At 38.7% G+C, this 72,089-nt stretch overlaps 2 protein-coding genes and 1 non-coding gene across 8 annotated transcripts in view; all 3 read right to left on the bottom strand.

Annotated features, from left to right (window-relative positions):
• Nucleotides 1-8,098, bottom strand: part of PDCL (phosducin like) — a 9,620-nt gene extending 1,522 nt beyond the window's left edge. The window contains exons 1-4 of one of the 2 annotated variants that reach the window (XM_058694232.1): nt 7,857-8,098; nt 6,274-6,450; nt 3,163-3,344; nt 1-776 (exon numbers count right to left, since the gene is read on the bottom strand). The exon at nt 1-776 is cut by the window's left edge and continues 1,522 nt beyond it. In XM_058694232.1, coding sequence (XP_058550215.1) covers nt 225-776; nt 3,163-3,344; nt 6,274-6,445 — 906 coding nt within the window. In that variant the 5' untranslated portion in view covers nt 6,446-6,450; nt 7,857-8,098 and the 3' untranslated portion in view covers nt 1-224. The remainder of the gene's footprint in view (nt 777-3,162; nt 3,345-6,273; nt 6,451-7,856) is intronic. The other variant, XM_058694231.1, reaches the window with a different exon arrangement.
• A 9,666-nt stretch (nt 8,099-17,764) lies between these two features.
• Nucleotides 17,765-70,406, bottom strand: RC3H2 (ring finger and CCCH-type domains 2). 5 transcript variants are annotated; one of them, XM_058694227.1, is made up of 21 exons: nt 70,058-70,406; nt 63,379-63,676; nt 59,445-59,562; nt 56,416-56,649; nt 51,214-51,389; nt 47,832-48,032; nt 47,003-47,135; nt 46,774-46,892; nt 44,837-44,949; nt 35,079-35,387; nt 30,365-30,579; nt 29,290-29,723; nt 28,541-28,711; nt 26,355-26,471; nt 25,777-25,990; nt 25,451-25,535; nt 25,108-25,189; nt 24,886-25,020; nt 24,528-24,635; nt 24,284-24,432; nt 17,765-23,076 (listed from the first exon to the last, which is right to left on the bottom strand). In XM_058694227.1, the coding sequence occupies exons 2-21, from the start codon at nt 63,607-63,609 to the stop codon at nt 22,881-22,883; spliced, it is 3,540 nt and encodes a 1,179-aa protein (XP_058550210.1). In that variant the 5' UTR covers nt 63,610-63,676; nt 70,058-70,406; the 3' UTR covers nt 17,765-22,880. The 5 variants fall into 5 exon arrangements, with proteins under 5 accessions (XP_058550210.1, XP_058550209.1, XP_058550211.1 ...); XM_058694226.1 differs by having other exon boundaries at nt 26,325-26,471; nt 70,058-70,405; XM_058694229.1 differs by having other exon boundaries at nt 22,904-23,076; nt 24,303-24,432; nt 26,325-26,471; nt 70,058-70,405.
• On the bottom strand, nt 47,222-47,332 carry LOC131492282 (small nucleolar RNA SNORD90). The gene has a single exon (XR_009251987.1). It is a non-coding gene; the product is annotated as a small nucleolar RNA SNORD90 (small nucleolar RNA).
• Nucleotides 70,407-72,089: the final 1,683 nt, after the last annotated feature.

Genomic DNA, 72,089 nt, shown 5'->3' with positions numbered 1-72,089 from the left:
AGCCTGGTTTCCTGTTTATACAGTTTGAAGTCACTTTGTACTGCTAGCCACAAGGTGATTTAGCATTCCAGTTTAATCTAAGAATTTCTTGACTTTACATATAATAAAAGGGACTACAAAGAACAGCTGGAAAGCCACACAACACAGGAAGGAACAAAAACAAATCCACAGACATGTGTCTTCCAGCCCAAACAAGGAGAAATCTATGCAGCTAGACTATCAGTTCAATCTATTTCCAAATCACTGTCCTCGCTGTGACAGGTGGCAGAGTTACACACAGACGTGAGCACCAAGACTTCTTTTTCTGGGAGCAATCCAAATTCCTGTAGAAAAGCCTCGAGGTCCACAGCAAAGAAATCTTCCCCCAGCTGGTCAGTGACACGAACAAAATTGCCAATCAACTCACCCCCCTTGTAGATCAGCAGGGCCGGAAGGGCATTCCTGGTGAAGCGACTGCTGGCCCCAATAACTGAGCTCTTCACCCGGCAGAATTTGACAGCTGGGTACTCGGCAGCAAGGCAAATCATGCAGCCGTTCATGGCTTCGGTCCCCGGAATGCCGTCCTCATAAATATGGACCATGATGAGGGTGCTTTTCTGTTCTTTATCGATCATCTCTAAAAACCCTTCTCCACTGGGGATCTCAAACACCTGCTTGAACTGGGGCCCCTTGTGAAGCTGCTGCCGCATCTCTTCCATCCTCTGCTTCCGGTACTGCTGTAGAAACTCCTCGTCATCCCGGTCCTCATTCATCATGGCAAACTCCTTCAGAGTCATCTGCAGGACGACCAGCAGGTGAGCAGAACAAACACAAACTGAACTCTGTGACAATAGTTAACATGTACCGGGACACGTGGGTGGTTCAGGTGGTCGAGCAACTGACCTCGACTCAGGTCGCGGTCTCATGGTTTGTGAGTTCGAGCCCCCCATCGGCCTCTGTGGGGACAGTGCGGAGCCTGCTTGGGATTCTCTCTCCCTCCCTCTCTCTCCCTCCTTGACTTGCACACGTGCTCTCTTTCTCCCTCTCAAAATAAATAAATAAACTTCAAAAAAAAAAATAGTTAACATGTACCACATGCTTATGTTATGTGAGCTCAGTACCATGCCAAGTGCTCTGTATGCATTAAAGCTCACGCAATTCTTACGATAACCCCACTGGGAGGGGATTTCAATTGCCCCCATCTTACAATTGAGGTTCAAAGACTTGAGATTATCTGTACCAGTTCACGTAGGTACAAGCCCAGAATTCAAACTGGATTTTTAAAAAATCTAGTCTTTTGGGGCTCCTGGGTGGCTCAGCTGGTTAAGTGTCTGACTTTTGGTTTTGGCTCAGGTCACGATCTCACAGTTCATGCGTTGGAGCTCCACATGGGGCTCTGTGCTGACAGCATGGAGCCTGCTTAGGATTGATTCTCTCTCTCTCTCTCTCTCTCTCTCTCTCCCTCTCTCTCTCAAAAACAAATAAATAAATTAATACACACACACACACACACACACATATATATATAGTCTTTCAGCTACTGTATTATAATGTCTCTCCCTCCAAACAGACATCAATTAATATCACTTCATGAACTTGTTTCTTTTGGTCAGTCTCGACAATAGATTATTTTATCTACTGTTTCATTTTCGTTGAAAAGACAACAGGATACTAAGGAATTTTAAAAATTTAAGAACACTCGTAATTCTTGCTCTGCACCCTCCCCACACACACATATACATACAAAAAACACACAGTCACACTCTCTAATACCGTATTTTGCTTTTTATTACCAGGCACATGCTGACATCATTTTTGCTTTTTTAACAGCAGTTGTGGATGTACCAATTAAGCTATAACCTGCTCTTGCCACTTGGCATTATTACATCACAAATATTTCCCCCTGCTTCTCAATTATTTTTTATAGAATGACACGTACTGTGCCATATTTTGCTTGACTTCCCCTTTTCTGGCACTGAGCTGGTTTCCAGCTCTGCTCTGCGGTACACAACCCAGGAGGACAGGGACAGAGCTGCTCTCAACCACCCCATGCGGTCATGTGTTGCTTTATCTGCTCTAATCTCAGCATAAGGAAGCACTGTGAGCTGCGGGCACACAGCCCTGCCGCCAGCTCGAGACACAAAAGTTGTCTTCCTTCTCTGGGCCTGGTGCGGCAAGACATCCCCACACCCAGAACAAAGCCTACCTCTGCCCAGTCCGGCACCAATCAGATGGTGGAGGCCGGGGACCACAGTAGAGCAGGATGGACATTTCTGCGTCACGGCCAGCACAGCACCGTCCTTCTTCCCAGCCCCCTGCTCCCAGCTTTCCCATCTACCTCGGCCCACCAGAGTGCCTCTGAGCCATTATGGTCAGAAAGTCTAATGCCCTGAAATCCTCCTCCTGCTCCAGGCAAATGACTCCTCATTTAATCCTCTTATCTGCTCCCTGATCCTGGCTGGCATTCCCAGCCAAGAACTGCTTTGGGCTACAGCCAAATGATCTCAGGCACTCCTTGACATTCACCCACGTTCAGAGGCCAGGTGGAAGGGGAAATAAAAGGTCCTTTTGATACAGGGCAAGTAACAGAGGGTCAGGGGCCTATTTCCCAGTATCTTCCAGAGTGTCCATTTGCTTCTACTGTGTTGCCTTGTTAAGAGTAAATTCTCATGAATAGGCTTCAGGTGAAACAGAGCAGCACCATGGAAAGAGCAAAAAAAAACCTGGATGAGAATCCCAGTGCTTATGAGCATTTACTAGTTAGATGCCCTGAGCCAAGTCCCCTCTCCTCTCAAAGCATCGGTTTCATCATCTGTAAAACAGGGATAAAACCACCAACTTCAGAGGGTTATTTCTGGCCCAAGGTAAGATTTCCATAAAGCACTCTGAATGGGCCAGGCACTGCGGGGGCCTTTGTACCCAGAGAGCACTGTGAGGTAGAGGGACTGACCTCACCGGACCCCTGACAAACCAGATTCAGAACAGAAGACACACCCCACCGTCTCCAGTAGCAGAGCTGAGGTTCAAACCCCAGTGTGTCCGACTTAGGACGTGACTCTACTTCCCCTGACACTACACAGCTCTGTGGAGGCCAAATCAAACACCTGCACCTCTTGGATCACTGACCCCAGTTGCAACAGCCAGGAGCGTTTCTCAGAGAGGCCCGGGGGGGCTGCTAATTACCTTCCCACTGATCTTCTCCTGGAGCTCCTTCTGTTGGCGTTGCTCCTCCTCTTCATCCAGATGGGACCTGCAGGTCATTGACAGCTTCTTGATCAGCCGTTCCATTTCCCGGCACTGCTCCTCCCTTTGCTCAGTCTCCAACTGTTTGAAGCGGCGCCAGTCATTTATCACCCCTTTTGGACCTGGGTCGATGGTGAACATGGAGGTGACCAAGAAGAGCAGGCAGAGAATTACGGACCAGCTCACATCTGTCTAACGCTTGCTCCGCCGACTGCACGGTAACGCTCACGCGGGGCAGCAGGGTCCACGTAGTGACGTCCACTGCAGCGTGGCTTGCGATAATTAAGGGGCCGAGCTAAAGGCCCGACATTAGGGGGGCGCCTGGGTGGCGCAGTCGGTTAAGTGTCCGACTTCAGCCAGGTCACGATCTCGCGGTCCGTGAGTTCGAGCCCCGCGTCAGGCTCTGGGCTGATGGCTCGGAGCCTGGAGCCTGTTTCCGATTCTGTGTCTCCCTCTCTCTCTGCCCCTCCCCCGTTCATGCTCTGTCTCTCTCTGTCCCAAAAATAAATAAAAAACGTTGAAAAAAAAAAAATTAAAAAAAAAAAAAAAAAAGGCCTGACATTAGGAGGTGCACTAAATAAGTTATGACTTATCTACTCAAAGGAAAATGAGGCAACTCGTAGAAAGAATGAGGTAGCTATAGGTTTTCTTGCCATAAAAGATGTTCAAATACATTAGGTCAAAAAAATAAAAAATAAAGAGCAAAATGCAGAACAATATCATGGTATGATCATCCAATTTTTAGAAAAGGAATTGCCTGTGTATGTACAAATATTTACAGGTATTCGTATATGTGCACGTACATTTGTATGTTCATAGAAAAAGGACTAAAGAATAAGTCAACCGTTAACAGAAGCTGTCTCTAGCTAGTAAGCTCCAAGAGGACTTGTGAGACAGAACTTCTATTTTTTTCTTTCTACCTTAATATATTCTGTATTACCTGGATTTTTATAACAAGATGGTGGCAGGTTGTTCTGTTATTCAAGTTACCCCCAAGCCTCCCTGCCCCTTGCCATGTAACTTGTAGGACCTCTTATGGGATGAGTACACGCATCCCCAGCCCACTGATGTTGGGTTTGGCCACGTGATGTGCTTTGGCCAATGGATTCTGAGCAAAAGATTTATGAGCCATTACGTTTCCAACAGCCCTCTCTTGCTCGCTATACCTGGTCATGAAAAGGCATGTCCCGGTCAGGGGCTGCTCTTTCAACCCTTCCCTAGAATGACAGGACATATGAAGCAAAAGCAGGGCTGCTGACCCACACGAGCAGCAAGTAACACATTTGAGAAATACACCTTCACTCTCACGAGCCACTGAGATTTGGAGGCTATTTGTTACTGCAGAAAAAAATATAAAAATCTATGTGAGAAAAACTTTAAAATGCTACCAAGAAACACTAAGAAAGACCTGGTTAAATGGAAAAGCAATACCATATTCCTGACTAGGAAGACCCAACATCACAAGGGTGCCAACAACCCCTAAATTAATTTATATATTCAATGTATTCCCATGTGTGCACGTTCCTAAATTTGCTTTGGAAAAATAAGAAAGCAAAAGTTGAGGGGTGCCTGGCTGGTTCAGTCAGTACAGCACGCAGTACCCAGTCTTAGGAACTCTATCGCATGTTGAGGGTAGAGCTACTTAAAAAAAAATTGGGGGAAAATGATGGCACAGAAGAGTACTGAAGGTCAACCGGCCCCACCATGTACTAAACATGTAACACAGTAATTAAAAACAGTGTGATGTAGCATAGTAAAAAACAAATCAATGAAAGAAACTACAAAGTATAGCTAAAGATAAAAATATAAACAGAAATTCAATACATGATAAGACTGACATTTCAAAGCAATGGAGAAAAGACAGCTAATTCAATAAATGGTGTTGAAATAGTGGGTAAAATATGAAAAATACTAACATGAAGCCCTGCCACATACCTTGCACCAAAATGAATTCCAGATTAATCAATATTTAAGTGTAAAAAAAATCATAAAAGTATTTTAAAAAGGCATGGGAGAACTTTTTATAATCCTGGAGAGAAAAAAGACCTTTTCGGTAAGAAACTAAATTAAGAAACTATAAAATAATGCCTTCAGGTACATAAAAATAAAAATTTGCTGCCCAGAAAAGAACACAAAGTCAAAAGACAAACCACAAATTGGTAGAAATATTTACAGCTCATACCACAGATTAGTTTCCTTAAAACAAAGCTCCCTAAAAAGAAAAAGATAAACCACCAAATTTTAAGAATGAGCAAAGGACAGGAAACTCGCTCTTAAAGTTATAAAAGATGGGGCGCCTGGGTGGCTCAGTAGGTTAAGCCTCCGACTTCAGCTCAGGTCATGATCTCACAGTTCGTAAGTTCAAGCCCTGCGTCAGGCTCTGTGCTGACAGCTCAGAGTCTGGAGCCTGCTTTGGATTCTCTGTGTGTGTGTCTCTCTCTGCCCCGCCCTCTCTCATAAATGAATTAACATTTAAAAAAAATTGTTTTAAGTTATAAAAGAGGTTCAGTGTCCCTCTTGAAAAGGTAGGAAATAAAACTACAGTGAGTTACCATTTGTCATCCATTGAGGATGGCGAAGATCACAAATTCTGGTAACACAGTAGGAGGGCAAGTGTCTGGGGAAAAAACACATTGCTGGTTATAGATAAACCAGTGCCACTTCCACTGACAGCAAATTGGAAATATTACAATGTAAAAGTATAAATATGCCATTTCTAGGAATTTATACTAGAATTGGTATATATTGGTATACATTTATACCAATATATGCATACCTATGACTTAAGTGACATCAAACAACTATTAATTTGAGAAGCCGGATTCAAAAGCAGGTCTGTGTTTACTGTGTGTGATCGGTCTGTGCATGCTGTGCACACAAGTCCGCACTGTGCACTGAGATGGCCAGAGCACACACAGGGAAATGCCGACAAAAGGTTATCTCTGGAAGTGGGACTGGAATTAGAGAGCAATGATCAGGAGACTTCTGACTGATACATATTTAATGGACATTTTTTTAAACCTGTTCCCTGGGCTCAGGGATTTCCAGTACCTGTGTTGACTGAGATGCCTTCCCCTGCCAACTCTGCATCTGCAGGCATCGAACTGCCGGCCAGGGCGCCACTGCCTCTGTCCTTGTCCTCGTGGTCGCTGTCCTCATCCTCACTGCTGCTGTAATAGTACTGAAGCTTCTCCCCCAGCAGCTTATCATCCAGGGTTGTCATGGCTCCTGAGAGAGGCAATGTATCAGGCTCTTTGCTGACGTGACCCAGACAGACATGAATCGGATGACTAGGGGCTCACTTATGCTGAGATCCTGCTATTTACAGGACCCTAACATTGACTTTTTTCATAAGCAGGACCTCAACAAATCCATACCATAATTGTGCTCTTTTTGTAGAAGGTAAAACTAAAGCCCAGATAAGGGAAGCTTCTTTGCCAAACTTCACAGCAAACGGTGGAGCTGGGATCAAACCCTAGGATGCTTGACTCCAAGAGACTGAAGGTGTGAGTCACTGTCTTCTGTAAACCACATCCTGTACTAATGTGTTAGCTAGGAGAAATCTGCTTACTGATCGGAGGTTTTATCTACACATACTTTTAGGGTTTTCTACCAACTAAGACTGCTGGGTCATTGAAAGTTGGGTAAGAATCCTCAGGAAAAACTCGAAACAGCAGCATCAAGAGCATGATGCTGAGTCACTGTCTAAGCCAATCACTGATCTGTCTCTTGCCCTCAACATCCCCAGTGGATGGATGGGCTCTGAAAGCCCTACCAACTCTGGTTAAAAGAAGAGCCCGTGATAAGATTTTACTAATTCCCAAGAGTTTAAAGGACAATGGTTAGAACCAAGAGCCTGCATCAGAAGAAGCCAGGGGCATTTGGAGAGAGAGGTGCAGCTTAGCCCCTCACAGGCCAGCTTGCCTTTCCAGCAGGGAGGGTGACAACTCTAGTCCTCTAAGTATCGAAATTCTAGGATTCCTTCATTAAAGACTTCTCACCCGGACTGTTAAACTCCGTTACAAAGTGGCTCTCCCACCCGGCAGGGGGCCTTGAAAGCAGGGACCTCCAAGGCCTAGCACAAGGCCTCCGCACAATTCACTAAGCACTTAAGGACACAGCTTGGATCGGACGGGAATGAGAGACCGCAGTAGAAGACAGAGAAGGTGCACAGGAGGCAGGGTTTACTGAGAGAAACGTGCAGGTACGGGGAGGGGTGGGGGTTTCGGGGAAACAGAACCAAACTTAAAGAGGCATGGCGACTCAGGCGGTGCAAGACCAGCAGACAGACCAGGTAGCGGTGTGCTAGGTGAGGGCGGGGCCTCTGAGGAGGATGGGGCCAGGGCGGGCCAGTGGAGAGGTTCCCGGAGGAGGCGGGGCCAGAGAAGGGCGCGAGGAAGGCGGGGCCTGGGCGGAGTGGGGCTGGGCTGGAAAAAGCGGAAGGGCTCTCGGAGGAGGCGGGCTCGTGGAGGGGCGGGGGGGGCGGGGCCAGCGGAGGGGCGGTGGAGGGGCGCGCGGAACCTTTGGGGGAGCCTGGTGGAGGTGGGGCCAGAGGAGGAGGCAGGCAGAGAAGTTGCAGAGGCCTGGGGGTCGAGGGGGATCACAGACATCACCGAGCACCGGCATTCCATCACCTCCCACACGTATTCCATGCCCGCCGCTTCTTCCCGACTGACCTCAGTGCAGTTACCCGGCCTAGGTCAGTCTGGACGCCTTCGGGCTGGCAGCTTCAGGGACTTCGAAGGAAGGGAGCGCTCGGGTGAACGAAGAGAAGTGGGTCGGCGCCTTGAGCACTAAGAGAAAAGCCGCCGGAGTCCCGACTGCGCGGACCAATGAGGCGGCCTTCCTGCGGTCGGGCAGACACGCTGCCCAATTAGGAAGAGCCTCCTCTGGTGGTTGAAGGAAAGGCTAAGGGTCCTCCTTTGGGACAAAACACCTCGACGACAATAATACATTTCAATTTGCTTTGTTTTACTTTAAATGAAAAGCTACACTGCATATACCCAATTCTGAGTAGTAAGAAAAGTTTGTTTAGTTATCTTTGAAGTTTCTGAAATCATTTCACATGTGTTTTTCATTGGTTCTTAATAACATCGCGACTCTTATGACAGACTCAGACGTTAATTTGCCCCAAAATAAAAAAAAGCCCGGTCCTTGACAAAGCTATGTGAATTCCTGAACTGGATTCTAGAACAGAAAAAAGGACACGAACGGGACAACTAACGGAATAAGGTCTATTAACGATAGTAGTGTATCAACAGTTTTAATAATTGTACTATGGTTAAGATGTTAATCTTTGAGGATTCTTGGTGAAGAATATAGGAGTTACTTTTGCAACTTTTTTTAAAACCTAAAATGATTTCAATTTCTGAGTCCTTATTAAGGTGTCCAGTACACAACCATAAAGTAGAAAGCTTTGTGCAAATTGAATCCTTCAAAACATCCTAAAACAGTACACTCTAAAATAGGGCTCTTAATTTGACAGAGAGATTCTCAACTTGCGGTTCTACAACCACCTGAAATTGTCTGCAAATTTATTATACGGGCCCATTTTTCCGAGAAGCTGTTTGTTTAGACTATCAAGACTGATAACTCCCCTCCCCAAATTTAGGAAAAATCATCCCATGGACATCCTATGGTATTTTTTTTTTTTTTTTTGTATTTTTGTTTGCAGAGTGAATAATCTTACCTTAATCAGATCGGTGTGAACAATTAACCAACTGGAGGATGCTTGTGATTTGCTTTAAGTGACAAGCCAGCAGCTAGCAACAGAGCCTCTGCATGGCCCATTCCCTGTAAATATCTGTTAAATGAATGCTAGATGGATGCTTTGCTTTTAATTTTCTTGACATCTCCCTGAAGCAGGGATCTTCTTTATCCATGGACTGTCCTTTGTCCTTCAAAATTCACTTTAAATTGAAGGCTGTAATCCTCAGTGCTTCAAAGATCCTTGTTTCCCTGGGCAGGTTACCCTCCCACTCATTAAGAGAAGAAATTCACATCTCTTTCCCAAAATATGCAACACTCTCTCCTCTCTCCTGGCTCAGTTTACGACCTTGATTCTTATTTCGCCTGAAAAACAGAAGCAATCAAAAGGGACTTGCACTTGAGGCCACCGTGAAAATATACCCACAACCCTTGCATCCCATCCCATGGACATCCATTCATGACAGAGCACCCATTCCATGAATCACTCCTGCAGTGAATCCTGCTCCTCCAGCCTAGTAAAGGACTCTGTTCCTGCAATTACCTCCTCTCTGACTCCCTGCATATTCAAACTTCCTTTCTACAGTGTGCTAATATGCTTTCCTGGTTCTCTTCCAAAAATAATCCTCTCAGATACCATTTTCCACCGTTCAGATAGTTAAATATCGGAAACTTTGACAACAGCATGACTGTGGGGAATGCATCGCTGGTTAGGTGTAAATTGATACAACTCTTATAGATGAGAAAGATCTGTCAATATTAAAAAATATATACCTTTAGTCCAGTGACTCCCCTCCTGGAAGTTCTTCCTATAGATATACTTGCATGAACATAGTATTTCATTGAAAAAAAAAAAAAAAAGGAAGGTGGAGAACATTATGTATTAGTTTCTTGTCTTTTGCATAAAAAAATATGGACAAATAGGGGCACCTGGACAAATAGGGTGGCTCAGTCAGTTGAGTGTCCAACATCAGCTCAGGTCATGATCTCACAGTTTAGGGGTTCAGGCCCTGCGTTGGGCTCTGTGCCTACAGCTTGGAGCCTGGAGCCTGCTTTGGGTTCTGTGTCTCCCTCTCTCTGCCTCTCCCCTGATCATGCTCTGTCTCTCTCTCAAAAATAAATAAACATTAAAAAAATATGGACAAATAATGTTATTTGCTTATATATGCATAAAGAAAAGCACTGAAGAATACATAAGAAAATAAAATAGTTATCTTTGAGAGACAGAGGCAAGTCAGGAGTGGAAGACTTTTTAGATGTGTTTATATGTGTATGTTCTAGAGTTTAAGAATAATTTTTTTGTAGTTAATACTCCCTGAAATTGTCCCTTCTGGTGCATTTTTTTCTCTTAAATTTTTTCTTAACATTTTACTTTTTTGAGAGACAGAGTGAGCAGCGGAGGGGCAGAGGAGAGGGAGACACAGCATCCAAAGCAGGTTCCAGGTTCTGAGCTGTCAGCACAGAGCCTGATGCGGGGCTTGAACCCATGAACTCGAGATCATGACCTGAGCTGAAGTCAGACGCTCAATCAACTGAGCCACCCAGGAACCCCCTTTCTGGTAGAGTTTTAAGACTGATTTTCATTGATGTCTCTTTTAATATATTCACTCTCCTGGTTGTATACGATGGAGGGATATATCTAGTGGTGTCCTCACTGGGAATATTGTTTGCATCTGTCAGGAATATGATTGTATATATTAGTTAGTTGCCTGACAATACTCAACAGGACTGATGAACTTAGCAGAATTTTGGGGTGGTGTGTATTATGACGTTTCTGTTTAATGGGAGTACCATGTGTAATTTATAGTTCTTAAAGGATTTTACTTGTAAGATTTTATTTATCAGTAGATCATACTGAAAGTATTTTAGTAGGAAAACCTAAATCCATAGCTGTTTTGTGACTGTTAAAGCACTTGCATTTTTTTTTTAGAAAGAGAGAGAGCGTGCAAGCCGGGGAGGAGGGTAGAGGGAGAGAGAGAGAATCTTAAGCAGGCTCCACACTCAGCCCAGAGCCCCTGCCAAGGGCGTGATCCCATGACCCTGAGATCGTGACCTGAGCAGAAATCAAGAGTCAGATGCTCAACCTACTGAGCCACCCAGGTGCATTTGCCTTTTTTCAAGGGAAAATCTTGATCTAACCAAAAGATTTATAAACCTTTGTGAAACATATTTGAAAATTTAAAGTAACTGAATAAAATTCATATAAAAGTGTTTAAATGCCTTGAGGCATGGGCTTCAAGGCTTGCTCTACCCTTACAGTTTTTCCAGATTACGATGGAGGTAAAACAGGATTTGGTCTTCCACTGAGTTTCCCACCAATATTTTTGTAAATTTAGAACAAAATTGTCCTTGTCACTGGATTTTTTCTTATAGAAGTATTAAAAGTCTAGAGATGGTTCGGGGTGACATTAAACAGTATAAGGATTATTTGCAATAACGAGTCTTTTCCTTTCTTTCATTTCCTCTTTTTTTCCTCTCCCCCATCCCCCACCTTTTCTCTCCCTCCCTCCCTCTTTTCCTTCCTTCCTTCTTTTTTGGGGTGTGTGTGGCCAATTTGTGGCAATTGAGCGTCTTTCTTATTTCGAAATTAAATTTGGGTATTAATAAATATACAATCAATAATAATTATTTATATAATATTTATTTTTATTTATTTTTAATTTTTTACATTTATTTATTTTTGAGAGACAGAGGGAGACAGAGCACGTGCGGGGAGAGCAGAGCAGAGCGAGCAGAGAGAGAAGGAGACACAGAATCTGAAAGCGGGCTCCAGGCTCTGAGCTGACAGCACAGAGCCTGACGCGGGGCTCAAACCCACAAACCGTGAGATCATGACCTGAGCTGAAGTCAGATGCCCAACCGACTGAGCCACCCAGGCGCCTCGATATAATATTTAGATACATGTCTCTACAGTTTTAAAAGTGTTATCTTTAATGCAGGCTTTAATTTTGTTAACTGAAATTTTCTTTAGATGTTGGGTTGACTTTAAGGAGCAAATTTCTTTCTTTTTTAAAATATTTATTTATTTTGAGAGAAAGTGAACAGGAAAGGAGCAGAGAAAGAGGGAGAGATAATCCCAAGCAGGCCCATGATGACAGCACAGAGCCCATTGTGGCGCTCAAACTCACGAACCCGTGAGATCATGAACCTGAGCCGAAACCAAGAGTCAGACACTTAACCGACTGAGCCACTCAGGCACACCTAAATTTCTTTTTAAAGTTTTGATTAAGGCATCTGAGAAAAATCAGAAAAACTCTTTGCTTTCATAGCTTTAGTAACTATTTTTTTTTAAATAGCTCACACACTTAAAATGTAAGGAGCACAAGTTTTTGGTTTTTTTTTTTTTAGAAATATTTGAGTTTCTCTTATTTCATATACTTTTAAATCTCTATAAGCCAATCAAAATGGAGCTTCATTAAATTTTGAGATCTTATAATAACAGATATAACCTTTATTCTGTTAATATGGTAGATTACACAAGTTGATTTTCATATACTAAACAAACTTTATGTTCCTGACATAAACCCAATTGGATATGGTGTGTGTGTGTGTGTGTGTGTGTGTGTGTATACACACACACATATATATATACACACCTACCTCAGTGGGTCTAGCAATAGTCTTCCCATGGCCTTGTCAACATGAAAATTGGTGCCCTGAAGACCTGCCTGCATGGTCACTCAAAGGCTTCCTGTCTGCGGTGATGCCAACGACCTCCACAGATTCCTGTGTAGCTCACTTGCAGTCCGGAGACTTGCTGTCTGCTGGCTAGCAACCAGTTCCAGCCTGGGCAGACCAGCGAACATCCCTGCTGTCCAGCGGGCTGAACTTCAACTTCTGCACCGAAGTCTGAACTACAGTCTTGGTAAGGGGGGGCTCTTTCCAAGTAGGGAAGGGAGCCATATGGAATTTCTCTAAGCCACAGGGTACCATATGGCATTTCCTTTTATCTTATGGTCATTTATTAGATCTTAATAATTCTTTGTGTGAAACTTCCCCTGTATGGTTTGTGTCTCCCGACTGGAGATAAAGAGGTCACTAGGTCTAGTCCACACTCCGGGAAAGGGGATTACTCAGAGCATGAATAACAGGGGTGGGCGGGGAGGTGTATCAGTCCCTGACAGTGGTCTGGACCAGGTGACTTGCTTCTAAGTAATAATGACAAAAGAGATGGGATCTTGCTTGCTTTCAAGATCAGGTTACAAAAGACTGTGACTTTTTTTTGTTTTTTAATTTTTCTTTTCAACGTTTTTTATTTATTTTTGGGACAGAGAGAGACAGAGCATGAACGGAGGAGGGGCAGAGAGAGAGGGAGACACAGAATCTGAAACAGGCTCCAGGCTCTGAGCTGTCAGCACTGAGCCCGACGCGGGGCTCGAACTCACGGACCGCGAGATCGTGACCTGGCTGAAGTCGGACGCTTAACCGACTGCGCCACCCAGGCGCCCCAAGACTGTGACTTCTTTATAGCCACCCCTCCACTCCTCCTTCTACCCATCCCCCCCACCCCGCCACCCAACACCTGACTTACAGCCTCCTCCCACCCCCTGCCCCCAGTCTCCAGCTCCTCTTGGTTGCTGCTTAGATGAGCCTAACCACCATACTGATTGTGAGAGTTTCACATGGCAAGGAACTGAGGGCAGCCTTCAACAAATAAAAAAACCGAGGCCCTCATTCCAACAGTTCGGGAGGAACTGAATCCTGCAAACAATCCAGGGAGTGGGCTTGGAATCAGACGCTTCCCCAGGTGAGCAGGGAGATGACTAAGGCACCAGCCACCACCTGTGAGACCTGAAGCACAGGACCCATTGAAGGTTACATGCAGATTCCTGACCCACAGAAACTATGAAATTATTGATGTTGTTATACTAAGCCACTAGGTTTTTGGGTAATTTGTTATGTGACAATAGGTAAGTAATACAAGAGTTATGCCAATTTTTCTTTTGATCTTGTATCTGTTTTGGTAAATTGTACGTTGAAGGGAATTTGTCCATTTTTAAGTTAAGACTGTATAAGTCCAGTTTATCCATTTCTTTCAGAGGTAGGCCAGGCATACGAATTTATTTACTCATAAAATACTTGAGAAACAAAAATCTTATGTGCACACAAAAATATGTATACAAATGTTCATAGCAGCTTTATTTGTAATAGTAAAAAATTTGAAACAACCCAACTGCTCTTCAGTGGGTGAATGTTTAAACAAACCGTGGTACATTTACTACTCGGCAATTAGAAGGAACAAATTACTAATGCATGTGACAATTTGGATGGATCTCAAGGGAATTAGGCTGAGTGAAAACAAGCCAATCTCAAAAGGTTACATCCTATATAATTTCATTTATATAACATGCTCAAAATGACAAAATTATAGAGATAGAGAACAGATCAGTGGTTGCCAGGGGTTAGGAATGAATGAGGATAAGGGAAGGGAATGGATGTGGATGTAAAGGGGTAGCAGGAGGGATCAATGAGGTGACGGAACACTGTTACCTTTTTCTTTTTTTTCCAGTTGTTATCTTGGGAGTAGTGGTGATTCCACAAATCTACATGTGATAAAACTGAATACAGCTACACACACACACACACACACACACGTGCACGCACATGTGCAAATGAGTGCATGTGAAGCTGCTGATATCTGAATAAGGTATGTAGATTGTTACAAATGTCAACTTCCTGGTTTTGATATTATACTATAGTTATGAAAGATGCCAGCATTTAGGAAACGGTGTGAAGGGTACACGGGTCCTCTATTATTTTTCCAACTTCCTGTGACTCTGTTAACTATTTCAGAATACAAAGTTTAAAAAAAAGAAAAACAGTTGAGCTCGTCCAGTCTCTTGGGTTACAATATCTATTTTAGATAGGCACCCCACTCCCACCCCAACTCTCCATCCAGTTTTCATGAAGGTTCACTTTTTAGTAAAGACCTTAAGAAAGGGAGTATCTAGTCATGAAGACATCTGGTGAGGGTGGGGGCAGAAGACTTAATCCTTAGAGATTAGCAAGCATAAAGGCCCTATGATGGAAGCATGCCTGGTTTGGTGGGCAGTGAGGTTGGAGCATAGTAAGCATAGGAGCAAAGAACCAGAGAAAAGGCTTGGGCTTTCAATCTGATGATGATGCATTTGAAGGGTTTTGAGCACAAGAGTGAAATAATCAGACTTAACAGTTTAAAGGGATCGTTCTAGCTGCTGAAGGAAGGTGAGGGCAGAAGCAGGGAGAACAGGAAGCCATTCAGGCTAATTCAGGTGAAAGATAGTAGTGGCTCAGACCTGGGTGGTGAGAAGTGGTCAAATTCTGAATACATTTTGAAGGTAGAGCAGACAGGATTTGCTACTGGACTAAGAGGGACGGATAGTGATTGAGGGGGAAGTATCTGAAATGGGGAAGACTGGAGGTGTAGTTTGGGGAGTGGGGGGAATACCAGAAACTCAGTCTGTGACATGTTAAGTCTGAGAAGTTTCTTAGGGATCCAGACAGGGATGTCTGGCAGACTGACCTATCTAAAACTGCCCACAGTGCTGAGAATTACCACTCCTCCCACCTTACAAAATCTCATCAGTGGGTTACATTATATTCATTCTGGTTGTACTCCTCATTATCTAAATTCACCTTTTACTTCTTGTCTATCTCTCCAACTATAAGTTTCACGAAGTTAGGGACTAGTTCACTCCTGTATCCTTAATGCCTGGTACATAGTAGATTCTCATAAAAAAATATTTGTTGAATGTTTCCGAGAACCATATGGGCCTGAACATTTGACAATGGATGTTATTTAATACCTTGGCTAAGACAAGTCCCAAATCTATTTTCATTCATTATAGCAGTGGTGCCCAAACTTCTCTGCACATTGGAAGCATTCGGGGAGCTTTAAAAGTACTAATGCCTTGGTCCAACCCCAGAGATTGTGATTTAATCGGTCTTATGTGTGTTCTGGGCTTTGGGATTTTTAAAAGATCCCTAGGTGATTGCAATGTGTAGGTAAGTTTGGAACCACTGCACTGTGGAATTTTCAATTGTATCTTAAAGGAAATAAAATCTTCCTGGAATTTCATTTCCTTAAGTTTCCTCTCTTTTGCTTGGATCAACTATCCATGTTTCTTCCTCTTCTTCCTGATCTAAACTGTCACTCCAGGGCTTATACAAGATTACATGTCTCACAAATAAGGGTCTGTTCTCAGCAACAAGATCTGGGACTCTAAGCCAAATCTAATCCACTATAGTGTGTAGATGTCTAATATCTTCTCTCTACAACAAATCGTCAATGGCTGTCTCCTGCTTTCCAGATTCACCCCTCTCTCCCTCCATCCCTGCTTGGCCACCTCTAAACACTTCTTACCTAGATTGCTGAGCTGGCTTCTCTGCTGGTCTTTCTCCAGCATCACCTCACACTGCTACCAAAGTGATCTTTCTAAAACCCCAAATTGTTCAGATCATCTAACTTCCAAGACTCCCTAACAGTCTTTTTATTGTGGTATTCAGTGTCCTTCATAGAGATCCCTGCCTACCTCATCTAGTCATGTGAATTCAGGCAAATTCTCTCCCTTAGTCTTCTCACCCGTAAAATGGTGACAATGATGGTCCTCGATTTTAATATACCTGTAGCACTTAGAACTGTGTCTGGAACATATTAAGTGCTCTAAGAGTTACGTAAACTATTCGTTAAAAACTCCTTGCATTGTAACACTTATAGCTAAAACAGGTTCCAATCGTCACCCTCACTCACTGCCTTTGGGAGGTAGAACAGACTTGAGTCTGACTCCACTACTTTCTAGCTGTGAGTCTTGGGCAAGTTACTTAACATCTCAGATAGAAAATAGGGATAATATCTATAGAGAAGAACTGTTCAGGTACAGAGTGGGTTGTCGTGAAGGTAGGGTAGGTGCTTGGGTGTTTATTCCCGTCTCTGCCTGGTGACCTGTTATTCAGCCTACAAAATCTAGCCTGGGATCATTTCTCAAAGAACCATCTCCTCTGGCTTCCCACCACTACCATCTGCCCCATAATTTACCTTTTGGAGTTTCCATACACCCTACATTAGAACATAGCTCACTGAGCTGGTTATTCAGATCTGTCTTCCCCATTTTCTACACTGTGAGCTTCCAGAGGAAGGGTTCGTGTTTTATTGAACTTAATGACCAGCACGGATTAGGGCTTATTATATTTATGTATTTGTCCTATTTCCTTCCTCACCTAGACTGTGAACTGCTAGTATTATCTATGCCCTCATTTCCCATACAGAAAGTACTTTATCTATATTTTAATGACTGAAGTGACTGGATTACAAAATATTTCAACCTTCCTGGTCTATTCATTCTTCAGATCCTTCCCAGGAACGTATGCGTGAGGCAGGCAATTATTTATTTATTTTTAAAAGATTTTTAGGAGTGCACCTGGGTGGCTCAGTCAGTTAAGCATCCAACTTCGGCTCAGGTCATGATCTCGTGGTTTGTGGTTTCGAGGCCTGTGTCAGGCTCTGAGCTGTCAGCACAGGAGCCTGCTTTGGATTCTGTGTCTTCCTCTCTCCCTGCCCCTCCCCTACTCACGCCACTCTCTCTCAAAACAAACAAACAAACAAACAAACAAACAAACAAAAAAAAACATTAAAAAAAAATATTTTTAAGTACAATCTACCCCTCAACGTGGGGCTCAAACTCACAACCCCAAAATCAAGAGTCGCATACTCTACCAACTAAGCCAGCCAGGCTCTCTGAGGCAGGTGATTATTTAAATCTCAAGGAGTATCCTGGTAGCTTAATTAAGCCAAAATGTATACCAAGGATATCAATATAACTAAAATGCACCATGAACTTAATATTGACACTAAAACAACTTTTAAGGTGGACAAATAATTTTATTTTGTGCATGCAAATACATGTCAAGTACTGCAAACTTTTTCCATCAATTTTCTCTCAAACACTGAAAATCATGATGCTCTATTCTGTGAACAGCCAAAGCTAATATCTCTTTACTTCAGTGCTACAGCAAAAACACACAGAATTCACTCTTTGCTATTCACTATCATCACAACCCTCATTGTTCCATCTCTGCCCTCCCCCCATATACAGGCCTTTAGAAATCCTAGCCTTCCCCCATTTAATCCTATTCCTATAGCACAAACAAAGGGAAACATTACAATTTGGAAATTCAAATTGAAATAAATGGAATAGAATTTATTCCCATATATATTCCCCATTTCATTGTACAGAATTATTTTAAATTATAGTTTTAAATAGAAGCTGAGTATATGCCTTAAAAATGAGCATTAAATCCATCTTAGAGATGGTGCCTGCTTTTTACATGATGGGTGTACACCATCTTTAATTTCATTTACATTTCAATCGAACAATAGATTTGCAAAGAAAATGTCTAATACAGACGTAAAAATATTCACACTAGAGCTTCACAATCGGTTGTACAATTGACAAACAGGCCTCTTTTCCCAAACTTTCCAGCTAAGCAAATTTATAAAATGTAATCAATGCAACAAGAAAAACATTTCTCTTTCACTTCCAGGGAAAAGAATATGCAATAAACAGTATAAATGCAGACAGCAGTTGCTGCAAGCTAACCACGATACTCCCAAGTGGCTGTACAGTGGATATGTGCAGTACAAATAAAAGCCACATGTGTTGTATCACAACTACAGTATAATTGTTTGCCCAGCTAAGAGAATGCATGCACTTCCATGCCTTGGGTTATAAAGTGAGGCCTAATTCTCGACAGATTGATGGAATATATGCAAATGACCTTGGCTGTTGGCAGTACTAAGTGCAGCCAGTGTCCATGTTCCACTGGTTTGAGGATATTTTTTAAATTTTATTTAAAAAAAGAAAAACTGCCAATTTTGGATTTGGGGGAATAACTGCTCTTGGAGTAGAAATAAGACTCCACTCAAATGTGGGGTGTTCTGATCAGTGGCCTTGACTCCTTGTATTCCCTTGCCAGCAAAGGGATACAAAGAAACTGCTAGTAAAAAGGAACAACTAGCAAATGTATTCAATTTATCCAGAAAATGGGATACTCCTTGAGCACGTTCATTTGTGTTCTGCTTCTGCTTGCAGAAGGGGTTCTCATGAAGGAGTTACAGTAAGTGATCCCATCAACACTCTTCACTCACTAAAACACAAGAAAAGTTCTTCCAGGAAACTAACACATAGTTGCAATGCAACTTTTCCCTTTAAGCCTAGTTACCAACACTGGTGACAGTCTGCTCAGGAAATGACACAAAGAAGCTAGGGAAGAAACATTCAGATTCAAAGTTGAAATCACATGCTGAATCTGAATCTAATCATTACAATTGCACCCCTGCTAACAAGACAACACAGGCTTTAACATCTAAAATGCAAGAGCAAGCTAGATGGTTTTTAAAACAACGTTTTCAAATATTTAAATGATCCCATTTTAAATTCCTAGAAATAGCTGTGCATCTTCTTATTTTCTCAAGGCAGCATATAAAATTGGGATGTGCTTTATATACTTGGAATCAACTTGAAATTTGAGTGAACGGGACTAGATCCATACAAATGGAAAATTTCAGTTCTCATACAGGAGGCAAGGTTTCTTTTATAATTCTCTTGTGAGAGTAAGTAACTACTAGGAAAAAATCAGTGCCATCGACCCAACGAAGTACTACCTTCTCTTGAAAATTATATGCACGACCTTCATGCATGACACTTGCTTATCAGATGGTACTGAAAGGAAGTCATGGCAGGACAGGCAAGGGAATCTGCTCTGGTCAGGCACCAACTAGACGAAATACATACATAATCTCAGAATTTATAAAATGAAACGATACTACAAAAGAGAACTACTGAATTTAGATTCACAGAATCTGAATGAGGCACATGGACTTCAGAATGGGACTCAGAAATGGAAAAACAAAAATGTAAGAAGTAAACCAAACACACAACCCACCATTTTCCCACTTTCCAGACCTCAGACTATTTTTTCCTAATTGAACCATAGGCACCACACGTAGTTAAATTACCAACATCACACATTTCCTCTCCTATTGCCTTATATACTGATTTCAAACGCATGTACATCACATGTTGGTAAAAGGGTCAAATGACAGGGAATGCACCCAATTTTAAAAAGTCACATCCTAGGTCTGATTTATAATTTTTTTCCTCTTGACATCAGGGAGTAACTTTTTGAAGAAGGATCAGAAAGACTGCTCTTTCTTCTAAAGTGGCAGAGAACCAACATCTTTCCCTCACATTAAACCCACCATGAGAAACAGAAGATGGCCACTATATAAAGGATGCAATACAGAATAATCCCAACAAAGAAAGAATTCCTATGTTGTTAGTGAGAACGAGAGTAAGTTTTTAGGAACAGGGAGTTATTGTTTTATGGGATCACCTGCTGCAAGACAAGCATTATTTTAATATAAATGTTCTGAGACATACCAATAAGGTTGGCAGGTATATACATACACTGATGCAAATGTAATTTCACTGGACAAGTAGGCAAACACCTAAGCAGTTTATCCCAAACCCCTCCAGCAGAGCACAACCAAGTTTCAAAATTTCAATTTTAAAATTAAAAAGATAAGGTTAAATACACAAGATCAATTTATGTAGTATATATTCACCCTCAGAACGTGCTGAAGATGTTTTGCGTAGTTCTGTTGCACAGAGGGTTCTTTCCCTGAGGGCACATAAGGAGCTCTCAAACTGTTAATAGGTCTCTATTTTGTAACAAAATAGCAATTTTAAAATCTTAAAAAAAAATACATTACCTTCAACATGGAAGATCTCACTATTTAAATATCCATGAAATAGACATACTGGTTTGCATATCCTTTTTGGAAATACAAACAGCAAATAAAGTACATTGGAAGCATTTTAAATGTAATAAGCGCATATTTATAGAAGGGTTCTGATATAAATTATATAACAATCATGTTCCTGTAATATCCTAGGCTAATTTATAATGTCAGAAATAAGTTAATGTAACATGGTTTAAAACTCTTGTTCCTATTCATTTCAGGTTACAGAGTGAAATAAATAAAATGTCTTTGTAGGGATAGGGAGCACTGGCCATGGCAAAAGGGTACAGTACTAACCAAAGGAAACGAAGTCAAGGCTACTGTGCTGTTATGCTACAAACAAACATCCTCATACATTTGAATATTAAATAAATGTGTAAGATCTTCCATACTGACACCAGAATATCAAAACTACCCCTTTGTTTCTCAGGTATATTTACAACTTATCAGTCACCTTATGAGCATGTTCATTAAGACAGGTATCAAACACCAGTATTTACTCATTCTGATCAAGAAATTTCAGGGAAATGTCAACCCTCCCGCCCCTGGAAATGTGCACAAAACTTTTTATCAAAATCTTATCTGATACAATGCTGTGGTTTTGTAAAACAACTAAATAGCTCAGACGACCAATAACATGATCCTGTTTAAGCATCTTGCTAGCAGGAAAAGCCCTTACATACAGTACACCTGGTGAAAGATCAGCTTGGCTTAAAATATTCCAGTACAATTTTCAGAGTAAACAACTTCACAGAAGTTAATTAAAAAAAATAATAAAAGTCAAACTAATCTTAAAGAAACTGGGGAAAAACGAAGACAAACTATAGGTGAGATCACCAGGAAGGAATGCCCAGTTTTTGTTTCCAAATGTCGACTGAAGTTTAGGTTTCAAAAATACCTCCCCCAAATCTGGGGCATGGCTGGTTGAACATATTGCATGCTTCCAGATGCCAGGTCCAAACACTTTTCAGTCACATTTAGCAGGGCAGAAATTACTCATGTTTTTAAGTACGAATAAAGGTTAGCCAATGTTCTATTATTACATGGTTCATAGTCTTATCAACCTAACGGTCAGAGAACAGGGAAAATTAAACGCAACGTGAAGTAACAATGAACAATACTTAACCAAGATATTGCAATGAACATCCAAATTAATCAGTTTAAATAAAAAAAACCCAGCAATACCATCTTGTTAGTCAGTGCAAACGCTACATACAGGGTTTTCTCAAGAAAGCTGAAAGCACCTGATTCTTTTGCCAAGTCATCAGATTCAATAATGTACAGGCTTAAATCTGCGTTTTAAAAAACTGCCATTACATTAGTGCATAATTTATCAAAATTGTAAAAACGATTCTGCATAACTTAGGAGAATTTAATATCTAGTACATCAGCTGAAAGACTTAGGCACTTGGTTATATATTTAATTACTTACTTCAACAAGTAGCCTGTGTATAAATATTAACAAAGCAGAAACTAGGCTTGAAAAATGGAAAATTAAAAAAAATTTCAATGCTACAGATAAAAGCACTGCACCACACTCCTACATATAATGCAGTAAAGAAAGCTAGTATATAACCCTGTAAAATTCTATGGTAAGAACATCTAACTCCACTCTTCAAAGTAAAAAAAGAAAAAAAAAAGAAAAAAAAAGAAGGAAAGAAAGAAAGAAAAAGAAAAAAAATCCATGCAAAGTCCCATGAAAAAGATAAATAAAGCAGCTGGAATGAGATGGAAATTTCTCTCAGCAAAACATAAAATAGAAATAAATAAGTTAATTAAGTCTACTTTCACTAGATGTATCATTGTAGGATCCTGCTAGTTTAATAACTGAGTTGTTAATTTTCTATAGAAGCCATTTAAAATAGGAAATGGCTCAGTTACTGCACCGGATTGCTACAAACTCATAAAAAGCTGCTTGAAGCTTAAGTTAAATGTCCAAATTCCAATCACCTCTGGAAAGTGAACGTGTTACCCTAGTAAAGTAAATTTTCTTTTTTTTTCATAATGCTAATGCAAGAGGGCTTGAAGTATCAAAGAGTCCACAGGAAATGGATGCCCCCGGTAATATCTTTTTTTAAAAAAAATATACATTATATAATATATATTATATATATAAAAAGCTAGTGTAAATGCTTCCATGGTATGGTCACAAATTTGAAAGATGAACCTCCTTTCAGCTGTTAACCATCTTCCCATTTGCAACAGGTTTTAAAAAGTCGTTTTTATCTTCAGACATAACGTGAGTTTTCAGAATGAGGTTGCCAACACTGACAGATGTGGTGATGGGGAGGCAACTTGCATTGCTAATGGACACTGGGAGTGGCTGGCTAAAGCAAGAAGTTACCGGCAGAATTGTTTTTTGCTCCTCCCTGAGAGAAAATAAAGGACATTGAAAACAAATTAGCTTTAAGTGAATAACCCTTTAAAGAATAACTATACATGCTTAATATTAGTTGTAACAAACTTCAAAAGCCCCTAGTAAAGGCATGTATTTATCACTAAAAAATATCAGCAGTCACTAAAAAAGTCCCTTTGTCCAAAAATCATATTTAAAAAATTAAAATACTAGACAGGCACCTGGGTGGCTCAGCACTGGGCCTACTTGGGATTCTCTCTCTCTGACCCTCCTCTGCTCATGCTCTCTCTCTCAAAAAATAAATGAGTAAACTTAAAAAAAATTTAAGGGGCACCTGGGTGGCTCAGTTGGTTAACAGACTTCAGCTCAGGTCATGATCTCACAGTCCGTAAGTTCGAGCCCCACATCAGGCTCTGTGCTGACAGCTCAGAGCCTGGAGCCTGCTTCAGATTCTGTGTCTCCTCTCTCTCTGCCCCTCCCCTGCTCATGCTTGGTCTTTCTCTCTCTAAAAAATAAATAAACATTAAAAAAAAATTAAAATACTGGCTAATTTAAGGCCAACAAACTATTAAGTTCAAGACTAACCCATAATTTTGGCGGTAATTATATAAAATGGCAATATTAAATCTAAGAATATCTTTAATTAAAAAAAAATGTTTTTTAATGTTTATTTATTATTGAGAGAGAGACAGAGCGTGAGCAGGGGAGGGGCAGAGAGACAGAGGGAAACACAGAATCCAAAGCAGGCTCCAGGCTCTGAACTGTCAGCACAGAGCCCGATGTGGAGCTCAAACTCACGAACCGTGAGATTGTGACCGGAGCTGAAGTTGGACGCTTAACCAACTGAGCTATCCAGGTGCCCCTAATTCTAAGAATACCTTAACATGATTTTTTAAAAGGGAAACCCTTCATCTAGATTTTAATTCTCCATTGTGTAGTCTAGAAGTGTGCCTACCAGACTGAGGAAGTATTAACCTGATGCTGGAGCACGAGGACAAACTTTTATCCACAAAAAAAGCAGGTCTCAGGCTACTTAAAAATGGACTATTTTGTTCAAGTTTACCTCTTCTCTCCTAAAAATTCAGACTGACCCAATCACTGCCCTATTACATAAGGTCTTCGCCTCACAGGAGAGAGCCAAAATTGCAGGTAACACTGCATTTATTTTATTTAAATATTTACAACCTATGTCCACTGGTTATGAGTTATCTAACACTCACAGAATCACATGGTCTTCACCTAAACTCTGTCTCTTCTGCTCCAGTGGCTCCTTTTGGTGCTGCTGGACTGGATGCCCATTTTCCACTGCTGTTCCATTCAGCAACTGATCATTTTGAGAACTGATACCCAGCTGTATGTCCAGGATCTCCTAAGAAAATAAAATGTTAATCCTTCAGTATGAAAGTATTTTATACTTTTATCCAATTGAATAAAGCTTCCTAAATATCTAATTGTGGTACTTACTTCAATTTGTTCACCTTGTCCATCAGGTTCATCAGTATCAAGTGCCGAAAGCTCTAACTCAATATCCCTATCAGGCTTAGTATCGCTTGCATCTTCTGTATAATCACTCTGTAATAAAAGAAAAAATGCTGATTTTATACCTGGGGAAGCTGGGGCCCCCCTTTTAGATTAAAGTAAGAATCTCAATGATTGAAATAAAAGCTGGTACTGCAATTTTATTTCTATTCTGAGTTTGAAAAACAATCATCCACCAGAAAAAGGAATGCTAACATATGCTAGGTAATGGCATAAACTAACACAGAGCAGCACCAAACAGCAAATACATTAAGCATGAAGCTGAGAGGTTCAGTTTTTTTACCTCTCCATTTCTCAGTTCAATTTCCTTGCTTAGAAGATTTAAGGTAAGGTGGCGGCCTTCATCCAGGGAATTCCACTTCTGCTGCATGGCCAGTGCATTGGCCTCCCTCTGAAGAAGCAATGAGTTACTCTTGGCCTATAGGGGAAAAAAAAACAAAGGTAAAGTTAGCTTTCAACCGCCATTTTATTTTAAGAATTTAAAGCTGAGGGACACAGAGACTACCTGCTGAAGTTCAATGCTCAAAAGGTCTCCAGTACTGGAATGCTTTCGATGACCAGATAAATCAGTAACAATGAATCTGTCCCTTTAAAGAGAAATATGTTTACAGTTATAAAACTGAAAGAGTTGAAGCAACTAAAGCAGTAATGGCCATATACCAAATACGTTTTCTGTAATTAATCAACCCTGAAAGTTTCAGTCATCATTTAAATGTTTTCTCAGAAATCTGTTATTCAGCTAAAATCATTGAAGTACGCTTCATGAATAATCGGGGGTAGGATCTATACTCTGAGGATACACACAAGTCTGAAAATAGAGAATCCAAAAGAAGTAAGAGTAACATTACCGTTCAATATAGTGTGCTGATGACGTGGCCTCGTTACCATACGAACTCCACCTTGAATCAACAGCATTGACATAAGGAACATAATCTACAGAAAGGTAGAAAGAAACAATGTTCAGAAAAGTGAAATATCAATATGTAAATGTGAACATACACTTTTTAAAAAAGATCCATATTTTATCCAACCAGCCATGTTCTTCTGGCTAAACCATTTAATTCTGAGCTCCTGTGACTGTTAAATAGAGGGAAATGTGCTGTACCTCACAAAGTGAGGATTAAAAAGCACAGTGTTAGAATACAGCAAGTGAGATACTAGTTAAGGGGATTACCTGATACACTGATAGGCTTAGTGGCACTTCCTTGGGAAGCAGTGGCCTGGACAGGATCCGTGGTATGGTAACCTGTACGTGAAGATCTGGAAATTGCACCCCATTTTGAGATGATAGGTCCATCACTAAATGGAATTATTGGGTCTTCTTCTTTTGTCCTTCTCTGAGTTTCAAATAAATGCACTCTTCTCTTAACATCTCCACTGTCCAGGTCCTGCATACACCAAAGAAAATCAATTAAAAGGATTGTTGTCAATTACTTCAGCTAATAATACAGGTACATGCTTTCAAAAGACATGTAATCAAATTTTCTGGTAAATTTAACACTAGCAGTACATCTTAGTGATAATCCAACATCCGTTTTAAACCACCAAACTAGCTCAAATAATTTAAGCATTAAATGCAATTTATTTCAGACTTACCTAAATATAACTCAGCTGCTTACAGATGAGTTATATAGCAATAAACAATAGGAAGATGAAAGCATTCAATCATTCTAAAACTTGAGCCAACATGCATGATATCCCCCCCACTCCCCCAAATCATACCATTAATACAGCATTTGAATTAGCAATTACATCTCTGGGCTCTGAATCGATGGCATTTATACAGGAGCCTATGGTGCCACAAGACCAAGGAGAATAATGAGAAAGATGATCTTCTTCAAACTTTGTACCACTCACACTCTCAGAGAACTGATTAAAAAAAAAAAAAAAAAAAAAAAAAAGGCATAGTCAATTAGTACAAAACTGTTAAATTTACAAACTTGTAACTAATACAAAGTAACTATTATAGAATATATAGGACTTCATAACGAATAATATAAAAACTTTCAATAATTAATATAAAAATACTGTCATATGTAACAAGTAATAATTATACTATTTGTATTTACGTTATTTACTATAGAAAATAGAATGACTTCTCTTTTTATTTTGCTCTTTCGGTACTCATAAGGAACCCCTGACTATCAAACACCAAATCAACAAATATTTGCAGCATGTCTCTAACATGGTATGAAGCACTCCAAAAAAATGAAAAAAGGCAAAACACACACACACACTATGGTCCGTGTCCTAGAATAGTTTACGATTCTGAGAAAAGACCATCATGTAAATATGGGAATATAACTGATAAACCATGCAGGATCAAATTTAAAAAAAGAACTCAAAGAAGGCTGTCTGGAACTAGAAGAAAAAGTGGACAAATTTTAAAAGGACTGTCCAAATTATTACAGGATCAGAATACTAAAGTTGTCATAATCATTAAATCTAGTTTACTGATTATACAGATATAGAAAGCTGATGCCAAAACAGTTAAATTACATATTACAAGTCATATTACTGGCAAATAGCAGATCTGAGTCTCAGGGAAATTTTTTTTTTTTTTTAAGTAAACACTACACCCAATGTGGGGCTTGAACTCATGACCCTGAGATCAAGAATCACATGTTCTACCAATTGAGCCAGTCAGGCTCCCCAGGGGAATAATTATTTCTTAAAGCATAGTATAAAAAAATGCAAACACATTTTTCTATCAAGCAAGTGGCAACTCTATCACTCTGTTGTCAAGATGTTTAGTTGCTTTGCAGAAGTCTCAGTTTGATGAGAAATTTGGATCTAGTTTAAGAATTCAATGGTTTATTGAAATATTTATGGATGAAAAAATGTTATCTGAATTACTTCAAAATAATCCAGTGGGAAGAGGGGGTACAAATGAGAGACTGAAGAGTAGGTAACAGGGGGTGATGGGTACGTGGGGTTTATTATACTATTCTACTTTTGAATATGCTTGAAGTTTTCCATAATAAATTTTTTTTTTTTTTTTTTTTTTTTTTTTTTTTTTTTTGAGAGTGAGCATGCAAGCAGGGGAGGGGGAGAGAGAGTGAGAGAGAATCCTAAGCAGGCTCCATGCTCAGCACGGAGCCTGACACGGGGCTCAATCTCACGACCATGAGACCATGACCTGAGCGAAATCAAGAGTTGGACACTTGACTGACTGAGCCATCCAGGCACTCTTCATAATAAAATTTTTAAAAGTTTTAGATATTAGAGCCCAAAAGAATGGGAAATAAATCAAATTAGAGGAATTAAAAAAATAATGGTTTGTCGTATATATAAAAGTACTGAGAACAACAAGGTACACTGAAATGATCCTGCTACAAAAATTTGTTTTGTAACAACAAGAATAATTAACAGTGATGCAAAACTGCATGAATAAAACCACAGGCATTTCTGCAACTCCTGTGAAGTAAGGAAGAAATGCTTCTGCTAGATCAGAATTCAAATCCCAGCTACTCACAAGCTGAATTTATTACTTTGGGCAAATTACTTAATTTCTCTGAGTAGGATTTCTAAAAAACATAGATTTAATACCTGCCCCCTAAGATTTTTGTGAGAATTAAATAAAATAGCATTATGCAAATGCTTAGTACAGTGCCTGGCACAAGTAGGTGCTCAATAAATGGTAGATATATATCTTATTACTAAAAAACAGAAAAATAATGACAACTATACTGCTGGAGAGACTTTCAATTCTTGGTGGAACAGGTCTTAAGACCATTAAAAACTTAATGGTCTTCAGAGTCTCACAATGCCTAACTGTAGTGCTTCTCACAAACTCAATGTTCACTGAACTACGTGACTCAACTTCACACTAAACCGCTGCAAAATACCCAACACAGCTAACCCTGGTTGGAAAGAGTGCTCTGAAGTCGGGTGTTTGACCTATCCTTGCAACATCAAGTGATGAAGACCTTTCTTACATCAGTGCGAAAGTCTACACTGAATAGAGGAGAAGGTGGTGTTGGTGACTGTGTTGCCATAGGAAGAGTTGAAGAGACAAGAGGTGCTTTCTGAGTGTGGTACTGTGCCCACTGCTCTGGCTTTCTTCTTATCTGCTCCTCGCAACTGGTCTTCAAATGACCACAAGGTTCCTAAGGGGGGATAAAAGAAACAATCTTAATCATCTAGGGAGCAGTAAATAAACTTGTCTATTTCCTGTGGAAATAACGTAAACAGTTTATTATATTGTTGGGACAAAAAAATACAGCAGGGAAGTCACCTTAGCCTATTCTCCACACATTTAAATGAAAGGATCAATGTTTAGTCAAGTGAGCACTCAGTTTTCTGGTTTAGAGAAGTCATTTGTATCTATGTGGGGATACTGAAAATAGGCCCTGTCCTTGTATTTTGGAGATTTCTCTATACCTTCCCATCAGTTTCCTATCCAAGCATAACATTTATTGAGCATTAATATGTATCAGGTCCAGTTCCAAGGGCTTTGTTTTTCTGATTTAATCCTCACAACAGCCTTATGAGGTAGGTACCATTATTGCCACCAAACATGAAAAACCTGACGTACAGAACATATAGTAACTTCTGTAAGTCACACAATTTCTAAGTGGAGGAGCTAGAAACCCATACCTGGGTGGTAGGACACCAAGTCTGACAGTGGGCTCTTTACCCACTGTCACTACACTACAGTAGCAGTCCTATTTCCACTGTCACTTACCCTTGGTAAAGGCACACTTGTCCTTGGCTCACTTGGTGGCTGGCAAGCCACTGAATAGTACCCATCTAATGAGTTATATCTTTCCCGCAAAGACGTCTGATAAACAGACGAGTGCATCACATCCATTGGAGGTAAAGAATTACTTCTAATAATGTCATCTCGTTGGTACATAGGTGGGCGCCAGATGCGCCTGCTGTCGTACACAGGAGCATACATTCCAGAAGGTACTGGCGGAACTGGTCCATACGGCTGCGGAGGAGGAGGTTGGTAAGGAGAAGAATTCATTCGATCTCGAGGGGAAAATGTACTGTAATGATCGGCATATGGCATAGAAGCAGGTGGGAGGGAGGACTCTGGAACATTATTGGATCTCACAAAGCGAGGAACACAGGGAGCCACACCAGCTGGTACCGTTGGAGGTGGTGGGTAGTATCCTTAAAAATTAGAAAAAGGAATATTTAATGTAATCTTAGTAAAATCCAACATTGTACAATGATTTAACTCTAAACCAGCTTTTAATGTAGGAAAAGAAAATAAACTTTGAACCTTAGTTACTCCTGCTTTAGACAGACACTACACTACTATATGAACTCCTATGTTAAACTGCTCCTCAAAAACACAAGACAGGCTATTAAGAGATGGCTGGTAAGTTTCCTTCTAGGGCATCTACTGCCACAGGTTTTGGATTAAGTAATCAGTTACATTATTGATTCATAGCTTTGGGGGAGCAGAGGTAAAAACCCCTTTCAAAATCTATATAAGTTGTGTATTGTCTTTCCAAAATTATACATTAACTATATATAAACCAAACATTCTACAAACTATTTCAAGGGATTCACAGAACTCCCTGAAGCTCATCCATGGACTCTATATTTGACGTAAAGGAAGGAGAATCTTAAAACTATTGGCATGCAGAATCATTAATTCTTAGGGCAGGAAGAAAACTTAAGGGTTACATAGTCCAAAAGATTAATTTCTTAATATAGATATTCTAGATATAAGTGATTCACTTATGTATCTAAGGACAATATATATTAGTTTCTTTTTTTTCTTAGAATTGCCTAAAATTACTTACCTGTCTGGGGGTACTGTGGGACTTCGAAGGGTATCGGAGTCCTTGGATCTTGAAAATACTGAATGTTTTCAGAATGCTGAGGATATACTGGTACTCTAGTTATAAATGCGCTGGATTTTGGAGGCACAGAATTCAGCTCTGTTCCAACATTAGAAGGCCCAGCTGAGGTAGCCGCTACATTACTTACAGGAGTCTTGGGTGGAGAGCCAATTTTACTGGAGAGATAATTTATCAAAAACAAAGAATAAATTACTGTCTGTAACTGCTGTCTTCCTCAGTAGGAATTTTTCATAAAATTATATAGTGAAACCACTAATAGAGAAAATTTAGGTATTTCCATAGTGACAAATAATTTCATTGCCACCCTACACTGCTGATTCACAGGATTGTAGTAACAGATCTCATATTCTGGCAAGGGTAAAAAGAATGCAAACAAAGCCCAGGCACTAATGTGATCCACCAATCCCTTTTTACTCATTGTATAAACAAAGATTTTTCCTAGTGGAAATTTAAAAAAAAAAAAAAAAATTTCTATTCAGGGCGCATGGGTGGCTCAGTCGGTTAAGCGTCCGACTTTGGCTCAGGTCATGATCTCACAGCTCGTGGGTTCGAGCCCTGTCTGTGCTGACAGCTCAGAGCCTGGAGCCCGCTTTGGATTCTCTCTCTCTCTCTCTCTCTCCCTACTCACTCATGCTCTGTCCCTCTCTTTCTCTCTCTCAAAAATAAACATTTAAAAAAATTTTTAAAAAGTCCTATTCAACAGGTTCACCCTTAAATTTATTGTTCAATAACTACAGTTAACCCTTGAACAACACAGGTTTGAACTGCACGGGTCCATTTATATGCAGACTTTTTTCAATGAATAGTACTGCAAATGTATTTTCTTTTTTAAAATATCTTTTGTTGTTGTTGTTTTAAGTAAACTCAACCCCCAACGTGAGGCTCAAATTCACATCCCCTAGATCAAAAGTCCCATGCTCTGTGGACTAAACCAGCCAGGGTGCCCCTCCTTGTATTTTATTGATGACATTTTCTTTTCTCTAGCTAACTTTACAGCAAGAATACGATATACAGTACATACAACCTACAGAATACGTGTTAATTGATAATATGTTATCAGTAAGGCCTCTGGTCAATAGTAGGCTATGACTAGTTACATTGTGAGGAAGTCAAAAGTGTCCCCAATCCCTGTATTGTTCAAGAGCCCACTGTAGTCTACCAGAATTCTCTGGGACAAAGACGACAGACATGTAAAAGAAGGACTGTTCTATTAAGAGGTAGATGGATTAAAATGTAAACTCCTTGAGAAAAGGCCATTTTTGTCCATTTTGTTAACTGCTGTCTATCCAAAGTTACATCTAGAAAAGTTAACTGTTACATCTAGAAGAATTCCTGGCATACAGTAGTCATTCAGTAAAAATATCTGTTGAAAAAATGAAACAGTTCCTGCCACATAACAGTCAGAGTGGATGAGTGAAACGCCAATATATGGTTACTCATTCAATTGATGCAAAATAACCAAACTTTTTATCTTTTTTAACCAGGGATTTTCTTTGTTGAGTCACCAGGCAATCAGCTCCAGAGGATCTCACCACGTCTTTCTTATGCCCTACTGAGAAGTCAAACTTTGGCAGAGCTTAGATATGTGGTGACTCCAGAAAAAGAACTTGTTAATGATGCAGGAATTCAATATGTTGCATCCCAAGTAGATTAAAGGGTTTTTCTCAAACTAGAGAAGCCCTTTTAAAGCTAGAATACAAACAAGTATGGGCTGCTTTTAAGTCTAGCACAGCAGATTAGTCTAGCAGATGTTTACTTTTATGTGTAAAATGGAAATAACTAAGGAACTGTGGGTAATAATAGCAGATACAAATTTACTGACTTACAGTTTAAAGATATTTTAGGGCTATATTTATTCTTTGAACTTAAATAAAGGCAACAAGGAAAATGATTAGGATTTCCTTGTAACAGTAATATAACTCTTATCGAGCAATTACTGAGCACATTCCAGGCTCTATGCTACATGCTTTACATAGATCATCTGGTCCTTCCATATCAAAAGGTTATATACTGTCAAATTGGGATAAGTACTTTAAAATGGCAAACTTTAGGGGGCACCTGGGTGGCTCAGTCGGTTAAACATCCAACTTTGGCTCAGGTCATGATCTTGTGGTTCGTGATTTTGAGCCCCCACATCAGGCTGTCTGCTGTTAGCAGAGCCCCCTTCAGATTCTGTCTCCCCCCACCCATCCCTTCCCCACTCACACTTTTTCTCTCTCTCTCAAAAATAAACATAAAAAGAAATGGCAAATTTTTAGACTTGTCAGCGAAAAGGCATCAAAATCCATGACAAGATTCATAGCCTCACATGATCATGCAAGCTATCCACAAAAATCAGACTAAGGAAAAAGCTAACCTTCAGCCACATTCCAGACAGACAGCTAGATTACTACAGCTGTAGCCTACATGGCTCTCAGGATTCCAGGCTCTCCTTTGCAGCACCCCTCTCCTGCCTACCTGATTTTGCCAGGTAGATTCTGCTTCCTGTCCTGATAAGATCTTTCCTTCCCAACTATCCATACTTTTGGAACTACCTCAGGTCTTCCTGGGCTCATTTTACCTCTAGGGAGTCTTCCATAATAACTCCCTATAGAATATCATTACTTTTTGTGTTCCAATAACACTTGGAACACAACTCCATTATAGTACCTATCAGAATGTATTATATAATATTTGTTTACGTCTGCCTCCAAACCACACTGTAAGACCCTCAGAGGCAGGGAGTAGTATTATTTAGTTCATTTTCATTACTTCTACCAGCTGGCTGGTGTTGGGCACATAGAAGATCCCTAATTTTTGAATGAATTAATGATTTATTTATTTTTCAAGTTGTTCCCTTAGTCTATAATTAAAAAAAAAACTGGGATAGGATTTACCTTTTAAGGTGTATAGTTCAGTGAGTTTTGGTATATTCACAAGGTTGTGCAACAACCATCACCACTACCTCATTCTGAAACACCTTCATCAGCCCTGAGAGAAATCTCTACTCATTAGCATTCACTCCACAGCCCCTGGCAACTACTCATCTACTTTCTGTCTCTCTGGATTTGCCTATTCTGGACACTACCATAAATAGAACTCTGTAATATATGGCCTTTTGTATCTAGCTTCTTTCACTTAACAGTTTCGAGGTTCATCCACATTGACTGTAGTATGTATTAGTATTTACTCTTTTTTTTTTTTTTTACGGCTGAATACATTCCACTCGTATGGATATAAAACAGTTCTAGGTTACCTTGCCAAAAACCTTCAAAAGCTCATTTTCTAAACATATATGTAACACAAGGTCTCCATAATCTGGTGCAACCTACCTATCTAATCTTATTTTAACCAGTCCCTAACATAAACTTCCTGTTCTAAAAGGCTGGTCTCTTCAATATTCCAAATAATTATCAACAAATTTGACCCATATTATGCTGTTTCTTTTTCTGAAATCCACCATATTTTTCCCAGCAATATAAAATATTCCTGTTCTTTCATCCAATTTCAATTTTGCTTCATTTGTGTAAATGCTGTCTCCACAACTATACTCTCATAACTTTCTTAAAAGAAAAGAGATCTTATACATGTCCTGTATTTTCAAGTGTGACAAGAACATAGCTCAGAATGAATGTTCAAATACCATTTGCTAACTAGACAATGTTCTCTGACATGTCATTTCTAAAAATCTCTCCCAGGGAAAACTGTAAGGATCCTCCAATAAACAAATCCTCCTATCATATGCTAACTGCAGAAATAAAGAATATAATTGCTTACCTACCCACTGTTTATTATATGAAATCACTAGCATAATACTTTGTTCCTAGAAGGCATATAATAAATGCTGACTGCCTATTCAGGGGCAACAAAATCGGAACATGATTTAACTGAGACCCTAAAACAATACCAAAGCATGAGATTTCTGAGGTGTAAGTAACTCAGATGGTCAGAAAGTTTTAAAACTTTTTTCTTAAAGAACCAAAACCCTTCCTTATGCTGAAACCTGAAAATATTGGTGGTAATAATAATAACAACAAGATATTGAGTGCTATCTGGCAGGTACTGTTCAATGCACACTGCAATAGTGATTCACTTAATCTGTGCAACCAACCTGTGTAGTAGTTACTATTACTGAATGAATTTTGTGGATGAGTAAATTGAGGGAGACAGATTAACTGGCCTAAGATCAAACAGCTAGAAAACAGTGCGCCAGAATTTGAACCCAGGAAGTTTGCCTCCCAAGAGCCCCCTCTTAGCTACTACACATCATTAAAGAATATAGAATAGACTGTTCTGAGTGAAGCAGAGGCTGGAGGCTTAGAATCTCACCTTGCTGAGGTTTCTATTTAGCTCCTTTCTGGTACCCCTCTGTATGCGATCCTAAAGTTCAAAGATCTAAGTGTGGAAAAAACCCAATTCTGGTCCAAACTCTTCAGTTTACAGTCAAGGAAAACAAAACCCAGAGCTGAATTGACTTTCTAAGGTCACAGAGCTTTTCAACTGCAGAGCCAGGACTAGAACTCAAATTTTGGGGGATTCAAGTGCTTTTTCCACTAGGTGAAGATTATGCATTAAAAATTCTGATTAGTTCCTTTCCCTTAGGATAAATTAAAATACTCAGTCATTTCTCAAAAGGCTGAGTAACTCACAGTAGCCATTTTTACCTAATACTTACTTTTCAGTTACAGACTCTGCAGAAGGCCCAGTTGCGTTCTGACCATTAGTGCCAACCTTCCCCACTTTCTTCACAGTCTCCAGAGCTCTTAAAGTACTGTCAGTACTACGTGGGATTAGCTGGGAAACACTGTTTTCTGCATTTGAAATTCCATTTGTACTTGGAACAATTTTCCCCGTTGTTTCAGTACTTCCTATGACAGAAATGACATTTCCGGCTGTGGTTGTGACAGTGTTGTTTACACCAACTTTATTTAGAAGAGGAAATGTTCTTACAGTTGCATTGATCTTTTTGTTCCTTAATCGATACCTGTTTCAAAAACAATCAACATATATTGGTGAATATTGCACTAAATTTACCCTGGAAGGGGGGTGGGGGGGGGAAGACAACGGGAAAAGATTTAAATAGGAGGAAATAGCTTTGAAAAAAGTTTCATCAGCTAAATATCAAATACAGTCTACACCAAACTCTGCTGTTAGATGTCACATGAAAACACACACACACACACACACACACACACACACACAGACATGTAATTAATGTAGCAAGCAAAATACACATGTATCAAAGAAGCCTGATGAGTGAATGGGAAGAGATCCTTTTGAAAATTTTGTATAATTGCAATAAAAAGTACACTATGTAAAAATGAAAGGAACCATACCAAATCTATTTAGGAATGTAGAATGAAGAAGAAAGGTATGCAAGAGGTGACAAAATTCTGTTGTTACCAAATGTTAGAGCATTATATAAATTAAAAAAATTATAAAACCAAAACTCGTTCTTAAACACTACACCAGATTAGTTTATGCCTAATGTAAAAAGCATTTGGATTAAGAACAGAATTTTCTGATATTGAATTCATAGTTTTATTTATGGTGGTCAGGTATAACACTTTCAATACATAAAGCAATTTGATCTTGGGACTCCATTTAAGAAAATCTGTTTCCACTTATACAACAAAAACTTCATTATAATGTAGTCCTAGTCAAGGTTCCAAAACTTTAAAGTGGTGAAAAACTGTTACATGAACAAAAAGTTTACACACATTTGGAGCCATAATTACATATGCCTAAATTAATCTGATATTAATGTTATAATCAAACAAAAGATAATTAAATATAGTGTTAGTGATGAGCAATGCCTTCACAATAGTCTCCCTTTCAGTCCCTCAGTATCTATAAACAACCTCATTATTCAATCCCGCTAGTCTCCATCTCCCCTCTCTCCTGTTCTCCCTCTCTCTCGTGCACGTCTCCTCCCTCCCTCCCTCCCCCTCCTCTCTCTCTCTCTCTCTCTCACACTCTCTCTCTCTCTCTCTCACACACACACACACACACACACACACACACACACACACACACACACTGACAGAGGCAGGTGGAGCTCAATAAAAGAGAAGTGTCCCCAGATCAGACTGGCTGAGGATGAGGTGACTGAACACAAAGTTAAGAAAAGACAACAGGTTATGGTCAGTTTATATAAGTCATCTTAAGAGATTCTGGAGAGCGACTGACTACTTTTTTTTTCCCTTTTTATATATTTATTTATTTACTTAATTTATTTATTTTTAAATACATCCAAGTTAGTTAGCATATAGTGCAACAACGACTTCAGGAGTAGATTCCTTCATGCCCCTACCCACTTAGCCCATCCCCCCTCCCACAACCCCTCCAGTAACCCTCTGTTCTCTGTATTTAAGAGTCTCTTATGTCTTGCCCCCCTCCTTGTTTTTATATTATTTTTGCTTCCCCTCCCATATGTTCATCTGTTCTATATCTTAAAGTCCTTACATGAGTGAAGTCATATGATAATTCTTTCTCTAATTTCGCTTAGCATAATACCCTCTAGTTCCATCTACATAGTTGCAAATGGCAAGATTTCATTCTTTTTGATTGCCGAGTGATACTCCCATTACACACACACACACACACACACACACGCACACGCACACACACACCACATCTTCTTTATCCATCCATCAGTGGACATTTGGGCTCTTTCCATACTTTGGCTATTGTCAATAGCACTGCTATAAACATTGGAGTGCATATGCCCCTCTGAAACAGCACACCTGTATCTCTTGGATAAATACCTAGTAGTGCAATTGCTGGCTTGTAGGATAGTTCTATTTTTAATTTTTGAGGAACCTCCATACGGTTTTCCAGAGTGGCTGCACCAGTTTGCATTCCCACCAGCAGTGCAAAAGAGATCCTCTTTCTCCGCATCCTCGCCAACATCTGTTGTTGCCTGAGTTATTGTTAGCCATTCTGACAGGTGTGAGGTGGTATCCCACTGTGGCTTTATTTGTATTTCCCTGATGATGAGTGATGTTGAGCATTTTTTCATGTGTTGGTTGGCCATCTGGATATCTTCTTTGGAGAAGTGTCTATTCATGTCTTTTGCCCATTTCTTCACTGGATTGTTTTTCGGATGTTAAGTTTGATAAGTTCTTTATAGATTCTGGATACTAACCCTTTATCTGGTTTGTCATTTGCAAATATCTTCTCCCATTCCATTGGATGACTTTTAGTTTTGCTGATTGTTTCCTTTGCTGTGCAGAAGCTTTTCATTTTGATAAGGTCCCAATAATTCATTTTTGCTTTTGTTTCCCTTACTCCCAGAGACGTGTTGTAAGAAGCTGCTGCAGCCAAGATCAGAGGTTTTTGCCTGCTTTCTCCTCGAGGATTTTGAAGGCTTCCTGTCTTATGTTTAGGTCTTTCATCCATTTTGAGTTTGTGTATGGTGTAAGAAAGTGGTCCAGGTTCATTCTTCTGCATGTCGCCATCCAGGTTTCCCAGCACCACTTGCTGAAGAGACTGTCTTTATTCCATTGGATATTCTGTTCTGCTCTGTCAAAGATTAGTTGGCCATATGTTTGTGGGTCCATTTCTGGGTTCTCTATTCTGTTCCACTGATTTGAGTGTCTGTTTTTGTGTGAGTACCATACTGTCTTAATGATTACAGCTTTGTAACACAGCTTGAAGTCTGGGATTGTGATGCCTCCTGCTTTGATTTTCTTTTTCAAGATTGCTTTGGCGATTTGGGGTCTTTTCTGGTTCCATACAAATTTTAATTGTTTGTTCTAGCTCTGTGAAGAATGCTGGTGTTATTTTGATAGGTACTGCACTGACTATGTAGATTGGTTTGGGTAGTATTGACATTTTAACAATATTTGTTCTTCCTATCCAAAAGCATGGAATATTTTTCCATTTTTTGTGTGTGTCTTCTCCAATTTCTTTCATAAGCTTTCTATAGTTTTCAGTATATAGATTTTTCACCTCTTTGGTTAGATTTATTCCTAGATATTTTACAGTTTTTGGTACAATTGTAAATGGGATCAATTCCTTGATTTCTCTGTCGCTTCATTGTGGTGTATAGGAATGCAACCAATTTCTGTGCATTGATTTTATATCCTGCGACTTTGCTGAATTCATGAATCAATTCTAGCAGTGTTTTGGTGGAATCTTTTGGGTTTTCCATATAGAGTATCATGTCATCTGTGAAGAGTGGAAGTTTGACCTCCTCCTGGCCGATTTGGATGCCTTTTATTTCTTTGTATCGTCTGACTGCTGAGGCTAAGATTTCCAATACTATGTTGAATAACAGTGGTGAAAGTGGACATCCTTGTCTTGTTCCTGACCTTTGGGGTAAAGCTGTCAGTTTTTCCCCATTGAGGATGGTATTAGTGTTGGGTCTTTCATATATATATGGCTTTTATGATCTCGAGGTATGATCCTTCTATCCCTACTTTCTTGAGGTCTTTTATCAAGAAAGGATGCTGTATTTTGTCAAATGCTTTCTCTGCATCTACTGAGAGGATCATGTGGTTCTTGTCCTTTCTTTTATTGATGTGATGAATCACACTGATTGCTTTGTGGATGTTGAACCAGTCCTGCATCCCAGGTATAAATCCCACTTGATCAGGGTGAATAATTTTTTTAATGTATTCTTGGATCCAGTTGGCTAGTATCTTGGTGAGGACTTCTGTATCCATGTTCATCAGGGAAATTGGTCTATACTTTTCTTTTTAGTGGGGTCTTTGGTTTCGGAACCAAGGTAATGCTGGCTTCATAAAAAGAGTTTGGGAGTTTTCCTTCCATTTCTATTTTTTTGGAACAGCTTCAAGAGAATAGGTGTTAACTCTTCCTTAAATGTTTGGTAGAATTCCCCTGGAAAGCCATCTGGCCCTGGATTCCTGTTTTTTGGAAGACTTTTGATTACTAAGTCGATTTCTTTACTGGTTATGGGTCTGTTCAAATTTTCTATTTCTTCCTGTTTCAGTTTTGGTAGTTTATGTGTTTCTAGGAATTTGTCCATTTCTTCCAGATTGCCCATTTTATTGGCGAATAATTGCTCATAATATTGTCTTAGTATTGTTTTTATTTCTGCTGTGCTGGTCGTGATCTCTTGTCTTTTATCCTTGATTTATTTGGGTCCTTTCCTTTTTCTTTCTGATCAAACTGGCTACATCTTTATCATTTTTGTCAATTCTTTCAAAGAACCAGCTTCTGGTTTCATTGATCTGGCCACTGATTACTTCTTTAAGAAGGACAGGTATGAGTAGACCTATATTTTAGAAAGGCATTTTGCTGGCATGGAGGGGCCTGTGTTTTCCTCAACATGCTCTCTGAAACCTGCTCTTCATTTTTCACCTCAAAGGTTCTTATACAAAATAGCCAGCTGCTCTTTGCTTTCCATCCTCAAAGGACAAATCTCAGCTACCTTTAAGATTACTCTGGCAGGCAAAAAATAAAATTTTAATTGCAAGTACCTTAAAAGATAAGGAGTTGTAATAAGTAAAACCTTAACTAAAGGAGGTAAAATATGTGGCAAGTAGCAATACATACTGGGCTCCTAGCATCTAGGCAGCTAAAGACTTGGACTTCAAATCCAGACCTCACATTTGAAAATGCCAATTACTTCCTATTCTTTTAAAATCACCTTTTGAGCTCCATCAAGTCCTTACTCCTTGCCTTACTCAGCTCAGAATCCACTATCCACCATTCGTCCCTCCCTTATAAATACCTTCAACTCCCTTGGCCCACTCCCTGTGTTGAACTCCTGGTAAAACCCTAATCCAGTTCTTCACATATTCTCTTACTCTGTGCCTGCTTCCAGGCAGCTGAACATTGGTGGAGAAAAACCATGCTATCATGCTCTCTAGACTCTCTTCAAAATTCTGATCAATTATTTAAAATGGCCAAGCAATACACTAATACACTTCTCTACTAAATTCCCTTTCCCATCTCTAACATCCTTTCTACCTCCACTGCTGATGACATTGCCTCCCACTTGACAGACAAAACAGATGAAGCCAGAGGAGACTTACTTCTTTCACCACCAATTCCAGGAAGCTTCCTGACCTGTAACTACATCCTCCTCCTAAAAAGAGATGAAGAGCTCCTGCTCTTAACTCAGGTCGATCCTGCCACTGGGGTTCTAATGAGGTCCAATCTCTCCACTTGTGCCCTAGGTCCCAAGCATATCTGCCTTTCCAAAGACTTCACTCCTATAATGATCTTTTTTATTCTAGTGCACCATCACTTCATTCAGGTGTCTGCTTACATGCCATATCCTCTGATATCCCTTCCCAGACAACCTCATCTAAAATATCTCCCCTTTCCCAACCATTCTTTCTCCATACCTTGTGTTATTTTTCTTCATAGCACCAATCAGTACCAGATATTGTATTTTGTATTTATTTGCTGTATGTCAATCTTCTCTACAACAAAGTAAGCCCCATGAGAGCAAGGATTTTTGCCTTCCTGACTGACCTCTCTATCTTCAGCACATAATACAGTGCCTGGTGCACACTGTGTGTTCAATAAATATTTGTTGTTGCGTGAATGACATTTCTAAGACAAAGTTAAAATCTCATTGTTGTGGGATGCCTGACTGGCTCAGTCGGTGGAGAATGAGACTCTTAATCTCAGGGTTGTGAGTTCCAGCCCCATGTTGGGCATACAGCTTACTTAAATAAATATGTAAGATTAAAAAATCTCATCATTGCATTTGAATAAAACCCTGTTATGTCTTCCAAATTCCTCGCCATGGTCATCAAAGCCAGTGTGATGTGGCCTGCCTCTCTAGCCTTATCTTTTGTCATCCCTATCATTCTCCATCTTCCAGACACACTGGTCTTGCTTCTAGCTCCCAAGCCTGCCAAGCTCGTTTCCACCTCAGACTTTATAGCATTTTATCACTAACTGAAATTGTTTACGTGCTTACTGTGCCTCTGTCCTCACTAGAAGCACCTCAAAAAAGTACCCAGCACTTAGCAATCATTTTTATGTTTGCTGAGCTGATTGATTCTAGGCTTCTGTTATTCTCCAGAATGCAGCCAATTCTTAGAAATAGGATTCTAATTCTCTACATTCTCAAATACAGTCACCTAAATATTTACTTTAGGAGAGACTGCTGGGCATTTACATTTAGTTTGGTTAGAGAAATGCACAGTAGAGAAAGCAGGCTGGAGTAAAATTAAGTAAAACAAATGTTTGCAGAGCTCCTGGTGTATTATGTGAACTAAGACAAAGGTTCCACCCTCAAAAAGCTCAGAGATACATAGCAACATGTATTTTTTTAACCAATAGGATAGTGACATCTCACTTTCTTAATCCTTTGTATCATCCTGTTTTTTTCTCTTCTTTTTTCAAACAGCAACAGAGAATGTGAAGCCAGCTAGAAATATGAATTGTAGATTATTTGTCCTTTCAACGTAAATATACTGGATTTACATATCAGACACTTGCTATGTGCAAAAAATATCAAGATGAATTACTCATAAGATAAATGAAGTCCAGTTAAAATACACACGTGCAAATAAATAACTGCAATATGACAAGAAAACTGACATTATACAGTGACTATGTATAGAGCACTACAACAGCACAGTGAAGGAAGCAACTAACACTGGCTTGGAAGTCAGAGAAGTCCTCAGAAGGAAGAGGACCTCTGAGTATGACTAGGAGCTCTCCAAACAGAAAAGAGATAAGCATATGATAAAGGGAAAAACACGTGCAAGGGAAAGAAGAATGCAAGAATTTGTGCAGTAGTAAACAGTGATTAACTAGATGTAGCTTAAAAAAATAAAGACTGCAAAAGGTGGAGTAAGGCTACAAAGCTAGATTAGGACTAGATCCTTTGCTATACTGAGGAACCAATTAATAATTTAAAGCAGACGTGGACATGATCAGACAATTATTTGCAAGAGAAAATCTTGGTAGCAATGAAATAGGTTGAACATAAGGAGATGCCAGGTAAAAGGCCAGTAGAGAACTAAAATTGATAAACTAGGTAAACACACGTGAAACACTAAAAACAGCATTACACAAAAATGTGACTAATTAATTTGGCTATTATTTTATTTTACTACTAATATAATTTCAGTCAAGAGATAATAAAATTGTAAAGTAGGCACAAGAGATGGAGAGTAGAAAGCCAGCTTGAAGGTACAGGATGTAAAATGGATTTTCAGATGGGACACCAGTTTATGGGTGGCAAGGCAATGAAATCATGGTTTCTGACTTTTTTTTTAATAAACTTTTCTTTATTTCTTTTTTTTTAAATATTTATTTTTGAGAGACAGAGAGAGCACCTGCGAGTGGGAAGGGGAAGAGAAAGATGGAGAGAGAGAGTCCCAAGCAGCGGGGAGCTCGAATCACAAACTCTGAGATCATGACCTGAGCTGAAATCAAGAGCTGGATGCTTAAGTGACTGAGCCACCCAGGCGCCCCTCCTCTGACGTTTTTAGGTCTAACAACTCCCAAGAAAGTCCCCTAAAAACTTCTACTTTAGCTAAGAAGCTCTATTTGAGGTATGGGCAAGCTCAATAGATTTCCTAGAGCCTCGAAAATCATCCTGATGTAAAACTCTGTATAGAGAGCTGCTTAGACTGGGTGCAAACAGCGTCTTTTTGTCTTAGGACCCCTGCAACCTCTCCAGGCTCTTCCATAGGGAGTAAAAACAGAGAGGAGACACATGTTTCTACCCTTCTTTCTAATGCACACACACATATCTTCTATCAGATTGCTGCTGCTGTGGAGCTCGTTATGTACAGGGTCCAGTGCTAGCAACTGAGGAAATAGTAGTAAGTAATAAACAAGATAAATATAGTCCATGGAGGGTACTCCACAGTAAGGCAGTCAATAGAGGCCAGGGGCCAAAGTTGCCTGTTTGTTGTAAATAAAGTATATACCCATGCCAATTTTATGCACAATGGTCGCTTTTTTGCTACAATGGCAGAATTGAGTGACTGTGACACAGATCACCATGTGATCCACCAAACTGAAAATATTTACTATCTGGACCTTTACATAAAAGTCTGCCATCCACTAAAATTTATCGTAAGTTAATCATAATTTTGATTGGTATGACAAAGAGGAACCTTTGTCAGGGGAGGATCCCCCTGAATAAGTGAAGAGTAAGGTAGGCAAAAGAGAAGCTCCAAAGGCAAGGCCAGAAGGAAGAGCATTATGTAGAAGAGCATGGTGCATTCCAGGCACTGGCAGAAGAGAAGTGTGGCCTGAGCATAGAATACAATTCAGGAGCACTGTGCGATGAGATCAGAAAGGTAGGCACACAGATGATCCAGGATCCACAATCTAGATTTTATAACTTTATCCACAGAGTAATTGAGAAACTACCTATTCTCATTATCTGCAATGAGCCTTATGCATAAAATTCTCCGTTTTGTGGGGAATAATGGGAGTGGGGGTGGCAACAATAACTGTAAGACTAGGAGGCAATGGTGGATTGAGAAAAGGGATGATAGCTTGGACTGTAAGGCTGGAAAGAAGAGTTCAGAAACAAACATACTGAACTACCTTGGTGACTCAGACAAGCAGGTGAGAGAAAGGTAACAAAGACGATTCCTTTAACATGGTATATGTAACTGGCTGGACAGGGTACACTGGGGGAGAGCAGAATGGAAAGTGGGAGAGGATGTATGGGAGGAGAAAATTAGTTCAACTTAAGTTTAAAGTGTAAAAACAGGGTGCCTGAGTGGCTCAGTCTGTTTAACGTCTGGCTCTTGATCTCAGCTCAGGTCTTGATCTCACGGTCATGAGTTCAAGCCCCATGTTGGGCTCCTCGCTGGGTGTGAAGGCTACTTAAAAAAATAAAAAATAAAAAAAAATAAAGTGTCTAAAAACAAAAGGGAGATGTCCATTAAGAGTTGATACACAGGCCAGTTATTCAATAGAAAGGTGGGAATCAATTTTTTGGCAAGATCTCAATGATGAATGTTTGGTTAAAAAACAACAAAAACTTGGACAATATATAATATAGCTTATATTGATTTACTTCTACGTGTGGAGTAAATGGACACAGAAAGAAGGATTACCCAGAGGAGAAAAGATGCAGAAAAAAGAACATTAAGAAGACCAAGTCATAAAAAGAAAATGTACTGCAGTACGGTTTTACCTGGGATTTTGCTGTTATCGTCAATTGAACCTGAGCAAATAAGATTGCACAGAGGGTACTTCTGCACAGGTGCTTAGCAAAAACATGGATTCCAGCTATATAATGGTTATTAAAAGTATGACCCTTAAATAAGGTTCTAAGTCATTTATGCTAATCTTGCTTCCAGAAGCAAGACGCTATAGTTTCAAAAGAAAAGATTATCTTGCAATATAAAGAAGTCTACAATGTGAACTTAGTCACATTTTTGAAACTCACCAGAAACTCTGAGACTACATAGAACACTTTCATAATGATCCAAAATTAAACCCATATGAAAAAGAATTCTCATAACTTACTTTTCAAGCTCTTCCTGAGAATGGGCAAAAGTACAATTTGTTCCTCGGGGACACCCTCCTTGCTGACGCAGATCTCGGCACATGCTAGTCTTGTATTTGCTGTTTGGCTGAGGCTACAAAACAGGAAATCAGTGTGTGAAAAAGTGAGGACTCTTGGGACTTCAGAATTTTATGATTACTGCCTTTAATTCTTTATCACATCAGAAAAGTAATTCTTGTGCTGAAACAACTGCCATTCCACCATTTCCTGTTACATATTACACAGCGTAACTTTAAATTGGTATTTCAGACATTCCTTCTGAGGATTATCTGAAACTGGTTCAGATGTTATGTCTATTTATTTGTCAGACAACACAATGACCACAAAAATAAAAGATTTTCTCATCGATTGATTGCGGTTTTAAAATTATGATACAAAATAATTTAAAAAGCAGGGCACCTGGGTGGCTCAGTCGGTTAAGCGTTGACTCTTGACTTTGCTTGGGTTATGACCTCACAGTTCGTGAGTTTGAGCCACACAGAGCTTGCTTGGGATTCTTTCTCCCTCTCTCTCTGCCCCTCCCCCACCTTCAAAATAAATAAATAAATCTTAAAAAAAAAAAAAAAAAAAAAAGCCATAAGCTTTGTCCACTTAAACTTTCCCAAGAAAGACAGAATACAATTTCCCCTAAGAGTGAACATTTATGAAACCAATTTATTTGTCAGCTTGAGAGTACAACACTCTTCTTACTCTTGAAGCTGCTTAAGTTCACAAAAACAATGCGGAAAAGTATAAAAACCCCATCATATCTGCTATAGTTGCATCAAAATTTAAGATACCGTTGTTATTTCTGTGACCTTAATAAGATAAAACATTTATTGGGGTGCCTAGGTGGCTTAGTTGGTTAAGTGTCCCGACTCTTGATTTCAGCTCAGGTTATGATCTCACAGTTCATAGGATGGAGCCCCACGTTGGGCTCTGTGTTGACAGAGCAGAGCCTGCTTGGGATTCCCTCTCTTTCGGTCCCTCCCCTACACAAACAAACACTCTCTCTTGCTCAAAACAAATAAAGTTAAAAAAAAAAAAAAAAAGACAGGAGTGCATGGGTGGCTCAGTCAGTTAAGCGTCTGACTTTGGCTCAGGTCAAGATATCATGGTTCGTGGATTCAAACCCCACATCAGGCTCTGTGCTGACAGCTCAGAGCCTGGAGCCTGCTTCGGATTCTGTGTCTCCCTCTCTCTCTGCCTCTCCCTTGCTCATGCTGTCTCTGTCTCTCAAAAATAAATAAACATTAAAAAAATTTTTTTAATAAATAAATAAAAAGAGAAAACATTTCTCTTCCAGTTAACATTTGAATATTATAATGTTTTCTAGTAGAATAAGGCTAGAAAGAGTGGAAAGATCACTTTGGAGTAGATCTGATCTCAGCTCTGTCACTTACTGCCACCATGACCTTAGATATGTTATTTAATCTCTTTAAATTTCAGCTTGGGAACAGCAATTATCTTGCTGTGAGGATTAGAAATAACGTATGTAAAATAACCTAAGAAATGACTCACAGTAACGTAATAAATGGACATCATTATTAGAATAAAAGAGATTCTACCTTAAACATAAACTCCTTCTCATGTACACTGCAAATATTTTAAAAATTCAAATTCCACATATTTACAAATAGAAACTCATTCATATGAGAGCAATGGAGAAAAAAGTGACAATTTCCCTACATTAGAAAAGAATTAAACAAAATGCCTGGAAGAAATCAATAATCTATACTTAGTCAAAAACATTTGGGTGCTATGCTATTAACTACTTATCAGATGTACTAAAATTTGAGTTTCTCCCAAAAGAACAGAGATAGGAGTCACATAAGAAGTCTATTAACCTTGTTCAAGTTGTTCAGGATGAACCTCTATTAGAGATAAAAGCAATCAGAAGTGCAATGAAGATGCTTACCTGAGGTGTCTCATGGCCTTTTCTACTGTAATTTTGTATGAAGTCCACAAGGCCATGAACCACTGTTTTAACAGCTACCATTGCATTTTCTAGCTGCTCCCAAGTTGGTGAAACAGCATCTACAAAAAGCCACCAAGGGAATGAGGGAGATTTTGTTAGTAGTAATTCTTTTGTGTTGTTTACCTCAAAGGTAGTAAAAGTATAAGCAATTGGGTATTTTTCCACATACCTGGATTAGGGTCTATGTTTGCAAGAAGCTCTAAATGAGGCCTCAGTCTATTTAAGTTAGCTGGGTCACCTGTTCGTTGCAAAACAATTGTCAATTCCTGGACACTCTTTGCAAATGATTCTGGAGACTGCAGCTAACAAACAGAAAACAGAATGGCTTTTACTCTGGTTCTTATGACACATTTATATTTGAATGCTTCTTTAAGCCAACACACTAAACAGGTTTTCAAGTGTCTTCAGATTCCACAGTAGGAGTATCAGTGATGAATGAAATTTTCACCTCAGAATCTGCCCTATGAACTTCATCATTAGACACTTAGAAAACTTATTTATAAGTTGTATTAGCTCTCTGGGGTCAGAATACAGGCAAATAACAAACTTTGTAAGTCAGCTTCTTTTATGTTAATATCCTGTATTTGGTTCCCTATAGCCTTCCTTGGTTTATTCTGAAAGTTAAAAACACTGTAAAAAGAAATAAAGATAAAATAATTTAAAGAGCTCATGTTTGAGGTGCCTGGGTAGCATCCAACTCTTGATTTTGACTCAGATCATCATCTCAGGGTTCGTGAGTTCAAGCCCGGAGCTAGGCTACACGCTGACAGTGTGGAGCCTGCTTGGGATTCTCTCTCTCTGCCCCTCCCCACATGTGTTTGTGCACATGCGCTCTCTCTCTCTCTCTCTCTCAAAATAAATAGACTTAAAAAAAAAAGCCTAATATTTAAAAACATACAAGTCTCTTAACTAGTTTTCTCTTCACTCCCTTCAGAAGATTGCAATGCTCTTCAATGGAACAGCAATGATCTAAAACAAGCATCGCTAATTTCACAAACCTTATCAATGATAGACTGCATGTGTGATTTATGTGCCAAGTCACCATACAGAAGTGAGGACCACTGCTCAGGTGAAATGCGGAGTCCTGCTTCCATAGCAATATGAACAATTTGAGCATCATGTTCTCTGCGTAATGCTTCATAACTCCGAAATTCCTCCTTTAGCTGCATCAAGGAAGAGTCTTCGTCCCTTTTGGTAACCTAAAAAATAACAAGGAGGAAAAAAAAACCTATCAGAATTGGTCTGCTCTCCCCTCTTCTCCAATCAATTCTTTTTGGGGGAGGGTTTGAGTTGGGGGGTACCTACTATATATCATATATTACATAAAAGAAAGTTCAAAGAAGATAATGTCCTTATCACAAATTCTTTTTGGAACAAAGCAGAACTTGCATAATCTAGTACATAGTTTTGCCTTCCTTCAATGAGATGAGCAGCAGATAGAGAAGACACTTGTAAACAGAAAATTATAATATAAGCGCTATTATAATGCTCTATGGCAACACAAAGGAAAGGCAATTCAATCTGGTGGGAGAAGGAAGGGGCAACAGAGAAGGTTTCCCCCACTTGAAGGCTGCATGAAATGAGTCTTGAAGAATGAATAGAGGCTTCCACTTGAGAAACAGAATCCTAGAATGATAGCAAGTGGTGAAACAAAAAAATGAAAGAGCACAGAGAATTAAGGGCTAAGATACAGGCTGGAGAAGAATCACAGAGGGTCTTATAAAATACAGTGAGAAATTTGTATATTATCCTGAAGGGAATGGGAAGCCATGGAAGGCTTTTAAGCAGACAAGTGACAATTCAGTCCAGCCAACGGGTACACATATATTAGAAATCTTCTATCACCACAAAAATGATCATTAAGGTATTTATACAGCTTTAATTTATACCTGACTTAAGTGATTTAAAAAACATTAGTTCAAAAGTTTACAGAGTTTCATAATCCTACTGAAACTAATTATCCAAACACGCAGGTATATGACTAGACAATTTCTATAATAAATGATACACATTTATCTAAAACTTGCACAATGAAATTTGAAACTTGGCTAGGATTCAGAAGACCCAGAACTAGTACAGATTGTGAAACTTAGATAGAACAAAACAAACTGTTCAAAATCATGATTTTGTCACTGGTAAAATGAAAATATCCCCAGACCACCTTACTGGTTATTTCTATTGTTATGCTAGCACATGAGGCAGCAATAATATGACCCCAAGAACATGAAGATGGGAAAATTAAGTTACCATCTGAGAGTTAATAGCATCAGTTCACAATTCTCTGTGGGAATATATAAATACATTATAGATTAGTCTGAGACACCCAAAATTCTAATCAACACAATCTAGGTATAATAGAGTATATAACTTAGAAGTCACAAAAATCTATATTCTACCCAACCCTACTTAAAGAAACACTAAGGAAACAAAAGAATTACCAACCTAAAAAATAGAAAAAAGAGACCCAAGAACCAGAGGATGCTAGTACTCTTCCAAATCCCATGTAGGCTACAGGGTGCCTCTTAGGCAGCAAAAGCTTCTATCCATTTGAATAGTAAAGAGGGACACGGGTGGCTAATAGAGCCTGGTCCTATTAAAGTTCTTACTAACATGCATCAAAATCACCTGGGAAGCATTAAAAACCACAATTTCAGGTAATCACAATTCCTGACTTGGAAGACCACATAATTAAAAAGTATCTATGAATGCTCAAATCCCACATCAAATATACCACATCAGAGTATCTGGGGATGGTATACTTTTAAAAACTCCATAGATAATTCTGATGGATATCTTCAGGTGGAAACCACTGCATCACATATTAGAATCATTAACTTCCCTTGTTCTGACTCCATGCTAAGGAAGCAAAGGTTTGACACTCTTCTGCAGGACAATATCTACAATATGATCACTTAAGTCACATAAGAGTTGCACTTCTCATTACAAATTAATAAAACTCATCATCTATTGTATTTGACCTTGGTTAGGGTGGTTCTGTTTCTGAGGAAAGAATCTACTGTATGCATCCACAAAATTCACATCTCTAAGCCTACAAAATCAGGAAAGACCTTTGACAATGGTGACTTTACTAGAGTAAATGACACCCAAGAGAGGTCTTTTGGCAGTTAAGTCAGCAAGACACCTTTAATTAATTCAAACACTGCTTTAACATGCTAAACTACAGGGCAGTGAGATGAGATAAGGAATAAAATTGAAATCACTTTCTACAGCAGTGTTATTCAAATGTCAGATATTAGCAGCAACTGTAGATGTAGGACTGTCATATACCACAAATCCGCACAATACCTATGAGGAAAAAACAAAATAAAACACATTAAATCAGGAATAGAGTGTGAGAACCTAGTCAGTCACTTCAGGATGACAAATGATCTCTGTAATTTGGTTGCTTAGCCAAAAGCATAATGTTTGAGGAACCAGAGATTCATTTCTACTGTTACTCTAAGGGCACAAAATCAAGCACTGTAACTATCAGGCAGACAGTGTCCAAGCCTCATTAGTGGAGCTAAGTGAGTTCATTTGAACATATTTTTATCAGCAATTACTTGCTATTTCAAACTAAGCAGTCTTCCAAAAAATTTTTTTCTATCTCTACTGTTTTCACTCTTGGGCTATTCAAACCAGCAAAATAGCCTAAATAAGCTTTGGCTTCAAATTTTGATGTTTTACTTTTATAGAAGCCATTGGGCCTTTCCAGTTCCAAGTGTTTGGGCTTTTCTCAAGAGCCAGCCAGCAACCTATTCTCTTGTAACACACAGAAACTTTTAACGATTCAGCCTACTTTCCACTTCTCTTGGTACCTGTAACCACCCAAAGTTTGTAAGACAATGAACGACATTTCTAAATATCTCGGGGGTTCTTCTGTCTTCTCAACCAAAAAAAAACCACAAAACACACAAAAATCACACCACCTAAACGAAGAGTGGGGCAAGTACCTCAACTTTTCACTCTCTTGTCCTGAAGGCAACATTATAGGCCATCTTCAGATTAAAGGTCATAATCTAACCACAACAGGGAATAAAATAATGGGAAGTTGAAACATTTACCAACTTTTATGCACTGCTATGTAGTTTTCCCTTTTAAGATGGTAAATTCATTTGACTAAGGCTTCTTTAGTCTACTTTCACTATCGCAAGAATCAAGTTTACCACACTATTTCCCTATGCTCTGTTTTGTGTTACTGACAATTTCACATGTTTATTCCCAAAAGGTAGTATCACAGACACAAACGGTGCAGAAGGAAAACAAAGTTTCCTTTTAACTTTTGTTAGCATTCTGCATTTCTGGAGCCTCTAGACCATTCTAGAAAGCCTCTGTCTCACACAAAGCCATGTAACGTCTAGACGGTTGCTTGCTACTTACTTTAAAACATGAAGCTCGATACAGTAGTTGCACAACATGACCAATACTTGTTTTAGATGCCTGAGGAAATCTTGGTTCTAGTCTTTGAACAACAAAAAGTACCAGTACTTTCCTTGAGAGAGCAGAACCATCTTCTAATGCGAGCAACACCAGCTTCAAGGCCTCTTCTTGCATAGCTAGAAGTAAGGAACATGAATTCATGCTAAGTGAGAAAACCCGTGTATCATGTCTGTCAGACTTATCAGGGTATTAGTTCATGGCAGTCTCCATTATCCACAGTCTGTATTTCATTAGTACAAAAAGAAGACATCCCACATACAAAAATACAGTTTACTTAATAAGTAATCAAACAGAATATAATTTCTACTGACCAACCATTTGGAGCACAAGTCAACAGAACTTAAAATGTATTTTCTGTTGGTATTTAATAATCAACTAGATAATGATAATGTTACAGTGCAAAGAAAAAATCCTCATTTACAAAATACACGGAAATACTCTGACATATTAAACAAAAGGTAAAGGACATATAGGAGTCTCATGATAAACGGTAATTTTTATTTAATGCGTGAGACTGTTAACTTTGCCTGTCAAAACAATTTTGTATATAATTTTAAAGTGATATTAGCCTCTGGATGCAATATCTAAAGAAGGCATTGAGTTGTTTTCCAGCCAGGGATGAACATAGTATAATCTGAATCTAATCATGAGGGAACATCAGATAAACTCAAATTAAGGAATTTTTAATAAAATAACTGCCTGTATTCTTCAAGAATACCGACATCAGGGGGCGCCTGGGTGGCGCAGTCGGTTAAGCGTCCGACTTCAGCCAGGTCACGATCTCGCGGTCCGTGAGTTCGAGCCCCGCGTCAGGCTCTGGGCTGATGGCTCAGAGCCTGGAGCCTGTTTCCACTTCTGTGTCTCCCTCTCTCGCTGCCCCTCCCCCGTTCATGCTCTGTCTCTCTCTGTCCCAAAAATAAATTAAAAACGTTGAAAAAAAAAAAAAAAAAAAAAAAAAAAAAAAAAAAAAAAAAGAATACCGACATCAGGGGCGCCTGGGTGGCGCAGTCGGTTAAGCGTCCGACTTCAGCCAGGTCACGATCTCGCGGTCCGTGAGTTCGAGCCCCGCGTCAGGCTCTGGGCTGATGGCTCGGAGCCTGGAGCCTGTTTCCGACTCTGTGTCTCCCTCTCTCTCTGCCCCTCCCCTGTTCATGCTCTGTCTCTCTCTGTCCCAGAAATAAATAAAAAACGTTGAAAAAAAAAAATTTTTAAAAAATAAAAAAAGAATACCGACATCAGGGGCACCTGGGTGGCTCAGCTGGTTAAGCATCTGACGGGCTCAGGGCATGATCTCATGGCTCGGGGGTTCGAGCCCCATCTCAGGCTCTGTGCTGACAGCTCAGAGCGTAGAGACTGCTTGGGATTCTGTGTCTCCTTCTCTCTCTGCCCCTCCCCCATGTATGTACGCTCTTTCCCTCTCTCAAAAATAAACATAAAAAAAAGAAAGAATACTAACATCAGACAAAGAAAGGCTAAAGAATGGTTCCAGATTAAAGACTAAAAAAAGATGACAAATACAGCAAGTGATAACATTCTGAAAGAAAATAAATTCCATTAAAGACATTTTTGGAATAATTGAAAAAACTGGAATGTGAACTACATTCCATGTAGTATGGTATGTAACTGAAATTCTCTAAATTTGATGAAGGTACTGTTACTGTTTAAGATGGTATCCTTATTTTTAGGAAATACATTGAAATATTAAGGGATAAAGGGGCACTGAAATATATAAGCTGTTCTCAAATAGCTCAAAAAAGAGTAAAAGAGCAAGTAATATAATAAATGTAACAAAGTAATAAAAATTAATGAATATGGATAAGGAATATACAGGAATTCTCTGTACTATTCTTGCAACTTTAAGGTAAATCTGAAATCATTTCAAAATTAAAAGTTAAAAATGCATTGGTTCTCAACTAAAACAGTGGGACTTCAGAGCTGAGAGATCATCTAGAATTTGGATTAAAATTGAAACCCCTCCTTTTCCAAGTGAGGCACTGGTGTCAAGGTTCACAACTAGTTAGCAGCAAAACTGTACCTTTTTTTAAAAATTTGAGGCAAAGTTTATGTAATAGAAAATTAACCATTAAAAAATTTTTTGTGTGTGTTTATTGATTTAGAGAGTGAGAGAGACAGAGAATGAGTGGGGGACGGGCAAAGAGAGAGGGAGACACAGAATCTGAAGAAGGCTCCAGGTTCTGAGCTGTCTGCACAGAGACCAATGTGGGGCTCAAACTCAAGAACCACAAAATCATGACCTGAGCCAAAGTCAGACACTTAATCGACAGCCATCCAGGTGTCCCCTCATGTGTTTTTTAAAGGCCATCTGCATATCTTCTTTGGAGAAATGTCTATTCAAGCCCTTGATCCACTTTTTTTACATCGTGTTGTCTTTTTGTTGTTGAGTTGTACAACAAAGGATACTTAATAACCTAGTCTAATGCTTCTTGGGTAAGGTAAATAAATATGAGGAAATATCCAAAGGCAGCCTTCTTAAATTACATACAAATGCTGATTTTTAAAATTATTTTTCAATTCAACTTTGTATTATGGAAAATTTTAAACATACACAACAGTAGAAACAACATGAGCCCATAATATAGCTGTTGCCAGTTCTTACCCACTTTTCTAGTTTGTTTTGGCTGGAGTGTTTTGAAGTAAATCCCAGACATGGCATTTCACCCTTAAATAATCCATTATATATTTCTAACATGTAAGGACTTCAAAATTTCTTCTTATACTTGGTCTCTTTGAGTAAGTATCCAAATAAGGTCCATACACTGCTTTTGGTTAATATGCCTTTAGGCTTTAAAAATAAATCTACACTTGTTCCCCACCACCCTCCACCCTTCAATTCAAGAGAAAATTCAGTTATTTTTTGAAGAAACAATCATTTTTCTAAACAATTCCCCATATTCTTGATTTAGCTAATTTTGTAGTGTTTCTAAATATATTCATTTATCTTCCTTATTTCCTGTAAACTACAGGCTTGATTAGATTCAGAATGAGTTTTTGTTCTTTGAGGTTTTGTTTCTTTTTCTGCCAAGCATACTTGTTATTCCAGACATTACACCAGAAGATACTTAAGACCTAGTTGTCTCACTTTTAGTAATGGTAAGGTTGATCAGTGGGTTCAAGCTCATCCATCTATTGTAAATTTCCCCAGCAATCTTTCATCTACTGGTTTAACAGCTACTAACAATTCTTGCCTAGACCCATTAATTCACTTGAGGTTGTAAATGTGTGATTTTTCTAATTTTGATGATTTTTTATTAATTTATTAGCTGGAATTCTGCCAAAAGAGAAATCTATACTCAACACGCTAAGAAACTGTCGTTGAAAACAGTTTGTGAAGGAGAGGCAGAAAAAACATGCTTGACTTATTTTATCCTTTTCTAATTTCTAGAATAATGTGTTGGCATTATTTAGCAAGTGACAAAGATAACTAATTTTTCCTGTACTATCTTTACAAAATCATGGATTTTTATATTTTATGTTTCAGTCTATTGTAGTCATTATTCATTTTGATGTTCCAACTGTGCCATTCATGTCCAGTGGGAGCCCCTTCAAATATACTATGACCTTTTCACAAGATGCCCATGATCTTTAATAGCTTTTTTGCTTTGTAGCTCAAGAATTCCCACACTCAACTTATACTTTTCTATCCTAGAACTGGAAATGGCATTTATCCAAAGACCCCTGCTTCTTTTTAGTGGGCAATGGTATTTATTAAGAGTCATAATCTGGTTGCTATGGCTATTCATTGCTTCTAAGCCTTTTCAGTGGGTAGATGTTTGTTGTTACAGATAGTGCTTTATAAGTATGCATTCTGTATATTTTGCTGTTTCTTTGGGATAGATTTGTAAAAATGGAACTGTTAGGCCAAAGGGTAAGCACATAGGTGATTTTGCTAGATACTGTCGAATACCTCTTTAAAATGTGTACCACTTAGCATTCCTACCACTACCAGATGAAAGTATATACCTGTTTTCCCACAGCCCTGATAACAAAATTTATTGTCAAAAGTTTGAATTCTGCCAATCTGATACATGAGAAATGGTCAATATAATTTTATGTATATTTCTCTTGATATGAGAAATACTGAGTATATTTTATATGTTTGAGGGCCATTTACATTCCTTTTTCTCATGTATTTTCTGTTCATATCTTTTGCCAATTTCATTTGGGTGGCTGATATCTTCTGAGTTTTCAGCAGTACCTTATATATAAGTTATATTAGTCTTTTATATGTGATAAAATACATTTTCCTAAGTTCCTCATTTTTTTTTACTTTGCTAATGTTTCTGTGGTGTAATTTAAAAAATATACAGCCAAATATCAGTCTTTTCTGTTACTGCTTCTGGCTTTGGAGTAAAAAAATATGTTTCTTATACTAAGTTATAAAGAAATTCATTCATATTTTTTATTAGTTGTATGATGCATTTGTTAATAACAAGTATTTATGACCTACTTGGAATTTAAGTAGATGTGGTATATAAGAAATATATCCAATTTAATCCTTTTCCAGATGTCTATTCAGTTACCTCAATACCACTTATTTAAAAAGTTTCTTTCATGGGGCACCTAGATGGCTCAGTCGGCTAAGTATCTGACTCTTGATTTTGGCTCAGGTCATGATCTCATGGTTCCTGAGATTGAGCCTCTCATCGGGCTTAGGGAGAAGCATGGAGCCAGTTTGCGATTCTCTTTCTCCTCATTCTCTGTCCCTCCCCCACTTGCGTGCTCTCTTTCTCTCTCAAAATAAATAAACATGAAAAAAAAATGATTGTAAGTGTGTATGTATGCATATGTGTATGTGTGTGTATATACATATATATAAATAACTTTATTTTTCTTTTACTTACTACTTATAAAATCTTAGGCCTCTCTAACTCAGTTTTTAATTTGTTAAATTGAATCTGTGTCACTTCTTTTGAAGGCTACGAAAGATTAAATGAGAAATGTATTCTAAAATACTATAGCACTAATACATAGATTATGATTACAAAAACTGGTTTATCTTTATGTCAAGATTTGTATGTATAGGTAAAGTTAGGTTGAGGGGACTCTCAACCAATTCTCTAGAAATTGGAATTCTCTAACCTTGACAGCCAGTAAGACAGACAAGATAGTGATCTATCCTACCTGGCCCTAGAAACTGGCATCCTCGAGCCCTGACAGCAGCCCATAGGTTAGCAGACAGTTGCTGGGGATTCTGGTGCTGTAATATTAGTTCTGTTACAGTTCTTTCTCCAAGCGAACGGGCTGCTCGCATGGCTCTTACACGACCTTCTTCCTCCACCAGCTGACAGTTTACGAGTGTCACCAGTTTCCTTTGCATTGGACGGCTCAGTGCACTCTGGTTCAAACTAGCTACACCTTTAAGAGAAAGAAAACAAAGTAAAGTTTTTTCATTTAAAAAGACAAGTCAATTTTCATTATCTGTATTTAACTATGAAGCCATAATTTGTAATGAATCCTCTGTAAGATACTTGGTTTTAACATGCGTGTTCTATCTCTGTTTATTACTATTTTGTGGTAACAGGAGCCTAATTTTTAGTTAAAGTTTTATTTGGGTATCCTGTTCTCTGGGTTGTATGGTGCCCCTCAAGAGAATACTTTGGATTTATTTCGTCTGTTCTCCAACCAGTTAATTAATGAAAAGTTTAATAATATAAAAACAGAGAGGGAGACAAACCATAAGAGACTCTTAAATACAGAGCATAATCTAAAAGTAATGATTAATAACAGCTCTAATTTTGTCACATACACGATGTTTAGACTATAACTTAATGGCAAGCTCTTAGATCATAATCCCTTTTCCTGACTCAAGGATATGCCCCAGCAATTCTTCCCTCTTTCCCACATCATTACTTCTTCCATTTCTATTTGATAGTTTCCATCAGCATTCCATAAAAACAAGCATGCTAAAGATAAATAAATCTTATTATCTTTTTTTAAAGTAGGTCCCACACCCAGCATGGAGCCCAACTCTGGGTTCAAACTCACAATTCTGAGATCATGACCTGAGCAGAGATTAAGAGTCAGATGCATAATCAACTGAGCCACCCAGATGCCCCATAAATCTTTTTATTCATTCCTCTTTGCCTACCAGCTCTGTCCCGTTTCTTTCTTCTCTTTTGTAGCAAATTCTCTAGAGTTGTCTGTATTCATGATTTCCAAATTCCTTGCTTCACAATCTTTAAAGCCTACTTCAATTAAGTTGTTGCCACTGTCACTTCATCAAAACTGCTCTTCTCATGACAGCAATTACCTCCACTTTGCTAAATCAATGATCAACATTCCGTCCTTACTTGACATTTCACCAGCCCTCAACACAGATGACCACTCCTAATTCCTTTAAACATATTCTTTACTTGGCTTCCAGAACACTCCATTCTCTTTTCTTCCTTCCTTTTTTTTTTTCCCCAGTCTTTTTTGATTTTATCTTTTCTTCCTGACTTCTTAATGTTAAAAGGCCCCAGGATCCAGTTTTTGTTTTCTTTTCTATCTGCATTCACTACTTAGAAGATCTTGGGCAATCTTATTAATTTCTTTAAATACTATCCATATGTTAATAACTCCCAAAGGTACAACTTCTATACCCCTCCTTAACATACATCCACTAGTTATTCAATAGCATCCAAATGAAGATTTGACACCTCAAACATAACACGACTAAAATTTAATTCCTGATCTTCTCATCTAAACCTGATCTACCTACAGTTTTCCTTGTCTAAGTTGATGGCAACCTCTCTTTCCAGGTGCTTAGACCCCAAAACCCAAGAGTCATCTTTGATTCTGCTCTTTCTCGCATACCCTATGTCCAATAATTTAGGAAATCCTCTTGACTCAATCTTCAAAATATATTCAGGCCATCCACTCACTACCTCCACTGCTACTAACCTTGTTCTATTAGCTTATTAACCAATACTCTGCTCCTAACCTTGGCTCCTACACTGAATTCTCAACAGAGCAGCTAGACAAATCCTTTAAACATTGGTTAGATTGTGTCACTCCTCTGCTTAAAACCCTACAGAGACTACCCAATTTTACTAAGAATAAAAGCTCAAGTCTTTAAAATGGCTTGCAGGTCTGTACATTATCTGGCCTCACCATTTCTTTTCATCTGTCTCATACTATTCTTCCCCTCACTCACACTGCTCCAGGCACACTCTCCTATTATTGTTCTTTGAAGACGCTAGGCATGACTAGAGGACTTTGCTATTGCCCTTGTGTGAAACAGTCTTTTCCCAGGAACCTACATGGCTAACTACCTCACCTCTTTCATCTCAAGTTTCAAAGCTACCTTTTTAATGAGGCCTACATTAACCACTTTATGTAAAATTGCAACGTGCCCTTGTCCCCTCACTCTGACATTTCTGATCCCTCTAGCCGTATTATTTCATTTCCATAACAATTATCAATTATAACATATAATCTTTTTATTCGCTTATTGTTTATTATGCTTTCTCCATTTTCTAAAATGTAAATGCTACGAGGGCAAGCATTTCGTTAATGTATGCCAAGTACCAAAATAGTGCCTGGCACTTAGTACAGGTTCGTTAGATATCTGTCAATAAATGAATGAATGAATGAACAAGGTAGATAGGCTAAGTTTCTCAAGGAAGTGACTATGTTCAAAATATTGAACAGTACAAAGCACAGAGCAGGTATAAAATAAATGCTTCATTAATTAATCTATGATGTGCTGGTCAAGGGTATGCAGTGATGAATAAGACAGAATTGTATTTGTCATCACACTTAAAATAACTTATTGCACTTACATGCCTATCTCCCCCAACAGACTGAGGGTTCTGTGAAGGCAGGGACCCTAACCACCATAAGTGCCAAACAAAATTGAATTAATACATGAAATTGTCTTAGTAGGACTTACTAAAATTAATATTCTGCTACAAAACTATTAATGAATATAAATACTGTATAAATCTCAATATGTGGTGTGTCTGATGAATTCTTAAATTAAAAACAATACTAGCTATTTTAAGAAAATAATACAATGCTCTCCATCAGAAAGTTTTCCCAAGAATTCTCCAAACTCATTTTTTAAAACTCAGATTTAATAGAGTATCAACATCAAGTCTTTCAAGGTAAAAATATTACCAAGTCCTGCTCACCAGTAAAACACTTTTTTTGTGTAAAGGGGAACTTACCTTTACCTCCACTTAGTGGTTTTAAGTAGAGTGCCAAATCCTCAACACATTTCTTTGCAACCTCATAGTGTTTGTTCTCACCTAGATTACTTAACTTTATTGACTGATGATCTGGTACCTAAAAACAAAGAAGAATGGAAGAAATACATTTATCCAGCTCATGGAACTTGTATTTATATATTTGATAATAATCTTGGTGTGTACAAAATTATAACACAGAGATAATACATCAAAACAGTTTAAGTAAAATTGAAGACAAACACATAGCCAAACTGCTAAGAACCAAGGATATTATACTTAACAGCAGGGGCTAAGTGTATTAATAAATGGAAAAAGAAGTAGTTAATATCATATCAATGTATATTTAAAAAAAATTTTTTTTTAACACTTACTTATTTTTGAGAGACAGAGAGAGATAGAGCATGTGTAGGGGACAGGCAGAGAGAGAAGGAGACACAGAATCTGAAGCAGGCTCCAGGCTCTGAGCTGTCAGCACAGAGCCTGATGTGGGGCTCGAACTCAGGGACTGCGAGATCATGACCTGAGCCGAAGTCGGATGCCTAACAGACTGAGCCACCCAGGCGCCCCGATCAATGTATATATCTTAGGGTTGAGAACTATGGTAGAATTTTGACAGATGTTAACATTAGGGGAAGCTGCAGAAAATTATATGGGTTCTCTGTATACTATTTTTTGGAAGTTTTTAAAAAAGTTTTTCAAAATAAAAAGTAGGAAGGAAGAAAACCACTTAGCACCTTCTCACTATATAATTTTCTTATTTTATTTATTGCTTATGGTCTGTCCCCTCTTGGTACAACAAGCACCACAAGACACAGTATTCTTTTTTCTATGTAAACTCCACCACCAACTTGGGGCTCGAACTCACAACCCCAAGATCAATAGCTGCATGTTCTACCAACTGAGCCAGCCAGACACCCCGCAAAACACAGTATACTTAACAAAATGTCAAAACTTGGGACGTAAACTGCAGCTCTGACACTTCTATGAGTGACCCTGAGTAAATCATTTAACTGCTCCAAGTTATGGTTTCCCTATTTGAAAAATGGAGATGAAAAATCCCTGTTTTATAGTGCCACTATGGAAATTCAGTTTAATCTAACAATCATTTGCATTTATGGAGTGCTTAATATCCAAACATACTTGCAGGCACTAGGCATGTATTGGTGAGCAAAACAGACAAAATTTCTTGCCCTTGTACCTTACATTCTAGTGAAGAGAGGATGGAGCCAATAAATTTAAAAACATTAACAAATAAGTGGGTAATAATGATAGAAAGTGGTAAGAATTACACAGCAAAGATAAGAGGGATTGGGAGTGCTGGAGAGGAATTGCAATTTTAAAAGGGGTGGTCAGGACAGGCTTCCTTAGGAATCATGACATTTGAATAAACACTTGAGAAAGATGATAAACATTCTAGACAAAGATAACAGTCACTACAAAAGCCCTCAGGTGGGAACATGTTTGGCATATTTAACAACTGGCTAGGAAGCAGTATGGCTTAAGCAGAAAGACTGAAGCCAGTAGTAACAGGTGGGGCTTTAACAGTAATAGAAATCACATTGTGTAGGCCTGCAGACCATTAAGGACCAATTGAGAGAACATTTATAAATGATAAAACATAGTAACTGACCAACATAGCAGACATAAAATGGTAGCCAGTATTATCACAAAAAGTCTCCAATATTGTATTAGATCTAAGACGCCACTGTTTGCAAAAGGCACTGTGGAAAAAAATGCTGACAATTATGATATATTATTGATTACAGATGCATCTAGATTTCAGAGTGTCTAACTGGAATACGGACATTTAAGAGAAACATGCTTCAGGGCCACCTGGGTGGCTCAGTCGGTTGAACGTCTGACTTTGGCTCAGGTCATGATCTCGTGGTTTGTGAGTCCCATGTTGGGCTCTGTGCTAACAGCTCAGAGCCTAGAGCCTGCTTCAGAGTCTGTCTCTGTCTGTCTGTCTGTCTGTCTCTCTCTCTCTCAAAAATAAATAAACATTTAAAAAAATATATGCTTTAAAACAAACACTTCAAATATCAAGATACTAAAAGAATGGAGTATTTTTAAAAATTTATTGTTTATTTTTGAGAAAGAGAGACAGAAGGCATGCACAAGCTTGGGGAGAGGGTCAGAGGGAAGGAAGGAGGGGGGAAGGAAGGAAGGGGGGAGGGAGGGAGCGGGAGTGAGAGAGTGAGAGAGTGAGAGAGTGAGAGTGAGAGAGAGAGAGAGAGAGAGAGAGAGGGAGGGAGAAAGGGGGAGGGAGAGCAAGCTGGAGAGGGTCAGAGGGAGAGAATTCTAAGCAGACTCCACACTCAATGCACAGCCAGATGCAGGCTTGATCCCACAATCCTGGGATCATGACCTGAGCAGAAATCAAGAGTCAGACGTTCAACCGACTAAGCCACCCAGGCATCCCAAGAATGGAGTATTTTTAATTCACTGAATTTTCTAAGAAGTGATTAACCAGAAAAGTCCTTACTTTCTTGCTTTTATATACAGTGCATGATGTACAGAATTTCATCTTCTTCCTCACCTGTAAAATGGGGATAATAACTAAACAGCTAAGGTAAGAATTAGTAATGATTTAGTAATATTTACTAAAATTTTTACTAAAATATTAGTAATATTTACTATCATACCTAACATAAAACAGGCCCTCATTTAATGGAAATTATTAAAAATCTAGGGTCTTGCTCTGATTCACTAAAATGATTATAAAAAAGAAATATTTATTTTATAACACATGAACCGAAAAAACTACACAGAATTTGTTACAGATACTCTGGAAATTGGTTTTCTCTCTCTCTCTCTCTATATATATATATATCCCCAAATAGACCTTATTTTCTCGTTTGTAGTATTATTCTAAAAGTCAAGTGAAGTTAAAAAGAAAATCCCAAAACCTCCATTTGAGGATCCTAGTGGGTTGATATTTGGCCAAAGTTTTGATTACATTTCTTTTTGTATGCAATAATAAATAAAAGCTTATATATGATTATTTAAAAATCTTCCTTGGGGCGCCTGGGTGGCTCAGTCTGTTAAGCGTCCAGCTCTTGATTTCGGCTCAGGGAATAATCTCACAGTTTTGTGAGTTCAAGCCTCATATCAGGCACTGCACTTACCATGAGGAGCCTGCTTCGGATTCTCCCTCTCTCTCTGTCCCTCCCCTTGCTTGTGTTCTGTCATATCTCAAATAAATAAACTTAAAAATAATGTTATCCACCAAAATCACTTATTTTTGAAAAATATTTATTTTTGAGAGAGCGCAAGTGGTGGAGGGGCAGAGGATATGAAGCAGGCTAATGTTGACAGGTTGGTAGCAGTGAGCCCAATGTGGGGCTCAAACTCACAACTGTGAGATCACAACCTGAGCTGAAGTCAGACGCTCAACTGACTGAGCCACCCAGGGGACCCACAACCAAAATCACTTATAAACATAAATTTTGACCACAGCATTGAACACAATGAAATATAAAATTATAATAAAATTTATGGTTTTGCCTAAGGATTTATGACATTATCTAAAAAAAAATCTTTTGCAGAATACAATCATGGTGTCAGGTATGATGAATATTTTTTATGTCTCAAGTATCACTAGACACACGTTGTACCCCTTAATGGACAAAGTTCTATAATTATTGCATATACCAAATTAGTAAAATCTTATTTATTTATTTATTTAGAGAGAAAGAGAGAGTGCGAGAGAGAGAGTGAGCAGGGGAGGGGCAGAAAGAGACAGAAGAGAGAGAGAATCCCAAGCAGGCTTTGCTCTGTTACCACAGAGCCCAACACGGGGCTAGAACTCACAAACTGTGAGATCATGACTGGAGCTAAAATCAAGAGTCGGGCACTCAACCAACATAGCCGCCCAGGTGCCCCCCAAATGAGTAAAATCTTGAAAGCTTACCTGGGCTCCAACTAACTGGAGAAGTGCGAAGTTGACAGGAAGCACATCAATGTCTGTGTTGATGGCAGTCTGGTCAAAAGGACAAGCTTTTCGGTGAAGTTTATTCAAGCAGGTCTTGCAGACAGTGTGTGAACAACCTAAACTGATGGGTTTGTGCACATTCTCATCAAATTCATTATAGCAGATTGGACAGGACAGAAATTCTGTCCATTGAGCTGCCTGTACAGGCATTGTGGAAGCTGGATGCTCGGGTTAGCAGTCTAGCAGATCATTATTTTGCTGTGTAGTGTTTTGTGAGCTGGAAATGGACAAAAGTAAGAATTAACCACATATTCATCATTCACCTTGAAAGAGTTAACTGCTTTAGTCAACCATCACAACTTCAAAACCTAAAACATTCTGAATAATTATATGCTTTGGATGTCTTTAAGTCTATTTGCTGAATTTGTTAAATTTCTGAAATTTGGTCCAGAAACAATATCTGAATAGTGTCCTTTTCAACTAAACATGTTTATATTGGTTGCTCATATAACAGTTGAGTATCAAAGCTTTCATGTATTTTTCTTAATGATCACATCAAATTAGTAGATTAACTTTCCACGTTTCATTTTTACAAACACAAGTTACTTTGGGTTGCTTGAGTGTTTTGGACAGCTACTGCTCCAAAACATATTAAGAAATGGCTTAAGATATTGGACTTTGAAAACTACTGATCCAAAGAATACTGTAGTGAGTCAAGTGTGAAAAAACAGCCACCTGAATGACCAAGTCAGTCAAGGATATGTTCAACTTGGCAGCTTCACAAAAGAGGAAATCTCTGGTCAAGATTTGACTAACAGGCTAACAGAAGTAATGAAAATCAAAGTATGTGAGATATGATGATAGAGCAATCTGTCCAAAAATGGAAAAAAAAAAAAAAAAGAAAACAAAAAACAAAGATTCTGACCTTAAAATACAGTGCCAAAGTTAAGGTGGGGGGAAAAATGTCTTACAAATCTAGAATGTGGCTCCCCACAATACTTTTGACAAAACACACCATTTAGTAAGATACATATATACAACCCAAAACTGTCAGGTCCAATGACCAAATATAGAAAAATAAATATTCTCATCTAATAATTCTAAGCATAAAAAAAGCAAAATATAATTTTTTATTTTTACATACGATTAAAAGGCACATGTAAAAAAAAGATTGAATTTTTCTTTTTCCTAAGATTAAAATGCTTATCCCATAATTTTTAATAAGATAAAATATCTGGTACCAAAACTATACTGTACTCTAATTTAAAATCTTTAGGTACCTAACAAACATTCTGCGTTTCACAAATTTTTCATATCTTCCAATTCAAAAGTTACATAAGTCTGACAAAGGCACTCTGGTGAACAAGAAATCCAGGTATTTAGGGCAATTAAATATCTAATACTTTATTTCATAAGAATGTTTACCAACCCAGATATCTTAGTTCCACAGAAATTAGATGTGTAAGCCTACAGTCAGATCAAGACAGAAAAGTATGTAACTGGTTCTCCAATATCTCCACATCCAAATGAAGAATTCTGTTAGCCTTTATTGTGCTTTTATATTCACATAAACTAAGGTTTTAAAAAATATCTTGGTAAATGAATCACAGGGCTTGTTATATAAAAAGCACCCTGCACAAATTTCTCCTCAAACATCTCTAATGCAAAGTATCTAGTATCTTTATTTTTAAACTAGTCAAATCTTGCAAGTTATATTTATTTTGTAACTTTCACCCTTCCATTGCCACACCTATTAATGCCATCAATCTTAAAACCAGTTTGCTTTCAACTTTAGAGATGAGTACTAAACAGGTGAACATATCATTTCCTGGAACTATTAAATGTCAGTTTTCTAGGCTGCAGAATTATATAAGGAAAAGGCTTCTGAGGAAGAATGCATCTTACCTTAAATCTACTACTGAGAGCCTTAATTTAGTTAATAACCTGAACCGATAAAATATTTATCAAAACAAGATCCTACATCTATTTTTTCATAACAGCCACCTGTTTGGAAATGCTAATTTTGTGGTATCATAGCCACTGCGTAATAGGAAACTAGCAGCAAATACTCTTTCCTTATTTAGTTTTCCAAGATCATCCTGAAATGCTTTACGTTAGTAAATTGGGGGTAGGGGAGCACTTAAGTTTGAACTAAACATAACACTATCTTTCATATTTTCTTTCACCTGTTTTCAGTATTTCAAACTACTCAAGAATACACTTGATAGTTTCATGTCGTAACATCCTATATGCGCTTCTACGTCTATGAACACCAGATGCCACAGTAAAATTAATACTGAGAAGTTTAATTTCTAGTAGAAATTGAATATCTTTAAAAAAAAAATTTCTGCCAAAATTAGTCAATAATCCCGTCAAATTCTCCTGCTATGTGTCAGATTCTAACTTTCTGACGGGAAAAGAATTACTAAATTTTTCTTATGTAAGACATAAGGAAAGCCTTTTTTTTTTAAAATGTTTTTCTTAAGTACTGTTATCAATAAATTCTAGATTCCTCAATTAAGATAGAGACAAAATTTTATCTAAAACACAGAAGCAGCTTATATAGTCCACTAAAATGTTTAATTGGTGATGGCAGAACTTTCATTTATTTAAAAAAGGCACTTTGCAAACATTTACCTAGAAACCTTTTTTTATAACCGAAAATGATAATAGCCCATTGTCTTTAAAATTTATTTAAATTTTTTTATGTTTATTTATTTTTAAGAGAGAAAGAGAGAGCACAAGAAGGGGGTGGGGGTGGGGGGGCAGAGGCAGAGAGAATGTGAAGCAGGCTCCAGGCTCTGAGCTGTCAGTGCAGAGCCCAATGTGGGGCTCAAACCACGAGATCTTGACCTGAGTTGAAATTGGACGCTCAACCAACTGAGCCATCCAGGTGCCCCTCTTTATCATTTATTTTAAAAAGTATCTACATGAGCCATGGCAAGCTAAGAATACATACCAATGCGTAAAACTTCTAAATTTTTACTAATAATTCTATAGTAATTTACTTAATTCTATGTATGTCTAAATTGCTAATAACATTTAGTTAATAGTCAAGTAAAGTATCCAACCTGAAGATACTCCCAAAACATCTCAAACTGAGATAAAATGGATTAAAAAGCCCACAACTAAAAAATGAAAAGCCCACAACTCTAGATACATAGAGACTATTTAAGAAAAACATTCTAATTACTTGTATTAACTAATTTCAGCTACTAGTTAGTAAATTTGAAGATGATAAATCATAGAAGAAACACTATGTTAGAGGTAGACCTTAAACAGATTTTTCCTTAAGTAATTTTTCGAGCTCTAAGTTCCTTGTTATAAATACTAACTTGTAAAATAGGAAGAGTAATTAATAGACATCTCTCATATGATACAAATTGCACATTGCTTTATTAAGAGCAAACTGCATACGAGTTAAGTACTTTCATTTTTTGTTATTAGTCTACCATGATATTATGCAGCCAGTTCTGGACTATGTCTCCAGATTTTAAAATGCCAGAATAAAGTTTATGCTTCTTTCAGTATTGTATAATAAAAAATATCTGGTATTTTACAATTCTCTTCATAAACACATGAACATTAGGGCTCAAGTCTGTTAATTAAGACATTCATTGTTTTCATTTAGTTTACTCATATGAGGAGTTTAAGCTACTGAAATGAAAAGTACCAAAGAGTACTTCTCAATTCAGAAACCTTACAAATAATTAGTTTTGGACTTCAAAAATTATATTTAAAGAATTTTAGGTACAATTGAGACCTTAACCTATAAAACAAGCAAACAAAGCCAATGGAAATAATGTGCACGCTCTAAAACTCAGCATTCAAACATACTAAAAGCACTAGAGAAAAAGGAACTGAGGTACAATTTTAAAAACTACTAATATAAATGACTTTAGTATAAATTAAGAAAGCTATAGGACTCAAGTTGTGTTTTTTTTTCCTCTTAAATCCACTATGAGGTTGAACTCAGTTCGTTAATCAGTATGAGATTTAACTTTCTGTGTCTTCTAATAGAACACTAATGGGATAATTTTCTATTTTAATTAATATAACCGATAAAGTTTTGCATTAGCAATGACAAGACAAACAATATTTATTTTTGAGACAGAACTTACTCACTTCTGCCTATCAAATAATGGCCACTGGATAATTTTACCCTTCAGATTACCAAAGTCCTTATTAGTCTTTTTGATTATTCTGATTGCAAGATGATATTCTGTCAGGAAATTTTTGGTTTTCATGTGTCTACTTTGATTCAGATAATTTATTTCTCAGAAGAGCAGTGATGCTTTAAACAGTGCTAACAGAAGCACAATGTGAGCTGCAAGTAATTTAAAGTTTTCTAGTTGTCATATTAAAAAAGGAAAAAACACATGAAATCAATTTTAATAATATAATTTATCCCAATTTATCCAAAAAATCATTTCAACATGTAATTAATGTAAAAAATTACTAAGATAGTTTAAATTCTTTTTTTTTTGTACTAAGTCTTTGAAATGTGGTGCATAGTTTATTTTACATTTACACCACATCTCGATTCACACTAGCCACCTTGCAAGTGCTCAACTGTCACATGTGGCTATTGGCTTGCACTGGACAATGCAACTCTAGAGTACTTAAAATTATAAAATAATACTCAAAACTAACTTTTATTCAGAATTTGAGGTGAAAGTCACAACACTTAAGAACTTTTCATCAAACTAGAAAACCCAAGGAACATAATGATGTGCCTTACGACGTTTATGAGGCAGGATGCAAAACATTACTCTTAATTTTCAGCTAGCTTTATTTTACCACATGCTTCCTTTTTCCATAACTAGAAAGTGAAACTTCAACACAGTCCAACCAAAACAATAAGTGCTTACTATAACAAAGTCTTGCTGTAAGTTTATTTATCATTCTTAGACACTGCATACAATGTTGTTGAAGTTCTATTTCTGAATATAAAATTTTGTGTTAAAAAAAAAAAAATGCTTCCCCCCCAAAAGAATTTTTGTTAGCTTTTTCAAACTGGAAGATACAGCAAACTGCAAAAGCAGAAAGTGAAATAATGAAAACATATGAACAAAGGACATAAGTCTTATATGTCGGGTCAACACAACAGTAATAACAGATCAGGAGGAACTCAAAGGATCCACTAATGAACAGGACTGTAATTAAACCTTCAAAGAATAAGAGGCAACTTGAATTTTAACATCTGCTTTTTCTAACATGTTCGGAATATACATTTAACATATTTTGTCCTAGCAATTTTCCAAACTAAAATTTGGGAAACATCAATCTCCAAATTAACAAAAATACCAACATTTAAAAATGGTCTTTGACAGGATTTATGGCTTCTATTTCTTAAAAAATCAAATGTGGAAGTAAACAACACAAGAAAGAGATGCTATAAAAGTGGTGTAGGTTTTTAGATAGACTTAAAAAAAAAGGTAATAATGGCAGAATCCATGAACTTTTCTTAACGTTTGAAGAAGCCTTAACTAAATTTGCAAATTTAACGAGAAAAAAGCTGCACAGACTAAAACATTCGTTTCTTTGCTTTTGGGTGATATTATATCAGTGCAGCGTAGCAACATCAGCAATCAGGTTAATCAAAAGTTCCCATTGGAACTTAATAGTTTGACTAATGCAAAAATGGAAAAGAGACTACTTAAACACTTTATTTGGAATAAAAAGTCATTCTAATCACAGCGGTTTGGGGGAGAGTAGGAATTAAAAAGAAGGGACCCAGGTAAGGGGAGAGTAGGAACTAAAAGAATGGAACCAGGGGGTTATTTAAAAAATAAAACGGGCTGGGAATCACAAGATTAGATCTACTTCATGTCAGTGATTACTTGAGACTATTTTGGTGTCAAGGTTCTACATGCCAGTATCTTACACTCATCTGTGATGAGAAGGATGGAAATGACAGCTACTCTCATCTTCTCCCTTCCTGAAAGCTAAGAGCAGAGAAAAGTAGAGCTGCTTCTGAGAAACAAAGATGCTTTCTACCATTCTTCTAAGATGGTGGAAGAGTCTCCTTAAGAGGCTTCCCCAAGAAGGAAAAATGAAACAGGGAAAGAAGAAAGCCATAGCAAAATTCTCTGGCCATATTTCATGCCATAGGACCGTCACAGCCACTGTGCAACCACTCTGGTCCGGCTATCTCCCTCCCAGGAGGTTAAGCTCTCTCAGGGCATTGTTTGGCCGTGGTCTCTATTTACCACTCAGATCGCCTCCACCATCCCTGCGCTGAGATCTCAGGAAGCCCCAAGACAGAAAGCCGAAAAGCTAGGAGAGGACTTGGTTTCGAGGTCCTCCTCCAAAACCCCTCTTGCTAAGTGGTGTAGAAAAGGGAGAGAGAACCCTGGCCTTTGCTTGGGTGGGTTCCTTAGGGGTCAGTGGGCTCCCCTCGGCCGGTGTCGAAGGGAGGTGGCCATTTGCGCCGGGCGCTCGGTATTGAAAAAGCCCTACCAGGGAAAGGGGCCTCCGCAGGCCCCGGACTCCGGGCCCGGTCCGAGTGTCAGGTGCGGCCCTCAGTTCCCAACCCTCGGGGCACCGACGACGACAGCACACAGGCCCCGGGCTGCGACCGGTCTCCCGCCCGACCGCCGGGGACTTAGGGACCCAAGCTAGGGCCCGAGCCGCATCGTGCCCGCCCCCGCCCTACCTGTGGGGGCCCGGGCGGGGTCGCTAAGGGCCGCTCCCGGGAGCCCCGCGACGGCGCGGCTTGGCGACGGAGGCGCCTCGTCTCGCCGGGGCAGAGCTCGGCGGCGGTTTCACGACCTCAAACTCCATCGGGAGCTACAGGGACAGCCCCGTTGGCGGCGGCGGAGGCCGCGACGGGGCCTCCTCCTCCTCCCTCCGCCTCCGCCTCCTCCTCCTCCTCCTCTCCAAGGAGGCGGTCCTGGAGGGATCCCGACCTAGATCTCGCGAGAAGATACTCCCCCTTTCACGCGAGATCACGCAGGACAGGGCGTTAGGGAGGTGGAAGGGAGGAGTAGTGCCCCCCGCCACCTGGACTGCGCATCAGCTTCCCTCTGGCCGAGACTAACCACCCCCGTCACGTGACTAGGGAGCCCCGGAGCACTGTGGGAGGTGCTGTTAGGGGGCCTAGGCGAGCCGAAAGGGTTGATGGGAAACTCCCTGCACCTTCATCAGCGCCTTGAGCTAGCCTTTAACACTGCTGTGAGGCAGTGCCTGACTCCCCTCATGAAAAAAGTGGTCTCCATTGAGCATAATCTGATACATCTATATTATATGCACTCGACCATAATTATACACTGACTCATTCCCCCAATCCTTCCACATATTTGACAATCTCCCTATTAAAAAAAAACCAAAACAACAAAAAAACCCAGCATTTGCTTGCCAGGCACTAACAGATATCTATTACAGAGAGTTCTTCACAAGCTGACAGACATCAAAATTCAAGCACAAATTCTGGCAGTAATGTCTCAATAAATATTTGTTTAAGGATTTTTCACAGCAAGCTGTGAAGGTTAAATTCCTATTGTTTTTCTAGATGAAGAAACAGACTAGTATTAGAAATAACGGAATTCGACTTTATGGACTGCTTTACCATGTGCCAGGTCCTGTGTTAGGGTAATAAATATTTCATTTTTACCATTTATTTTCGTTTTTATAGTTTATTCATCAAAATAATCCTAAAAACCTGACACTATGTACTCTTTGTTACTGAGAAACTGAAAAACACAGGTTAAAAAATTGGCCACAAACTGTGATTAAACTGAAGTCATTTTCCAATGTGAAAACATATGTCCAACAAAGGCATGCATGAAAGTAAATCCAGTACAAATTTAGACATATGGACATGTAGTTTACAAGCTGTAATAAACTTAATATGTATGTGTATATATATGGTTATTACTATTATACTGCCATAATGTCAGGGAAACAAAAGTGTTTTTCAAAAAATGTTTGTTGGCCAAAGACTTTTCTCCCATGCATTTGTATCCTTTCATTCTCTCCTATGACATAAATGCTAATCCAAGAGTAAGGTTCTCAGTAATGGTTCATTTGTTCCACTATTTTCCATTTAACTAGATAGTAATGGAAGCATATATATGTATGCTTTTCATTTTACTGGCCAGTGCATATGACCCTCTGCTAATATTTTCACAGGTGACCTAACCATTACATTTAATATTACAATCCCAATTTCTGTTCCCTGGCACTCCCTATCCCTGCTTTATTTCCTCCAAGTCTGTTTTCAAAATCTGATATACATTGATTTTACTTGTTTACTGTCTTTCTCCCTCCACTAAAATACAAGCTTCATGAGACCAGGGATTTTTGTCTGTATATCTAACTTCTAGTACTACTGTAAGGATTCCATAAATATTTGTTGAGCGAATGAACAGCCAGAAGAAATAGTTTCATTCCATAAAATTCACAGATGTAGACAAAACACAAAGTTCTCCATTCCTATCTCCAGTTTATTTTTTCTTATGTAAACATATAGAATAGTTACATCCAAGGAAAAACAGCAAGGATTTTCTCTTATACCAAAGTAACAACCTACCTTTCCAAGATCCTTTATACATTAATGCAGTAAATGAAGAGGCTGAACTCAAACATGTTGCATCTTTCCCCATCATATCAGAAACACAAACAACTAAAAGTGAATGTTTTAAATGAATAAATTCAACACTTTACTTTGCCATACCTGCATTTTTCAA

This window comes from Neofelis nebulosa, chromosome 12 (genome assembly GCF_028018385.1).
Source record: "Neofelis nebulosa isolate mNeoNeb1 chromosome 12, mNeoNeb1.pri, whole genome shotgun sequence".
In the NCBI taxonomy this organism is placed as follows: domain Eukaryota; kingdom Metazoa; phylum Chordata; class Mammalia; order Carnivora; family Felidae; genus Neofelis; species Neofelis nebulosa.
The sequence above is the reverse complement of the archived record's forward strand: the minus strand, read 5'-3'. Positions and strand labels throughout refer to the sequence as shown.

Excerpts from the sequence above, each read along its gene's own strand:
- RC3H2 (XM_058694226.1), bottom strand. The coding sequence starts at position 63,609 with ATGCCTGTACAGGCAGCTCAATGGACAGAATTTCTGTCCTGTCCAATC. Across the intron at positions 48,033-51,213 it reads ATCGAGCTTCATGTTTTAAA|GTTACCAAAAGGGACGAAGA; the intron begins GTAAGTAGCAAG and ends GTTATTTTTTAG. Across the intron at positions 24,433-24,527 it reads GACAAGGTGAACAAATTGAA|GAGATCCTGGACATACAGCT; the intron begins GTAAGTACCACA and ends TTATTTTCTTAG.